Source organism: Monodon monoceros, unplaced genomic scaffold (assembly GCF_005190385.1).
Source record: "Monodon monoceros isolate NGI ecotype Baffin Bay Population unplaced genomic scaffold, NGI_Narwhal_1 Super_Scaffold_14, whole genome shotgun sequence".
NCBI classification, from domain to species: domain Eukaryota; kingdom Metazoa; phylum Chordata; class Mammalia; order Artiodactyla; family Monodontidae; genus Monodon; species Monodon monoceros.
This window is the reverse complement of record NW_021703770.1, coordinates 47433733-47500765: the sequence shown is the minus strand read 5'-3', so window position 1 is coordinate 47500765 and position 67033 is coordinate 47433733. Positions and strand designations below refer to the sequence as shown.

At 40.1% G+C, this 67033-nt stretch overlaps 1 protein-coding gene and 1 pseudogene across 1 annotated transcript; one reads left to right on the top strand and one right to left on the bottom strand.

Annotated features, from left to right (window-relative positions):
* Window positions 1-6682: 6682 nt before the first annotated feature.
* On the bottom strand, window positions 6683-14797 carry LOC114895340 (annotated as a pseudogene).
* A 1978-nt stretch (window positions 14798-16775) lies between these two features.
* ATP6V0D2 (ATPase H+ transporting V0 subunit d2) lies at window positions 16776-64890 on the top strand. Its single transcript, XM_029222859.1, has 8 exons — window positions 16776-16972; window positions 29168-29339; window positions 51878-52056; window positions 53260-53339; window positions 54786-54863; window positions 60870-61043; window positions 62253-62330; window positions 63956-64890. The coding sequence occupies exons 1-8, from the start codon at window positions 16843-16845 to the stop codon at window positions 64115-64117; spliced, it is 1053 nt and encodes a 350-aa protein (XP_029078692.1). The 5' UTR covers window positions 16776-16842; the 3' UTR covers window positions 64118-64890.
* The last annotated feature ends 2143 nt before the right edge of the window (window positions 64891-67033 follow it).

The following is a 67033-nucleotide window of genomic DNA, read 5'->3' as shown; positions in this document are numbered from 1 at the left end:
TATCATTTAGGGAAAACTCATTTCTCTCTTACATGAATAATATTGGTGGAAAACAGAAAAATATTATGGATTTTTGTATTCTATTCTATTGTAAGTATTTAGTACATTTCAGTGAAAGAAAGAGAGCAACGCAAGAAATTAGGGAGGTCTCAAGGAGTGATACACTGGGAAGCCCTACAATTCTATACTCTCTTCTTTAGATTAAGAAGAAAAAAATATAACCAAAAGGCATATTTAACAGATAAAAATGAAGAATTTGCTTCATTTGGAATGAGTTTTTCTTGGAATAGCTGCAATTTTGTTGTTGTTTTTCAAGTTTTCCTTTTCTTTAGATCCCACCTACTGGGATTAATTTTCTCTAGAGTGATCTCATGCCCGAAACATCAGTTTGAAGGTGTAGGTGTTCATCTTATTGACTTCCTTTTCCCCAAGGTGCAGGGTTTGTGTTTGTAAAGACAATTAGCATGGGGCTCTTTTAAGCCAATTTCACATACAAAGTGAAGTGTGGAACCAACAGGGCAAAGCTCCTCTCTGAGCTTTCTTCTCATAAACCAATAATAAAGAACCCTAAGTAGGATGCCTTCGTGTGAAATTCCGAGATGAGAGAAATGTTCCTGCTACCCTTGGCAGACTATTTTTCATTATCATAACACCAAAAAAAAACATAATAATTCAGACAAGTCAGTAAGAAATTTTCAATTACTGAAAATACTTTGTCTCCACTATAGTAGTGAATCATTCCTGTTAATTTGCATAGCTCTACATTTAGCACTGAAAAATAGAATATTTAGCTCTTGTAGAATTTCAAATTTTATAAGTTATCTTATAATTGCAAAAAAGAAGATAAATGTTAGTATATAATAATAAATTGCAGGTAAGATCTCTGCTGTCACGTAAAAACACAAATTTTGCTTTTTTTAATAGTAATGACTTAAAGAAGTTGACAGCCAACTGATGAGTGAAGTTTCCCTGATATTGTGCATAAATCAAAGAAGATAAAGTGAGAGTATTTCCATGATATTTTAGCTGATTTGCCTAAAAGCGTCTGTCTTTTCAAGTTGACAATTTGCATCCAAACCTTAAAAAAAAAATGATGATTAGAAATAGATTTAGTTACATGGAAAAATATTTACAATATATTTCAGGGTGGGGTAAAAAAACAAAACTCTCTATAGTATGATCTCATTTGTAATCTCACTAATGAGATAAGTTCCCATGGTGTGGAAGGAAGTCTCCTGCCAAAAATCAAACAGCAAGGAACAGAGACTTGCTGACAACTATGTGACTGAACTTGGGAACAGATTCTCCACCACTAGCTGAGCCTCGAGATGACTACAGCCCCAGTTGACAGCTTGACTGCCACCTCAGGAGAGCTTGGCTCTGAAAGTAGACTTCCAAGTTCAAGTCCTGTTAACACCACTTACCAGTGCGGTGACCTTAGGAAAGTTACCTAGCCTCTCCATCACTCCAGCTTTCTTATCTATGAATTTGAAGTAATAATAACACAAATGTCATAGGGTTGCTGTGAATAACTCCATTCATGTAAAGCAGTTAGAACAGTACTTGGAACATTATAAATGCCCAATAAATATCATTATTGTAATATATTATATATAATAACTACATAGTACGCTAAAAACTAACATAAGTAAATGGTTTTAAGGGGTTGTATTAGTTATCTCTTGTTTTATAACAAATCTCCCCTGAATTTAGTAGCTTTCAAACTTTAACAAAGTGAGCTGAGAAGCATCCCCTGTCTCTCAATAATAGGTCTGAGTATGCCCACCACACTTGGGCATCAGAGAGGTTACCTCTGCGAAAATGCACAGTTGGCTGGGCCCTCAGTCAGTCAGCTTCCTCTAGTAGGAGGTTCTCAAGGTGCAATTCTCATGACTGCCACAGATAATCAAGTATCAAGACAATTGCTATGAAAAGAAAACCATATTTGAATACTTAGATGAACTATTTTTAAATCAAGTATCAAGACAATTGTTATGAAAAAAACCATATTTGAATACTTAGATGAACTATTTTTAAAAATCAAAACTTTTATTCCAAAAATATTTGCACAGTTTTCATAAACATTTCAAAAACCAGTTGCTTAGAGACTGATTTCTAACCTAAATAAATCAACATTTTTTACAATTTACTGAAACATGTCCTGGATTTCCGTGCTGCCATGTTTAATTCAAGCAAGACTCTAAAAAAAGTTAACAGAGAAAAGAACCTTGGTTTTTGATTGACTTGTGGTTTCGGGGCATTTCCACAACCTGATACTTCTACCTGTTGTTCCCATACAAGCCTTTCTCTCCAGGGAAATAGCTTTCTCTTCCTAGGACACCATCAACTGCATCCTTGGCAATGCTTTTCTCTCTGACTGTTAGTCTGTGACCAATTTTCTCTCTCCAACATTTTGGAGAAACCTGCTATGGATTGAAATTGGAGGTCACAGTTTCCTTCCATATGTTAGTCTCAGAATGTGGGACACAGCCCTGTGCCCAAGAGGAGCCCATGGTCAAGCTGAAAAGCCAGCTGTGAAAGCTTTCAAGACTTAATCTCTTCACCAGGTCATCAACTCCTCTGGTGTCCAAATTTGTCAGGTGCCATTTGGCATCAGGAATAGCAGAGAATGTTTAAATCCAGATTTATTCTTCCATTATGTGAAGCTTTATTTCTGAAATGCTGTTTTGTTTCATTTTATTTTTTAAGACATTTCTTCTTGGTTTATTCACTTCAATTGCCACATACATACTGGGTGCTTTCATGAAGTAGTAAATTTTTGGTGGGTGGTGGGGGAGTGCTTAGATTATTAAAATTATTATTATTAGTTTGTCCCTATATGTTTTGCCTTTAAAAATATTGAATATATAAGCATCTGCTGGAAAAATAGCTCAGATGAGGAGTTTGATAAATATTCAGACTTTATTTTTTTTTTATATTCAGACTTTAAGTGTGTTCACTAGTTTGATATTTTTATCTCATTTTTCTCATGCTTGATCTCAGCCATTACCAGAGGTTCTCAAACTATAATGTGCATAAAAATAACTCCCGGGACTTCCCTGGTGGTGCAGTGGTTAAGAACCCGCCTGCCAATGCAGGGGACATGGGTTCGAGCCCTCGTCCGGGAAGATCCCACATGCCGCAGAGCAACTGGGCCCGCGTGCCATAACTACTGAGCCTGAGCTCTATAACCCGTGAGCCACAACTACTGAAGCCCGTGCGCCTAGAGCCCATGCTCCGCAGTTAGAGAAGCCACCGCAATGAGAACCTCGCACACCGCAATGAGGGGTAGACCCTGCTCGCCGCAACTAGAGAAAGCCCGCGCGCAGCAACAAAGACCCAACTCAGCCAAAATTAAATAAATAAATAAACGTTAATTAAAAACACAAAAAGGCAAACTCAGGGAGCTAGTTAAAAATGTAAATTCCAGAACACTATTCCCAAAATTTTAGATTCATTGAGCCTGGGAAAAAGACCAAGAAGTTGCATTTTTAACAAACCAGTGTAAAGTGGTCTGTAAACTACAATTTGAAAATATTGTTTTAGACATTCAAATGTAAAAGTCATTAAAATTTAAATCAAAGAATCATAACCATATTCAGTGCTATTGCTCATAAATGGCAAAACTGGGCACCTAAACAGTAAATTCACAGACCCACCCAAATGCCATCATCTCCAGGGAAAACAGATATGAGGTAGCCAGCACCAGGAGAAGGGGAGAGAGAGAGAGAGAGCGAGAGCGCTGGGCAAGCTCTGAATGGCTTGGACAGTGGACAGCAGGGGAGCATCGGGTACTGATTATGGCAAAGGAGGTGCTTTACCAACCCTTCTGTTAATGTTTAGTTTTGTTGTTTTCCAATTTCAGAGGTAATACGTGATTAGCACAACCTTTTTGAAAACACAAAAAGAAAGCTGACTGTTAATAATAACTTTAATTTATGGACGTATATAAATACCTTTATTTTCATATTTGTATATTGTTATTTCCTAAAAATATCATGGTATATATAATTCAATGTAATTTTTTTCCACCGATCAGTATCCTTATTTCCCGTGTCAAAAAAAAATATCTAAAAGATGATTTTAAGTGGCTAACCAGCACTCCATCGTGTAGATATTCCACAATTTAATTAAATATTCTTTTGTTATTGAATATTCAGTCCCACTGTGTGGTGGACATGGGATGAGCCACCACCATCCCCTTCAACACAGATATTTTAAATATTTGAGAGAAGTCTTAATTTTTTCCTTTATTGTTTCTGCCTTTTGCATTGAACTCAGAAAGGACTCCTACTTTGGATACATTGTGATGTTGAGATGCACTGTGTAATCAGCCTCTGTATTTTTTTTTTTTTTTTTTTTTTTTTGCGGTGGGTGGCCCCCTCCTTTTTCCTCTCCCGTTGCGGAGCACAGGCTCCGGACGCGCAGGCTCAGCGGCCATGGCTCACGGGCCCAGCCGCTCCGCGGCATGTGGGATCTTCCCAGACCGGGGCACGAACCCGTGTTCGCTGCATCGGCAGGCAGACTCTCAACCACTGCACCACCAGGGAAGCCCAGCCTTTGTATTTTTGATTGAACAGTTTCCCATTTTCTACCCATTTGAGATCACCAAAGCAAATTATATCTCAGGGTTCAAGAGTCATTAGACCTGGCTCTCACTGCGTTAGAAGTAGGGGAAAGTTACGGCCTCATTCTCCTCAAGTAAATCCCAACTCATCCAAATCTTTATAACTTCCTGTCTTTTGTGACTTTGCAATTTGCCATTCTTCTCATTGACCCTATTTACCACTCTAGACCTCTGAAATCCCATATTGTGTTTTATTCAGTAGCCTGCTATCTAGTGGTTGAAATGGAGAAGTACAGGTATTTCCCCCCTAAAGAATAATCCCATTTCAGAATACAGCTCTAAGGTCACTCCAGTAATAACCTCATATTTGTATAAAACTATGAATAGCTTATAAATCACTTTTTAAATAGTAGAATTAATCATAAACCTAGAGTCAGAATATATTTGTTTTATCTCCAGATCTGCAATTACTGATTTGTAACTTCTGTTTTTTTAAAAAATTACTTAACTTTTTGAAGTTGGGTCTCCCTTTCTTTGAGGTAAGAAGGCTGTTTTTGATGTTCCTAAGCTCTTTATAATTTTCAATATGTTTTACAATTCTATTATATGTAGCATTTGGAGAACTCTTAAATCAAGAAATTTCTTTTTCAGATTCTTTAATGATTAGACACAAAAAGCCATGAATTCCTCCTTATTTCTTCAGTTGGTATGACAGTCTATCAAATTATCTCTGATAATATCCCTTCCTATTCTAAGACTATAAGGTTTGTTTGTATAAAACTCTCTCTGATTACAAATCTTTCTTCTGTGACATCTTTAATAATATAAATATAATGTATAATAATGACCTCTATAATAATGTAAAATCACCTTTCTACCTAACAATTCATTTTTCTTAGTTCATATTTTCTAATAGAAGCAGTGTTCTCAGCATAACAATGCCATTTATTATTCCCACGGGTGAATTTTCCATCATTAGTTCATGTAATTACCATACAAGCTTACTGCTGTAGCAAGACAGGTCCTGGGATCTCTGCCATCAAGATAGAAAAAAATAGGGCTTCCCTCGTGGTGCAGTGGTTAAGAATCCGCCTGCCAATGTAGGGGACACGGGTTCGAGCCCAGGTCGGGGAAGACCCCACATGCTGCCGAGGAACTAAGCCCGTGCACCACAACTACTGAGCCTGTTCTCTAGAGCCCATGAGCCACAACTACTGAGCCCGGGTGCCACAGCTACTGAAGCCTGCACGCCTAAAGCCCGTGCTCCAAGAGAAGCCACCGCAATGAGAAGCCCGCACACTGCAATGAAGAGTAGCCCCCACTTGCCACAACTAGAGAAAACCTGGTGAAGCAACGAAGACCCAATGCAGCCGAAAATGAATAAATAAATAGAAAAAAATAAAAATGAGAAACATTTGGAGGGCAGAAGAAAACATTGTAAGGTTATTACATTATAAAATACATGTGAATTCAAAAATATATAATTTCTTCAAGTGAGACATGAATATTTATACAATAGTATGATATACGAGTTTTATAGCTTTTTAAAATTAATGTTATAAATCAGAATTTCTCAAATACTATTCCAAAGAATACTACTTCTTCAGGTTGTTAAAGACATTAATTGCCCAAACGAAGGGAGTCTTTGTCCAATCAACTGTTTGGAAAATGCTGTTTTAAAGTTAAGTGGCTCTAATCACCAAAGGACTGCTCAGCGACTTCAGTATGTTAACATGCACTTTGTCCAGGGTGGGATGTACTATCTAACCTGTTTTTTCACAGAGCTTTTCTTTACCCCCACAGAACATCTCTTATGAAACTGTCGACTGAAAAGAAAACACACACACACACACACACACACACGCACACGCACACACACAGCTTAAGAGCACTGTTTCAGGTTTATTTTATTTTATTTTTTAGTTTTTTCATGTTTGAGAGACAAAGCTCTCTTCGTTTATTTGTCATGAGGATGGGGAATAGAACTGACAGGTCACAGGCATGTCTGCACATGGGGGTGCCAGAAGCTGGTATCCACCAGGCCCTCACTCTGCCAGGAGGCCTCTCTGGAAGGGGCTGCCAGCTCACAGGTGCCTTGGACACCCTCCATGCCAATCACAAAAAAGTCACGACTGTCCCATTCTTGCCAATCTGCCTGGGATCCAGGGGAAGAAAGCAGATAATCATCCTTCAGGGGACAGAGAAAAAGATGTCATCAGCTCCTGGGCTAATGCCTCACATTCCAAGACCCCGAGACAGGCACACCCACCATGGGCTCCCAGTCCAGCCTGCCTTAGCCCCCAGGCATTTTGCAAGCCTGCCTCACCGCATTAATGCTCTCCCCACAATCCCCAACAGGGCAGTGGGCATGGCAGGGATGGGATGGTGACTGCACATCAACATCGCCCTCCCAGGACAGACTCTCAGCATGGCAGCCTCCGTGGTCACTGTATGCTGTCTGTGGGCTCACAGGGGAGCCCTCTCTCCTCCGAACTGCAGGCCCCCTGGGGACATGTGCAGTGCTCCAGCCGCCTGTTTTCCCACAGCCGCCTGTTTTCCCAAAGCCTGGCTTAAGAAGGCCAAGCACAGGATGACCCCCACCCCCACCCCCACCCCCGTAATGTCTGTGGAGTGAGTGTGTCTCTCTCACAGAGATGCCAGTGAAGAAACAGGATACTTGGGATAACCTGGGGCCAAGGAGGTATATGTGACAACCTCAGTTTTCCCATCTGTAAATAGGCATAATGGAGGTATCTACCTCATGGGGATGGCATGTCCGCATAAGGGGTGTGGACACAGGGACAAAACTTCTAAGGATCAAATGGAATCATGCATGTGAGTTAACTATCGAGTATCTGGCACATGGTAAATTACGCATTACTTATCATTGTTAGAATTATTATCGCTCCCCAGCTTGAGAACCAGGTCTGAGCCCCGCCTGGAAGTGACCATTCTTCACCAGCCTTTCTGGGCCAATGAAGGCTCCATTCTGGAAGGTTCTTTCAAGCTTCTCATGCACTTAGTACTTCGTAGGCATGGACTTGGCTCAGGAATATTTTTCACCCGGGAAGAAATGTTAACCTTGCCACAGAATCCCAGGTTTGGGAGCCGTAGGGGCTTCTTGGGAATCATTTAATCCATGCCTCTCTATTCACAGAAGAGAAGGGTACAAACCAGAGATGGTTCATTTCCGGGTTTGTCTGGATCCCCCAGCTGCTCGGGACCCAGAACCCAGGTCTCCAGACATTCAGTCCAATGCTCTTTCCACTACTCCGTGGCCCTCCTGGGAAACTTACGTGGAACCCAAAAGTCCCAGCCTCAGAACATACCCAGAATTCCTCCTGACCTGCTTGGATAAGTTCTAGAAAATTACTCCTGTTTTCCTAGGATGTGGAGAAGTCTGAAGGCAGATGATAACTGGCTTTGGTTTTGTCAGGGTAACAACGTCCCACCCTGCCAGGTGCCAGGGCATGTACGGTATAGTGCCATCCCATGCAGTGCCCCCAGGGAGTGGTTAAAGACAGCCTTCCCACTTCACAGATGGAAACACTGAGGTCCAAGAGGCCACACCTTACCCAGGTGTCACAGGAACCACTGCAGAGCCAGGAATTCATTCAATTCCACCACCACTCTGAAAGTGGCTGCACCACGGAGGGGGGGGGGGCAAGGGGTCAATGGGCCCTGGGGCACCAGATCCTTCTTGCACAGGGTGAGAAATTTATTTTTTCCCCAAACTTAGGAGGGGCCTGAGGTGGGATCCCTGCTCCCGGCCGTGCAGCAGTCCCAAGAGGGTCCTCTCCCTGCCCCCGCAGTCCCAAGAGGGTCCTCTCCCTGCCCCTACGCACCAGTCCTGGGCTAGCTCCAGCTCCTTGGTAAGGAACTCGAAGAGGCGGTGTGCCCATCACACCGATGGAGGAGGCCAGCAGCTACGCGCCGGGATCCGCCAAGTCCTTCACCGCTGTGGCCAGGCCGGACCGCACCGTCACATTCACGCGCTCCGGGGACACGAAAGCTTAACCTGAAGCCGGTGTAGGCCGGGATCGTGCTGAGGACCGGGGCGCGCGGAGTGCGGGAGCGCGGGGTAGAGATGCGCTAGCCCCAGGGGATTAGAGCTGGGGGCACCGGCCGGGGTTACTGGAGGTCACGTCGGGGTCCTGACTGGGCAAGGCGACACGGAGTGGATGTGGGGGACGGGTCCGCGTGGTCACAGAGAACTGGAGGCCAGACTCGGCGTGCGGCGGGGCGGGCGGGTGCGGAAGGGTCGGGCTCACGGTTGGGAAGCCGGGGCGGGGACAGAGCCCGACCCAGGTCAGCCAACCTCCTCCCACCCGGTGCTCCCCGGCCCATGCTCACGTCCTCAGGCTTGCCCAGGGTGGCGGCAGTGGCCGCGCACAGCCGCTTCTCTGAGTCCGCGGGCACGCGGCCGGCAGGCAAGTTCAACGAACTGCCGAGTCCAGCGGGAAGCTGTGCGAAGGGCAGCAGCGGAGAAAGCTCAGTTTTATTTTATTTGGGAACCTTATTGAGGACTATAGCCTGGAGACATGAGGTACTGCTCTGAAGAGGTAGGGGAAGAGCCAGTATAAATATGAATTTGGGGCTGGGGAATACATGTAGTCATGCGAACATGTTGAGAATAAATTATTGCTAATCACAAAAGCAGATATCTCACGTCAATGAGTTTAGCGCCTTTCTATGTATGGGAAGGTGCAAGAATCTGGGGTCACTGAAATTCTTCCTTAGATATGCATCTTAACCATCTAGGGACCGTAATCCTAAACACAGAATGCTTCATCCTGTTTTTGCCATCCTGAATTCCCTGAATTCAGGGCGTAGAGTCGGTGGGTGACTGCAAATTCAGGGCGTAGAGTCGGTGGGTAACTGCAGTGGATTGCAACTTATCCCTTTGTGTAACTGGATGATAAACAACAGACACTCTGTTCTTTTTGTTTACAGACCCTTAAAACAAGAAAAGTTGCAGTGAACATGTAGGGTAAATGGGACCAGACTGTGAAATAACAGATGAAAACATTAAAAAAAAATTGCTATTTAGGAGGAAGAAAAGAAGGGCTTGCATTATGGTGAAGACCAGTGACGGTTTGGTGAGCCTTCAAGAGAGAGGATGTAGGAGAACACCTTGGCACTTAATGAGATGTCCAAAAACATCTAACATATACAACAGGAAGTCACTTGTGGAAGCTGCAGTGCGACTTTTTTTAATGAAAAATTTATAGGTAATGTATGTTAAAGAGAAAAACCACAGGCCCCCAATGGCACCACTTTTGCTAAAGCCCATGGTACCACCTAGATTTCATAGCTAACCTAGCAGCAGTTTCAACCTGCCTCAGAAATGTAATCTTAATCACGCAGTTGGAATTTTCTAGTCAGCATGTTGGCCTTCTCCCCACCCCACCCCCACCCCCCCATTCCAAAGGAAGAAGGCGCAGTCTGCATGATAAAACTCTCTGGGTCTCTTCCCTCCAAAAATAAGTTGTCCTGGCCCAAAATAATCCTTTCTTTTCTTTTACTAATGACTTCCTCTCCCCACCCTTCTTCTATAAAAGCCTTCTTCGTGTACCACTCCTGGGAGGGCTCTTGTAGTTACCAGATGGGATGCTTCCTGGTTCATGAATTGTTGAATAAAGCCTTCAGATTTACTCTGTTGAATTGTTCTTTGACGGGTAAATTAAGTGAAAAGGTGCTTGCTGTAATGTTATGATGACCCCTTGTGGTTCAAAACCAAAATGACCCTTTGAAAAATTAATCCTGGCACCATGAGCAGCAAATATCTTGGAGTTTAAATAACATTCTTTCAATGTTCCCCAAACTATTGTCAGTGGTTATCTCTTGAGTGGTTTTAGAGGGACTTTCATCTCATATATTCCTGTAATAGTTAAAATTTTTGCAAAAAGTATGCATTGCCCTGGTAAGCAGAGCAGAAAACGATAAAGACTAAACAAAATATAAGGGAAAATAATCATCTTTCTCAGGTAGATATTCGTTTCTCTGCAAGCCAGAATATAGAATTTGGATTAAAGTAAATTACTGCCCCTAATCTTTTTAAATAAACAGGATTTTGACCTTTTTTTAAATTTTTTTTGATGTTGTGGGTAGAAGGGGATTTTTGTTTTTTTTTAATTGCGACACGCGGGCCTCTCACTGTTGAGGCCTCTCCCGTTGCGGAGCACAGGCTCCGGACGCGCAGGCTCAGCGGCCATGGCTCACGGGCCCAGCCGCTCACGCGGCATGTGGGATCTTCCCGGACCGGGGCACGAACCCGTGTCCCCTGCATCGGCAGGCGGACTCTCAACCATTGAGCCACCAGGGAAGCCCCAGGAGTTTATTAATTAATTTATTTTTTTGCTGTGTTATGTCTTCGTTTCTGTGCGAGGACGTTCTCTAGTTGTGGCAAGCGGGGGCCACCCTTCATCGCGGTGCGCGGGCCTCTCACTATCGTGGCCTCTCTTGTTGCGGAGCACAGGCTCCAGATCCGTAGGCTCAGTAGTTGTGGTTCACGGGCCTAGTTGCTCGGCGGCATGTGGGATCCTCCCAGACCAGGGCTCGAACCCATGTCCCCTGCATTAGCAGGCAGATTCTCAACCACTGCAGCACCAGGGAAGCCCAGGGTTTTGAACTTTTTACCTTTGCTTTAGAGTTATACTTACATAAATATTTTATCTAAGTATTATGAGTGATGATTGTTTTTTGTACTTTTCTAATCAGATTAAAATTTTCGCCCTAGAACAGATTTTGTGGTAAGAAATTAAATAGGGTCACTGGAGAACAATAAGCTATTATGAAGGAAGACACATACTGTATCAGGTCCAGCCTTAATTAACATATAAAAGCAAAAATATAATTTTGATAAAGTATAAAAGCTGAATCATTAAGGCAAACAGCACATTACAAATCACTGACAAAACAGATTTCATCACCAGCCAACATGTGAAGTACTTTTAGTATCCTCTTTAGCAAGAAGAAAATATTAAAACACCCTTAAAACTTTAAATTATCCAAAACCAACAAAGCATAAATGGTCCCACTTTTAACCTCAGACGAGAGATCCTTCATGCTGAAGTGGCCCAGAAAGTCAGTGACGCTGATGACAGCTGGCGAACACTCTGGCTTATAAGAAAGGAGTTAACCAGGAGTACACACACTCTGGCTGCGCAATGTGATAGCTGTTTCGAATCAATGTCAAGGGAGCAGTCTTGCTTTGCCTGCTGTGTTCTTGTTCTGAATTCAGTCACATGCTTTCTGGGTTTTCTCACTGTAGCCCACTTTAATCAAGTTGGGATTCTTGAAGAACGTACACGGAATTTAAGTTCATGTGGCTTTAAAACTCAATTTTTCAGCATGATGTGTTTTTTTGGACTGATATGGGAGGTTTGTTCTGTTTTGATATGTTCTAATCAGAAAACTTAAGTACTGGAGAAAACAGTTAAGTAGAGGTAACCACAAACCCATCTCCAAAGGCACTGTCTCTACTGGGCACATGTGCTCTTAGAAATCAGCCACCTGCATGTACTGACCTTAGCTTCCAGTGAGCAGCGCGGGGCTATCACACCACTTATTGAACTGCCCACTCCACTGCGGAGACTTTGCCTTTCTGCGAAAACTCATTAAGAACTACAATGTTAAACCAGAGCTCCTTGGAGAAATAGCCGATTCCAGGTCAGGGTAAAAATTGAACAAAATGAGCATGGAACAACAGCCTGTCTACAGAAAGCAAGGAATTTGTCAAAGACTACTGGGGTTATATCAGAAAACAGGATGACTATGCTTAAATCCATATGTTAATAATAATATTTTTTTATTTTGAAAAATAAAACCCTTGTTGGTCACTTTTGGAGGATGCTAAGAGCCAACTTGTTATTTGGAAAACTGGTAGGTAAATGGAAGGAGATAAGCCTTTATCCTGCTTTCTTATATGAAATGTAAACTAGGGTAACCAACAGTTGTTGTTGAAAAGTCTCTTTTTATATAGTTCTCCAGCTAATAAATGAAGAAGGAATGATAAACTAAAATATAATCATTTTGTGACTGAATGAAACAGTGGACCTAAGTGGTAATCATAAATGACATCTGACATTAAAAAAAAAGAGAGAGATACGTTACATGCATCTTGATGGAAGCATCAATACTGCTGTGAAGTGTTCTTGCAAAAAATCTAACATGAAAGGGATCTAGTGGCCAGATTTAACTACCAACTTATAGGAATAACAGGAGATAGACCAACAAGTTCAGTGACACCTCAGGATGTAATCAGCAAATTCCAAACTGTGAAAAACTCTCCAGAACCTGAGACCAAGTGTCTTAAACAAAGAGCAGGGCTAGAGGGAGGGAAGGCGTACCTAAAAGAAAGTTAAGAGGCATGTAACCCAATTATAATGTCTCCTCATTCCAACAAGCCAAGTGTAAAAAAAATTATGCTGAGAAAATTTGAACATTAACTGGATATTTAATATTAAGGAATAGGGCTTCCCTGGTGGTGCATTGATTGAGAGTCAGCCTGCTGATGCAGGGGACATGGGTTCATGCCCCGGTCTGGGAAGATCTCACATGCCGCGGAGCGGCTGGGCCCGTGAGCCATGGCCGCTGAGCCTGCGCGTCTGGAGCCTGTGCTCTGCAACGGGAGAGGCCACAACAGTGAGAGGCCCACGTACCACAAAAAAATAATAATAATAAATAAAAATTAAAAAATAATATTAAGGAATAACTTCAAGTACAATGGAGTCATGATTATATTATAATATATAATACAGTATATATAACAATATTATATTATTGTTAAAGGATTTTTATCTTTTAGAGATAACTGAAATATTTATAGATAAAAAATGATATCTTGGATTTACTTGTAAATAATTAAGGATAGGGAGGAAGTAGGCAATGTTATAGAGCAGGGCCAAAAACGATGGCCCAGACCAAATCTGGCCCACCACCTGTTTTGTTTGTTTGTTTAAATATTTATTTATTTATTTGGCTGATCGGGTCTTAGTTGCGGCACGTGGGCTTCTCTCTAGTTGTGGCGGGAGGGCTCCAGAGTGCGTGGTCTTAGTTGCCCCACAGCATGTGGGACCTTAGTTTCCCAACCAGGGATCGAACCCATGTCCCCTGCATTGGAAGGCGGATTCTTAACCACTGGACTACCAGGGAAATCCAATGTTTTTGGTAAATAAAATTTTATTGGAATACAGTCAGGCTCATTTGTTTATGTGATCTATGACTGCTTTCTTGCTACAAAGGCAGAGTTGAGTATTCGCAACAGAGACTGTATGGCCCACAAAGGCTAAAATATTTACTATTTGGCCCTATGGGGAAAAACCTTCGTGATCCCTGGTAAAGCTGAACTAAGACTGGCCATGAGTGAATAATTATTGAAGCAGGGTGATGGATACATGGGGGTTAATTATAAAGTATTGTTTCCATTTATATATGTTTGAAATGTCCCATAATAAAAAGGTTTAAAGTTTGTTTATTTGTTTGAAGTGCTGATAGCTTTAGAAAAGGACTTTGACTTGGCCTTTGACTTTGTCACTGAGTATGGCATCCTGGGCCCACTCCAGGGTCCTACACAACACTGTGTAGAGGGCCTACACAACACTGTATCCTACACAAAACTGCCTCTAAAGACACTCCGAGGGACTGTTTGGCTGGGAATGGCTACGAAGCTAATGACTCTTGGGAACTCTTAAAATTGACAGAAATCTGTAATAAGTCCTATATATTCTATATAGATAAGCATACATACACATATACATATATTTGTATAGCATGCTACAAAACCGCAATACCTTCATTCTTTGGATACAATTACCAAACATGGTGTTTCCTAGAGAAACGTGGAACTGAAGACTCTGTAAGAGCAATTTTATCCAGCAAACAGCTATTTGAGTCTCTGCTCGCCCTCAAGGCATGCTACTAGGCACTTGAGAGACAGAAAGATGATAAGATACTCTTCCTGGCTTTCAGGAACTCAGTGTAGTTAAAGAATTAGGATTACAGCTTGTAGTAACAGGAGGAAGAAGGGAAGCCATTGCAGTAGCTTCTTAGCACACAAGCCCACACCTGCTAAGCATATTAAGGATTGTATCTCATTTAATATTTACAACAAACTGAGGTGAGCGTTATTACCTTCATTTTACGCATGAAAACACTGGCACTCAGAGAGAGGAAGTCATCTAAACTCATACTCTGTCGCACTCCAAAGCCCACTCTCCTAAACATCATTGGTAGTTTAAACACTGAAATGAACATTTTTATTACATTTTCACAAGAAGGACCCATTTACAAAGAAGCTCCAGATTAGTGTCACTGTGCTGCGTTTCCTCTCATATCCCATGAGTTTGATCTCATTTTTGATAGGTACCTGTAGCAGGAATGAGGCATTTTTGCTTTTGCTAGGTTAGAAGAGTAATGTGAAGAAAAGGGAATACTTTGCCTGCTTCATCCACTAATTTCATAATAGTGGAGAAAGTAGATGTCTATCATTTTAAAGAAACATTGGAACTTGTCTGCTTATAAATATAAAAAATGGCAAACTGAAGTTTTTCACACACACTCACACAAAATCCATTCTTTTTTGAGCATGTGGACATTCAGGGCTAGTTCTCAGCAAAACTATGAAGACTTTGTGTTGTGCTCTAAATATTTAACAACTGGCTCTCTCCTCAAAATATGTATATATGTTTATCATAAATTTTATGATATAAAAGATGCATATTACCCAATTTACAAATAACAATAAAATAATACTCTTTCTTACAAATCCCATATATTCCATTGATTTTCACAGTATGCTTTCATTTATCTTTGTTCAACTCTAGAATCTGTAGCCAACCTATGGTTGCAATTGACAAACAAGTGTAGTTCCAATGACTGTTGGTTGATCTTTTTATTTACATTAATGAGTAGGACAAAAATGAAACAATGAAGTCATATGTAATGTGCGTGGCTTCTTTGCTGAATAAACCAGTTTTTTGAATACTGAAAGACTATTTCTTCAAATTATTTGCAATTCACAATGTAACTGTAACAGGAAAGGGGACGGGCCCCTTCCAGGGCCAGAAAGTGAGCTCTTGTCTAATACTCGGAAATGGATTGTCTGAGGAGACACACGTACTGACAAAGCAAAAGATTTTATTGGGAAGGGGCACCTGGGCGGAGAGTAGCAGGGTAAGGGAACCCGGGAGAACTGCTCTGCCACATGGCTCACAGTCTTGGAAATACTGAGAAGAGACTGGAGAATTTCTGGCACCTTAACTTCAATTAAGAATTTGACACAATATATATGAAAGTGAAATACTACATATGTAAAATAGTGTTCAGGATATTTGATACAATTTTAGAGCTAAGTGTAAGGGAGAACAAGCATTCCTTTTGGGAGCATGAAACAACAATTACGTCCTGGCTTAATTAAGCTGTGCATTTTGAGCTGCCTCCCGACTTCTGAGAGCTGGTTCCTTATTTGTGATTTGAGTAATAATACTATCAGTTCAGATACTCGTCTGAGTATCCTGAGATCCAAATGGGAAAAAGAAAATGACGAGCGCCTTGTAAATGGTCAGATTTTGCAAAGGTAGTGGCTTATTATTAAGAATCACAACACTGTGTATCAGCTCCCAGGATTGTTTTCTGGTCTCTGCCTCTAACGACAGGGTGCGGGGAGGGAAGCAGCTATGAACCTTTGACCAGGTTAAGGCATTACTAGTCATTGGTTTTACAAACAAGGTGCTGCTGAATTAGCTTCTCAGGGTTCATCCAAACTGCCTGCTCACGTTTGCTCTGTTTACATATAAGTTAATTAAAAAAAAAAAAAGTCCTCTCTTCTTATTGATAGTCCTCAGGACACTTAGGACAAATGTAATTTACAATTGAAAGCTCAGAAGCTCAGATGGGGAAGGAATGTTTACACAACATTCTGCTGTAGCTAGGGTTCCAATAGCAAAGCGGGGAAGGGGCCATTTGCTCTCGCAGGGAAGGAGCCCTGACCCCCCCCTTCTCACGACCCTCCTCTCCCAGCAAGGGTTTGCTCCCGGGTGCACTCGGGTTATCTAGCTGACTCACTGTTGATGTAAAAACAGGGCTGGGCAGGCTATATTGAAAGCCACTGAAAGCGGAGGAAACTAGTCACGAAACCCCGACTATCAGCTGAGAGATCGCTTCCCGGTAACCCCGGAGTACTGCTAGCACTCTTTCCAGACTGGTGCACGTCCTCGGGGTCTGCCAGGGACGCAGAGCTGTTTCAGCCCCTCTCGGCCGCGACCGCTTCCCCCATGCTTGAGGGCGCCGAGCTGTACTTCAACGCGGACCATGGCTACCTGGAGGGCCTGGTGCGAGGATGCAAAGCCGGCCTCCTGACCCAGCGGGACTACATCAACCTGGTCCAATGTGAGACCCTGGAAGGTAAGCGCCGCTCTTCTCGCCGTTTAAAAAGGAAAAAAGGGATTGATGCTGCCCACTGGAAGCATGGACCAGGGGCCTGGGAATCCAGGGCGGGTTCTTAGGCCCAGGGTCCAGACTTCAGGGGTCATTGACTTCATTGAACTTGGACGAGGAAAAAATATTACACCTCTATTTTCAGTATTCTCTAAGTAAAATGTAGCATTTCCTTTCATTATGAATGTAGGCAACAAATCACGGCGGTTAGTACTTTGTCACCAACAGATATTCAGTGTTTTCATATCCTCATACAGTTCTTACAGATACATTGAGATATCATTTATGTTTTCACTATTTCAAAATTATACTAGATATTGCACTCATCCTTGATATTTAATGTCTTAATAAAGAATCATGTTATTACACATTTTAAAATATCTTAATAGCTATGTTTTAAAATATTTGGTTTCCTTTGTAATACTATGTATTTTCGTTCTACATATTTATTTATTTTTGGCTGCCTTGGGTCTTCGTTGCTGCGTGTAGGCTTTCTCTAGCTGCGGCGAGCGGGGGCTACTCTTCGTTGCTGTGAGTGGGCTTCTTATTGCGGTGGTTTCTCTTGTTGCGGAGCCCTGGCTCTAGGCACGTGGGCTTCAGTAGTTGTGGCATGTGGGCTCAGTAGTTGTGGCTCACGGGCTTAGTTGCTCCGCGGCATGTGGGATCTTCCCGGACCAGGGCTCAAACCCGTGTCACCTACATTGGCAGGTGGATTCCCAGCCACTGCGTCACCAGGTAAGTCCCTCGTTCTACATATTTATAAATATTATCTGGAGAAGGATATCACCAAACTGTTCAGGGATCCATGGCCAAAAAAAAATAATAATAATACCCTAAACCTTGGTCTAGAGAATTTTCTTCTATTTTACTTACCAGTATCTATTAACATGAGAGTATGCATATTTGAGGTTTGTCTTTAATGGAGCTTAAGAAAAAAATCAAGAGGCATGGTATGTGGTGAGGCCATCCTAGATTCAAAAGTCCTGACTTTGACCTCTGCCAAGAATAGGTAGGTGACTTGGGGCTGAAAGCCTCTGAGCCTGATTCCTTATTTGTAAAACTTGATGGTAACGCCTGCTTTGCTGAGTTGTTTGGAGAAATAAATAAGGCAGGACATGAGAGAATGTGTTAAGAACTGTGAAGCACTCTACAAATGGAAATTATCTCTTTTTTTTAACCACTTTATGAGGTATGATTGACATGCAAAAAGCTGTACATATTTAATGTATACAACTTGATGAGTTTAGAGATAGGTATACACCTGGGAAATCACCACAATCTATGCCACAAACCTATCCATCACCTCCAAAGGTTTCCTCCTGCCCTCTTTTATTACTCTGTGTGTGTGTGTGTGTGTGTGTGTGTGTGTGTGTGTGTAAACTATAGGCTTTATGCTCTACAGTAGATTTCTAGGACTTATTCATCTTGTATAATCAACACTTCGTATCCTTCTCCTCATTCCCCCCCCCATTCTGGAAATTATCTTTTTCTTAAAAAAGAAATTATTTATTTTAAATATTTATTTATTTATTATTTTTTTGGCTGCGTGGGGTCTTAGTTGTGGTACGTGTGCTTCTCTCTAGTTGTGGCACACGGACTCCAGAGCACATGGGCTCAGTAGTTGCGGCACAAAGGCTTAGTTGCCCCACTGCATGTGGGACCTTAGTTCCCCAACCAGGGATTGAACAAGCATCCCCTGCATTGCAAGATGGATTCTCAACCACTGGAATACCAGGGAAGTCCCTGGAAATTATCTTTAAGCTACAGTATTTTCAAAGGCTTACCAAAGATTTCACATTTAAATATATAGTATTTTTATTATTAAAAACACTACATTTGTTTACTTTGAAACATGCTTATAAAATTAATATAATAATGTCAATAATAGGGTGCTTTAAAACTTCTAGATTATTCTAGAAAAAAAAAGAAAGCACTAAGGATCAAGACTGCCGGGAAGAGTATTAGAAGGCAAAATAAAACAAAAACTCGGAGGTGACTTTGCAGGCTTCTCAAGTAGGGCTGATGTTCCTGAGGTCACTTTATGGTTCTGACCAGTTAGAGCCAGAGTTAAGGTAGAACTGCCCAAGTTGAGGGAGACCCTCTCCTTTCATAAGCAATGGAAACAGCTAGACAAATCTTGTAGATGATACCTAATTCTGTTGGCTACAAAAAATTACAATATAATCCCCAATCCTAAATCACTTCAGCATATTTAATTAGGAGTTTGGTGTCTGGAGAATGTTAATCATATATATAAAATCAGCATAAATTAAGGTATAAAAAATTAGTGAACACAGAGCATAATGAATGCTTCTGAGAGAAGCCATTTGAATGAATTCTCAATAGTTTTCAGTCAGGCTTTTAAATAGGCTGAGGAATACAAATTTAAACATAAACAATATGTGAAATGTCTTCATGATACAAAGCAAGGTTTAGCCAGCTCACTAAAGAATTCAGAGAAAAACCACCCTCAGCTTCAGTTTGGGGGAGAAGGAAAGGTTTCAGACCCTTTTGAAGACCCGAAGAATGGACTTCTTAGAAAAATACACACAGGTGCATACATATAGAATTTTCCATATAACATCAGGCGGTCATGGACCACCTGAAGTCATCCTGCACCCCGAGTAAGAAACCCTCTTATATACACCATTGCTTTATTGTCATTGTATCTCATGGTTTCTACCTTTCTTTCCTCCCATTAATATATATATTTTTTCAACCATTCGTTTTACAACTGTGTTTGAATCTGTTGCCAATCTGTTCGGAGACTCTTAGGAGTATCAAATATGAGCCATCAAACTATAGGTTATAATGATGCATGAGAAAATCAATCTAAATAAAGTAAGGGTTTCATCTCCTCAGTTAACTGTTGAGGACTCTGAGGCTTAGAGTGGCTGTGACTAATCTAACCACCCTGTCGGGGTGGGGTATGCAGACATCTGCATCTGCTTTTCCACTAAAATGTCTGCCTCCTGAGCATGAATGGAAGATACATGAATAGGTCCATGTTGCTCTCAGCTCCTTTTTTTTTTTTTTTTTCGGTACGCGGACCTCTCACTGTTGTGGCCTCTCCCATTGCAGACCACAGGCTCTGGACACACAGGCTCAGCAGCCATGACTCACGGGCCCAGCTGCTCCGCGGCATGTGAGATCTTCCCGGACCAGGGCACGAACCCGTGTCCCCTGCATTGGCAGGTGGACTCTCAACCACTGCGCCACCAGGGAAGCTCTCAGCTCCATTTTGATATAGAAAATAATGTCTGCCCTGCCTGTTTATTTTAGAAGATGTTGGGAAATAAATCACTTGTGAAAAGTAGTGCAACTGTTGCATCTGTGAATGTACGGAGAGAAACCCAGCCACCTTCCGAGCTGGCTTAAGACATGAAGAGAAGAACTCAAGGACACTCATTGAGACAGAAGTTAAGGATTTTAGGATTTGTTTACTTTCTCACATAATATGCACCATACAAATTATGGGTAAAGAAGAGTAGGTAAAACAGTGTCAGGATAGTATTATGTGTTGAAGCAGGCATTTTCTGTAAAGGAAAGCTAACTTGGCAAAGCTTATATTTGCCTTTAGTCTTTTGAAGTCCTCTAGTCTTTAAAAGAAAAGTGTCCTGATACCAACAAGTTGTTTTAGAACCACTTACCAGGAACATATAAGGTTTCAGGTAAATTTGGAAGAGAGAAACATGAAAATTGTCCAGAGAAGCTTTGAAAAGTCCTAGTATTTATGATTGTGTGAGTGTGGTCAGAAATACTCATCCACTCCAAGGCCTGACCCTGACTAACAGTGACCTGAACCAGTCACTAGGACCCTCTGTGACTCAGTCCTTCCAGGGGACAGGAGAGGAAGCCAGTTCACATGGCCTGTGTCGATGGTACTGCTTGGAGGCTATATTCACATAGAAAATTCTTAAAAAGTAACTTTTAAAACAAGTTCTTTAAAATTAACTTGAACCAAAATAATAATGTTAAAGGGACATGAAATAGTCTTTAGAAGAATTAACACTGCTAATTTTTTTAATTAAAACTTTTTTTAGAGCTGTTGTAGGTTCACAACAAAATTAAGGAGGAAAGACAGAGATTTCCTATATAACCCCTACTCCCACACGTGCATAGCCTCCCCCTTATCAACATCCCGTACCAGAGTGGTGCATTTGTTATAATCAGTGAACCTACACTGATACATGGTAATCACCCAGAGTCCAGAGTTGATAATTCAGTCACACTTGGTGTTGTACATTCTATGGGTTTGGACAAATGGATAACGTGTATCCACCACTATTGTATTATACATAGTATTTTCACTGCCCTAAAATTCCTCTATACTCTGACTATTCTCCCCCTCCCTGACCCCCAGCCCGGCAACCACTGATCACTTTACTGCTTCCTTAGTTTGGCCTTTTCCAGAATGTCACATAATTGGAATCATACAGTATGTATGTAGCCTTTCCAGACTGGCTTCTTTCACTTAGTGACATACCTTTGAAGACCCTCCATGTCTTTTCATGGCAACATTGCTATTTTCATCAGATTTTTTTGTTTAATTACAAACAAGACTTTGTAAGTATTCTTTCTTCTTCAGAAAAAGGACAAAGTGGTAAAATGAATACTTCAGAGCTTTAGAATTTAGTAAGAAATAGCCTTTTCTAAAATTTATGGTGAAAGTGATCTCTGGCTCTCAGGGTGTGGTAAGAGCGCTCTGGACCCAGCCTTTACCTCATCCTCTTTGCCATCATTTTTGGGAAGGGGATGAGAGGAGGTGATTATAGCTCACGAACAATTATTTCCTTTTCAAGGGACATGACCTTCATTACTTTCCAACTGTGTCTTCACATGGGAATTAATTCATATATTAAGCACTTTCCCTTTAGAGCCGAGGAAGTAAAGATGGAAAAGAAATAGTCCCTGCCCTAAAAGGGCTCCAACTCTAGAGAATAAAAATATTGAAAAAATAAGAATCCCTTAATGATAGCAGTTGGGCCTCAAAATTCCATATGCATGTACATTTGACCTGGTACTTCATGTAGCATTGTTGGGAATAGCAGAAAATGAAAAACAAATAAAATGTCCATTGGCAGGGAACTGGTTAGATAAATTATGGAACAGTCACGTAATGAGATATTCTGCAGCTACAAAAAGAAAGAAAGAAAAGAAAAAAAGAAATAAAAGAAAAGAGCATGAGGACACACTCTAAGAGGACTGATATGGAAAGATAGGTGAGATGTATTAAGTGAGGAAAGCAAGGGGAAGAACTGTGTAGCATACGGATACTCTTTACTGAAAAAGGCAGATACATTTAAAATATATTTTCTATATGATTGTCTCGATACAAAGAAACTGTGAAAGGATTCAAATGAAACTAAAACTAGTAATTTACTGGGGCTAGTAATGAGTGGTGGGGGTGGTGGATAGGTAGGTGACAAGTAGGAAACCTTTCATTGTTTACCTGTATTTATACCTGCTACCTATTTTTTTTAATTTTATTTATTTATTTATGGCTGCATTGGGTCTTCATTGCTGCGCGCAGTCTTTCTCTAGTTGTGGCGAGCAGGGGCTACTCTTCGTTGCGGTGCGTGGGCTTCTCATTGCGGTGGCTTCTGTTGTTGCGGAGCACAGGCTTTAGGCACACAGGCTTCAGTAGTTGTGGCATGCTGGCTCAGTAGTTGTGGCTTGCGGGCTCTAGAGCACAGGCTCAGTAGCTGTGGCGTACAGGCTTAGTTGCTCCGTGGCATGTGGGATGTTCCCAGACCAGGGCTCGAACCCGTGTCCCCTGCATTGGCAGGCGGATTCTTAACCACTGTGCCACCAGGGAAGTCCCCCTGCTACCTACTTTTAAATTTAAAAATTCATATAGAAGGAAGACTCTTATTTCAAAGGGCTTTCACCAAGCTCCTTTAGACATTATTTGTACCTCTAATTATAGTAATTATTTTCTCTGCCTTGTATTAAAAATGCATATACAATACCATCACTTTTCTGTTCAAAAATACTTTTGTCAGGCAGGATAAACTTCACTCAGTTTAAAAGCTGGAGCAGTCTGTCCTGTCTCTACCTGGTAAGCATTTCCTCAGAACCCTTCTTCCCTTCTACAGTTATTCCTTCAGCCGCAAATTCCATTCACCATCCTGCTTGCCTGGAGAACACCCATTCCTCTTTAAAGTCTCCACTTCCGAGTCAATTTCTCTATAAACCCTTTTCTACTGTATCCCTATTGGGACAGAATTGACTACTTTCAATTTTGTGCTCTATTGTGCCTTGTAATGGACCTAATTCTGTGTAACATCTGTGATATTTGCGTTAAGTATGTCACCCTGGGGCAGGACATTTGTCTCGTTTATCTATTTAGTCCCCTGAATTATCAGTTAAGGGCTTACCTCCTGAATGAATAAATGAATCTATCCCCTCCTAAATTTAAGCCTTAAGGGCAGAAACTATAAATATGTCTGGTGACAGAGGTGTTCATTAACTAGGTGGGAGAATCCTTTCACAATGTAAATGTATATCAGATCACCACAATGTACACTTTAAATGTCTTACCATTTTAGTTGTTGGTTATACTTCAATAAAACTGAATTTTTTTTAAAAAAAAGACTTTTTTTTAAGGGTAGAAACCACACCGTATACTTTTTTGTCTCCTAGCTTCTCTAGCCCAAGGCTATGTTTTGCACACAGTAAGAATCTGAAAATACACATTAGAAATGTCTGCATGTTTGAGTTTAAGTCCTGGCTCTTCTACTTTCTGGCTCTGGGGTGTTAAGCCAGCTGCTTAACTTTTAGTCATGGTACTTTCTTATCTGATGCTTAGATGGTATCTCCCTGGCCTAACTCCCAGTTACCAGGGGAGTTAGAAATTTCTGAAGATGTTTTGTAAACTGTAAACCATAAGAATTCCTGGGAAGTCATAAGAACACCCCCTGAACTGCAGTGTATATACAACAAGAATTAATTTACCCTCTTCTGCTGGACTTTTGAATCCCTAAAATAATCCTTCCATTTCTTAGTTATGGTTAATGGTGTTTGGTATATGATTCTAAGTAGCTGATTCTATTTGTCTTCAAAAGCACTGGTTTGTTTTGGAAATATTCATTCTATAAATAAAACAATTAAAAATATAAGAAGAGTTTAAACCTATAGATAGAAAATATATTTGAAAGTGAACCAAATCTTGAAAGACAGTAGGTTGGGAAAATGCCAGTGAGATAAGGCATAGGAGGTGGGTGGAGGGGAGTTGATATGGCAAGACATTCTAGGTTCTTGGGAAGAATTAATGAACTATAGATAGAAAACAATAAAAGCATATGGGTGAGGAGTGAAGCAGTTTGGCTGCAATACTAGCATACTTGGAGAATAAGGCAAGAATTTAGGTTGGGAAATTTTTTGAAGGCCCTTGAAAGTCTAATTATGGAGCTTCAAAATATCGGATGAGGAGGTACGTTTGAATCTTCAGTCAAATACTTGTAAGCATAGACAACATGAACAAGTTATTTCTCTGAGCATCGGTTTCTTCATCCATGTTTTTGTTTTGTTTTGTTTTGTTTTTTTCGCGGTACGCGGGCCTCTCACTGCTGTGGCCTCTCCCGTTGCGGAGCACAGGCTCCGGGCGCGCAGGCTCAGCGGCCATAGCTCACGAGCCCAGCCACTCCGCGGCATGTGGGATCCTCCCGGACCAGGGCATGAACCCGTGTCCCTTGTATCGGCAGGCAGACTCTCAACCACTGCGCCGTCAGGGAAGCCCGGTTTCTTCATCTATGAGATGGGGATTATTGTTAAGGTTGAGAGATAATGTATATTAAAATCACTGTCAGTGGTAAAATACTCTGCAAATATTATGCAAGTTGCTTTTAATCTGCCTAAAACTCAGTAGTTCCAAGCTACTTATAAGATCATTATAAGATCAAAATATTTCTTAGGAAATATTCTTTGAGGCATGGAATACATGGAGAGAAACAAGTCTGGAAGAATCTATTAAGAGATTGCCACGGTGAGCTAGGTTTATGATATGGTCATTCTAAATGGGGGATATAAGGAGAGGAAATCCAGGAAGATATTAAGGAACAATGCAGGGGATTTGGAGTTAATAAAGCATCAAAGAGGACTTGAAGTTTTATCACCATGAGAATGGAAGTACATTAGCAAAAATTGAGGAAGAAGCGTCTGGTTTTATAGATCCTGATATGTTTATTAAAATCTGAGTAATTATATGATGGTAGATTCCAATATATTATTTAAGAGAATTCTGGTTTAGAGAATAAAAATCAAAGTCTTAGCCAACTGAATCGAATTACTTTGGAAGTAGATGGGTACAAGTGAGGAAAAAAAAGGCTCTTCACCTACATCATCTTTTAAAATCCCCACAACAACCCAAAAGCATAGTTTCTATACCTATTTTGTAGATGAGGAAACTGAGTTCAGAAAGGTCAAATAACTTTCATAAGTTAAGTGCCAGCAGAGTGTGGTGAAGAGGCAGGGGGCTGCTCAAAGATAGCACCATTCACAGGTACCTCTGAAGGTGCTTCCTTGGCATAACCTACCTGGAGTGTGAAAGGTCTGGACATTCATTTTTATAGAGTATCGACAGGAAGCTGCACAGAAAAAAAAGACCTATCCAACAAATTAATAAAGAAGAGGTAACAACCAGATTGTTGTCCTGCCTCACTGGCCAAGAGATCTCAGATAATTCCCTGAACCCAGTGGACTGCAACCCACAGAAGATGCATTTTTACTTTATGACCCCATGTACACACATGCGGGCATATTTCATATACACTACTTTGGATGATATACTCAGATATTTGTTATAATAGCTCAATCTGTTCTCTTTATGTTATTACATCTGGGACCTATAAAATTGATTTAGTTGGTAGTGATCTCACAGTTCTTCATTTAAATAAAAAAAGCCACTTGACACACTACTCTGGATAAGAAAAGAGTGTAATTTTCCAAAGTGTGCTCTGTGGGTGTCTCCGTTGATTTCTGGTGTCTTGGGAGGTTCTGTACCATACTCTTTCCAAAGAAATCATTCAAATTAATGTATTAAAGGCTTTCAGTTCCTGCAGTTAAGAAGCTTTTTTATTCCAAATGTATTTGACCACAAAGCTCTATTCATCACATACCTATTTAGATAAGCATTTAGGGAAATGTGAGGAAAAATACGTGATCCTATTTTTAAAACTATAAAACTATAAGCATTATTGTCATTACTGACAGATAATGATATTGTCCGAGCAAATATTTCAGGTCGTAAGCTTTTCTTAGGATCTGATTGCAAGTGTCCCTTGGATCACCTTGGGGCTGGTGAGACAGGGCTCCTTCTATCTCAACTGTCTCTCCACCAAGCACAGTATTACAAGATTGCTTACAGGGTCTGAAACACTTGAGACTTTTTTTTTTATATAAATTTATTTATTTTACTTATTTATTTTTGGCTGCATTGGGTCTTCATTGCTGCACTCGGGCTTTCTCTAGTTGCTGGGAGTGGGGGCTACTCTGTTGTGGAACACGGGCTCTAGGCACGCAGGCTTCAGTAGTTGTGGCACACGGGCTTAGTAGTTGTGGCTCTCGGGCTCTAGAGCGCAGGCTCAGTAGTTGTGGCACACGGGCTTCGTTGCTCTGCCTCACGTGGGATCTTCCTGGACGAGGGATTGAACCTGTGTCCCCTGCATTGGCAGACGGATTCTTAACCACTGCACCACCAGAGAAGCCCTGAAACACTTGAGGCATTTAATTTCAGAATCTCACTGGCAGCTGAAAGGTTTGGAAGTTATTTTGCTTAAAAGAACCATATGTCACATGAGCAATATACCATGGTTTTGGAAGAAATACCATTTGTGTCACTTCTGTTGGCAAATATTCCTCAGTGCTGAGAAGGCAAACTGTCAAACTGTATAAAAGTCTGACTGTCAATGTAAAAGCCAAAGAAGACATAACAAAAGAGTATGATTTTTTTTAATTAACTTAATTAAATAGGTAATTGAGCAATTAAATTCTGCAGCCAATCAGATGAAGAGCATTTCTGTTGCATGACCTACTCCAGACACTGAGGAAGAATGCCTGTCTGCTGAATCTCAGAGACTCAAGAACCACTTGAGTGCCTAACTGCAAATCCACCCTCCCATCAGCTTACAGAGCAATTAGTTCATAGCCCACAGGGGCTCCCTGTTATCCTCAGGATCAAGGAAGTCACACCAAGCCTTCCTGGGGACAGCCCCTGCTTATTTCTCTGTCTTCACTTCTTACCCCTCCTTCTCTCCTACTAAGTGCTTCAAACCACCAAACTGAACTGTTTTGAGTTTCTTGCACCCACCATACCCATACTAATTCATGGAATGCCTTCCTTGCGCTCTTACATAGCACCTTAAGGCTCACCTCTGGCTTAACCTTCTTCTGGAAACTCTCCTAGGATTTTTTGCTCTCATCCCTATGCATCTTGCTCTTATTTTCTACGTTCCCATATATCAAGGTTCTTATCTTTATCACTGAATTTAGTTGTTTGCATCATCTGTTTATCATGCCTCTACCTCCACCAGATTGTGAGTTTCCTTGAAGATGAGGAATATGTCTTGTCCATTTTGGGCCTCCTGTGGTAACAGCACATAACAGATGCTTAATAAATGTTCGAATGAAAAATACAGTAAGATCCAGGATGCTATATTGTCTCCGGTTGTGTGCTAGATGGTGCCAAAGACATTTCTTTTTTTTTTTTTTTTGCGATACACAGGCCTCTCACTGTTGTGGCCTCTCCCGTTGCGGAGCACAGGCTCCGGACGCGCAGGCTCAGCGGCCATGGCTCACAGGCCCAGCCGCTCCGCGGCATGTGGGATCTTCCCAGACCGGGGCACGAACCCGTGTCCCCTGCATCGGCAGGCGGACTCTCAACCACTGCGCCAACAGGGAAGCCCCCAAAGACATTTTTGATATTCAGATATTTAAGAACACTTATACGTTGGGTACTGCACAAGGAACCAAAAGATAAAAGATATAACTAAAAGATATAATGAAGAAAGCAGAACTGCATTTTTGGAGTTAACATATTAAGACTTTATAATATTCTGGGACAGGAGCTGTGCTAGAAATATTATCCAAGTACTTTGAAATTCAGCGTGAGATTGAATAATTCTGCCAGACAGAATTAAGGCTTTACAGAACAACTGATAATCTGATTTAACTAATTGACAATAAATTACAGACTTTTAAGATATGAGGCTGGCTTTGAGGCCATTTATCAACGTGATTTTGAGCAAGCTATTAAGCTCTCTGAGCTTCAGGGTTCTTATCTGTAAAAGGGGCTAAAAATCATTCCTAACTCATAGGGTTGCCATGTATAGTAAATGAGATAATACACACTTGATACAATGCCTGATATGCAATAAGCGCTCAATCACTGGTAACTATTATTTTAATGCTGAAGGATACATTATAATGAGCAATCTGAAAAGGGCAGGGGGCCAACTCTATAGAGTTAGATGGGATCAGTATTAACAGAAGTGTAGGACTGGAAAACAAATGGTTTGTTCAGGATGAAGTGACAATAAATGAAATCAATTAAGTTATCTGGCAACCAAAAACATTGCCATTTAAAGGACATCTAACATGGTCCCATGGAAATGATGTTGGAATTCAAGAGTAAGGAGACCCATCTCCTAGTTTAAGCTCCACTACTATATAACTCCCATTTAGACCTGCTGAAACTCAACTTCTTCATCTGTAGTCAAAGGATATTGGTGGCTGCCCTCCCATACCCATGGTAAATATTAGTAATAAACTTTTCTTTTCCATCAAGCTGCGATGGAGGCTTAGTATCCTCAAACAGTTTTCCTAGCACTATTTTCAAATGACTAAGTTGGCTCAGGTAAAACCAATTTGCAATCTCTGGACTAGGTGGTTTTTTATGTTCTTTTGAGCTGTGCTAAATAATTCTAGAATTTTTCAGGTAATTAAAAATTGTTATATCGTACTAGACTGTGTTAACATGAATTTTTTATTGCTTTAGAGATTGATGCTCAAATCTAAATCATATGTAGATCTTATGTTAAGGTCTAATAAGATAATAATTAAATATGCATTTGTCATAAAGTTACCGTACTTTCAATTAATGTTGTAAAGGTTATTCATGCATGTTCAAAATTTAACCTGATTTGGGGTTTCATTTAATTTCAGATCTGAAAATTCATCTCCAGACCACTGATTATGGCAACTTCTTGGCTAACCAAACAAATCCTCTTACTGTTTCCATTATTGACACAGAGATGAGAAAAAAGCTATGCAGAGAATTTGAGTATTTCCGGAATCATTCCCTGGAGCCCCTGAGCACCTTTTTCACATACATGACGTAAGTGATAGCAGGAGGCCCTACTCCTCCCCAGTGTGATTGTGCAAACAACCCCGAACAGTTAACAGGTGGGGTGTTAGGCTGACATGAGGCTTAAGACCTCTTCTACTGTTTGAAAGTTTGAATACATTTAAATTTGAGCAACTGATAAGCTCACAGAGCTGCATTTTCACTGTTAGAATATAGATTTCATTTATTTATAAACATGATTAGATAGGTGGCGATGGCCTCCGTGTAAAGCAGTGTTTTCAGTTTTCATTCTAAAAAATAAGTACTGCTGATGCGTGAAGGTAGATATGCGACATTTTCAGATCACTTGTCAGGGTGGGGTTGAAATATCACAGCTACCCTTTCCTGATTCCTCTTCAACAGCATAAGGAGTTCCCATCACAGTTATATGTGTTTTATTTTTAATCCCTCTCCATCACCAGTGGTTCCAATCTTTCAGTGTGAAGGCCCTTCTTTTTAAAAAATGTTTGAACTTCTACACAATAGCAAATTGTATTTCTTAATCCAGTTAATAGATTATATCCAGCGCTCAAAACTTTGGGCCTCTCTAGTTGTCTTAGCTGACAAACTGGGAACAAACGCCCGCAATGGATGAGCTGTTTATCATGTATATACAATTTAGATGTAATATACAAAGTTATGATTACTAGATCCAGGGCCTCGACTGGTTGAGAAAGGCATAAAATAAAAATATCCCTTTATTCCACATGTCCCCTCCTTCCCCACTCAGTTCCATTCCCTAAAAGTAGGTACTTCTCAGTTTCTTATTATTTTTTTTTAAAAAAATGTACATTGTGTATGTATATTGATGCACATTCAACCCACCCTACCCTCACATTTTCAATTTATACAAACGGAATCAGTTTTTTCCCACTTAATATTTGTTAGAAATATCCTCATCAATGTCATACTTTTTTAAATAACTGCGTAGAAGTCCGTGTTTTGTACATATCATGACTCCATTTATCAGGCATTTATTAACAACTAACTAACTTTTTTTAATTACAAAATGTTTTGCAGCTAGCTTATTACTGTGTAGGTCTTGAATTTGTTTCTAAGCTAAATTTCTAGCAGTGTGAGTAGTGAATCAAAGGAATGCCCCGTTCTTTTTTGTTTTTTTTTGTTTTTTTGTTTTTTTAACAGGAATGCCCCGTTTTTATCTTAACAAAATTTGCTAAGTTGAACCATCCCAACAGCGCATGAGAAGACCTGCAGCCCTAACCATTACCAACATCACATACTACCTTCTTAAGTTTTGCCCTTCCAATAGGTTAAAAACTGTATCTCTGCTTTAATTTATATATTTTTATTAGCAAAAGGGAACATCTTTTCATACTTAACTAGTCATGTGTATTTGCTACCCAATCAAATACTTTTATTTGCTACGTGACCAAATACTTTGTCTATTTTTTTTTATTGAGGTATTCAGCATTTTTTGTTTATATATAAAAGCTCTTTTTAAATTAAGAAAGTTAACCTTTCATCATATGGGTTGAAAATTTATTTTCTCAGTTTGATATAATTTATTTTTATATTGTTTGCTGTAGGAACATTGAAAAATTTTAATTAGCTATTCGGCAGTCTTTTCATTGTACAATCTTTTGATTATTGTGTCCTGCTTAGAAAGGCCTTCTCCACTCCAACTCATCAATAAACTCACCTGTCTTTTCTTCCATTTTTTTGCTGTTGTTGTTGATGTTTCATTTTTTACATTTAAAACTTTGATTCATCTAAAATTTATTTTGCTGTAAGGAATGAGACTAGAGATCCAGCTTAAACTGTTCTTCACACATAGTGATCCAGTTGTTCTGTACCATTTCCGTAAATAAGCAAGTAGAAGAAATGATCATAATTCCAGGCAGGAAGTAACCACTGATGTCCCTGAGACATGTTGTTAGTGCCTGTGTTCCTTGTTTGTGCAGTCAATCCTCCTATCAGCACTATAGTATAGAATTTTATTTATAGGCAAGATACAGATGCTGACATTTTTAAAGACTCCACCAGTATACAACTAGTCAGGGATGAAGATTAGATATGAACTTGGGTCTGACTCAGTCTAAAGCCCAAGCACTTTTTTTGAGAATTCTGGAAGGGCCGACATTGTTGCCAAGCCTGGAAATGGAGTAGAATTTGGAGATTCGGGAGAAGGCTGAACATCTGGGGTTGACGCATGAAGAGGGAAGGATTCTGCCTGCATGAGGAATAACTGGTCAGTTTGGGCTGGAGTAGGCTGTGCAAAAAAGGAAGGAGAGAAATGGGGAAGAGAGACTAGAGAAGTAAATTCCAACCAGATAATGGAGTCTTCAGTGGCCAGGCTAATGAAGCTGGCCTTTATCACATCAGAGTATTTTTCGTGTGTGTGTGTTTTGTTGGTATCTGCAAGACCTTTCCTTAAAAATAAAATCTTTAGCAGAAACCCCAAATGTAGGAGAGATAAAAGAAAAGGCCAGGTTTGTTCCCAAGATTTATTCCTCTCCATAACAGTTGGGGTGAAATAGAATGCACTTGAGCTTTGGACTGAGTCAGGTCCGAGTTTATATCTAATCTTGAATGGCTGCCTGTGAGAGAGGATTTGCAAGCAGGGAAGCCTCCTGCAAAAATGTCTGGCATGGGTAATTATGAAGACATTAAAGATTCCTGAGCTTTAAGACAACATGGCCATAGTTATGTAACAGTAAAAATGATAATCCAAATGCTAGACACCATTTATGAACTATTTCTATATGCCAAGGCTCTGCTAAGTGCTTTACAAATATTGTCTCATTTAACCCTCATGACAAGTCTTATTCAGTTCTGATCATCACCATTTTAAGGATGAGGAAACGAAAACTTAAGTGCAATAACTTGCCTAAGTCACAGATCTAAAAAGTGGAGGAGTCATGATTTGAAATAAATGTTAGCAGTAGGCTTTGTAAAATTATTTTGCTCAGATTTTAGATGAGTTCGGAAAATCTGACCTGTGATGACAGGGGACAGTCCAATTTTAACTGAATGAGAAAGCTGCCAGGCTTTGTACTTTTTAGGTTGCAAGACGATCTCACATGATGAAAATTTTCCCCAAATCTGTGAAGAGATGCTCCAGCTCTAAGAATAACTCTGAGTCATTTGGTCAGTGGTTCCTCTTACGTGATGATTCCATGATTTATTGCTTCCTAATTATAGAATCTTAAACCTGGAAGGAGCCTTAGCATTAATTAGCCTTCTTATTTCACAACAAACTACCATGTCAATCTAGTTAAAATATACTCTGTTTCTAAAAACAATTACTTAAAATTCCAAATATTTCTAGTCATTAGCGATGTTTAAAAACTGTATATAAGAATTCAGACAGTCACAAATACCTGGGTAGAATGTTAATAAAAACTAAGATGTGGAAATGTAGTTTTGGTAGAATCAGTATTGTTAGTAATGGACATGTTTTAATTTATCTTCTGCCTCTCTCTGTCTCTCTGTCTCTCTCTCTCTCAGCTGTAAACTCTTTGAATTAGTTCTTTTAGTATCTCTATCTGGACTTACAAGTATATAATGGGCACTGAATATTTGCTGAATCAATATATAATCCTGTATTTAGCAGTATCTTACACATACATATAGAAACATACTTTCAGACAGTTCAGGATTTTATATTTTATATAGTACTTGAGAATTGGTTATTTACCGGCCAATATGTTAGGGGTAAAAACCAAATGTCATGCCTGCAGGTACATTTTGTGTGACCAGGTCAGTCTTTACAGTAATTTTTAAAAATATATTTAATTAAGGCTTTATCCAATTAGCCACAGTTGCCAGCACTCCCTTTTGTCTTATGATCTTCAGGTATTTAGGTTACTTATCAGACATCTGACCTAGATGTTTTACCTACATCTCTACACAAAGAAGTGTTTATATCTCCAGTTTTCAAACTAGAGAAACTGAGGCTCAACATATTAATGTATATTTCAAGATCACAACATTATTAAGAGATTTGATTTCAGGTCCATCATTCTAGAAAACTAATGATCTTGTACTGGCCCAATAGTTTATAAAAAGGCAAGTAAATCAGAAATATCTGTGGGCCTTTAAACAATAAGTATATTTCTGATCCCTATCCCAGGAGATTCTGATCCAGTTGGCCTTGGAGTGGGGCCCACCTGTATTTTGGAAGGCATGCAGGTTATTCTGATGTGCACCCCTAATTAAAAATGTCCCATTATGGTGCCTCAACTTTATGACTTGGAAGTCACTTTCACAATTATTCTTATGAGTTTTTCACCACAGTTAATTACATGGATAGGATTATCTCCTTGTCAGAGACCAGAGAGCTCAACTGCACTGAAACCTAGGTCTTCTGGATCTCAATCCGTGGTTTGTTCCACCATGTCGTGTGACTTGCCAACACTGGCAGCATCCAGCTGTGCTCTGTAGAACCTAAAGATGTGTCACCATAACAAAAGGTAACAAAGGTATGTGTGCAGGACAGTTGTCCAACAGTTCTGAAACTATTTTTCTTTTAGAACATGTTGCAAAGTCAAGTGTCTGTCTAGTGCCTGTGAACTCCCATCAGATAGGATTACTTCCTGCCCTATTAGGAAATGCCCAGGGCATCATTATGAAAATGATTAAGTCAACCCTAATAGAGATGGTCTAAATTTAAGGTGGTATGATAAATATAATCTAAGCATTGCACATGCGTGTGATATAATTACTGTATATGTAAAACTTGTTTTGAAAATCTGGAATGGATATTTTTAAATGCCTAATAGCAGGAAGATCTGGAGGTTTTATGTACTATAATTATACACAGTGGTATGAAACAAAAGAATGAATCCAATAGCATTTTAATGAAGAGACTATGTAATGTAGGCTTGGATTGTTTTATTTTTCTTCCCTCCTACTCAACACTTTCCAGCAGCATTTCAATTTCTCCTATCTTTTGAGATTAGCCATCTGACTAGAATAACATTTTAATATTCAAAATACTAATTTTATTTTAAGATTGTTTTAATCTCTTGAAATAATCAAATTTTCTCAATATAGGATGACCAAGGAAATATAATATTCAATACTTCACAGTAACATCGACCAAGAATCGTAGGTTAAGGACCATACAGTGAAGAAATCTTTAGAGATTCATTTATGAAAGCTAACCAAAGTTCTTGACTATTCCAGTGACACTTTATAACCCTGCTGTAGGCTTTGAACTGTGCTGTACATTAGGAGGCTGTATACCTTGGTTTGCCCTAAAGGGTTTCTCAGGATGAGGTCTTTTGATGCTCAAACCAGGAAAAACCTCAGCAAACTGGATGAGTTGGTTACCCCATCACTTGTTAGTCAAAACATAAATAACCTAATTCTGAGTCACTAAGAACTTCCATTCTAATGGAGCAAGCATATGTGTCCACAAAGGGTGAAAAGATGACAGAATTAAGCAACAGCTATAATAGAGACTTGAACATTCAATTAGAGGAGTCTGGAGGATGAAATAACTAAATCTGATTTTAAAAGATTTTGCAGAGAAAGTAGAATTTGAACCAGTATTTCAGTGGGCATCTGATTAAAGGAATACGTGTACATCAGTGAGGCATGATAAGATTGTGTATCTTGAGATAAGTCATCTCAGGTGTGGCTGGAGCCCACACAAGAGCAGGAGCATGGACTGGGGAATGAGAGTCAAGAGCCTGACCTGATTTAGGGCTCTGGCCTAAGTCTCTATAAGTAACAATCAAGGAAGGCTTTTCAGAAAGGGTGCTACCATTTCATGCTTCAAGTGCCCAAGTCCTTGTAGCCAGTAAGTAGTAGAAATGCTAAGATGCGACATCAGGGCTCTCCAAATAGCATTTCAAAGCTGCTACTTTTACTTTTTTGTTTGTTTTTACTTTTCAACTCTTATTGCCTTGAAAAGTGAGGGTTAATGATCTGATACATATTTTAGGAAAATGATTCTGTTGGTATTGTGAAAGATGTGTTGAAGAAATGAGGCTTGAAGCAGAGAAACCATAGAGGAAGCTATTTTTAAAGTTTAGAGTGGAAATATTGATAGTAGAGTTAAGAAGGAGGGGACAGTGGTTAGATGCATCTGAGAGGAAGGCAACAGAATTTAGTGTCTTTATTTATGACGAATGAGAGAAAACAGTCAATGATTCCTGGGAATTCTAAGCTAAAGGAAGAAAGAATTTGCAAGTCGGAAGAAGGATTTTGTTATTTCTACTCAAAAAGAATAAGCCCATTTAAGTTAGATAAAATTATATGAATAAATTAATCATTCTTAATCTCACCATGATTTGACATATTTTTATACTCTTTCTATACATTTTAAAAGAAAATCATGTAAAAATAATTTAATTAATTTAAAATATCTATTATCAGCATTTTTTTCAAGTAAGTTTTTCTAATTTTTTTTTACAGTATGGTACCATTTATATGTTTAAGTGGGGGGTTTTGCATATATTTGCTTGTTTGTGTGTGTGTGTATATATATATATATATATATATATATATATTTGTGGGAGATATCAAAGGCACTGATGGAGTTACGCTCCTGGAAGTTTCTTTGCACAATTTTGGTTCCAAACAATTTGTTTCGATTTATTTTCCAAGTAAGACAATTTCAATATACAGAACACTTTTCTTCATTTGGGTTGAGAAATTGTTGTTGTTGTTCTGCTTAACTAGCTATCATAGTTAGTAGGGGGTTATCACATGATTGCCTAAAAGGAGATTCCGAAATGGATTTGAGTACTCAGGGGAGAGAAGGGTAATGATGGTAACAATGTTTTATTGTTTCCTTTTTTATCTTTTAAATTCTGAATCATAGGAGTGTATTACCTAATCAAACTAATAGTTGCTAGTCCAATATCCATAGCTTATACATTACATTTTTTTTTTTTTTTTTTTTTTTGCGGTATGCGGGCCCCTCACTGTGTGGCCTCTCCCGTTGCGGAGCACAGGCTCCGGACGCGCAGGCTCAGCGGCCATGGCTCAGGGGCCCAGCCGCTCCGCGGCATGTGGGATCTTCCCGGACCGGGAACCCGTGTCCCCTGCATCGGCAGGCGGACTCTCAACCACTGCGCCACCAGGGAAGCCCATACATTACATTTTTTATAACAATTTCCCATGTCCAAAGTATGCCATGCTATCTTAATCAGTTTCTGAACTCAGGGAGCAAGTTCAGAGTGAGATGGATACCTGAAAATCTCTCAAAGACCTAAACTTAAGAGCCAGAACTATAAACCCTTAGAAGAAAACATAGGGGAAAACCTTCATGATGTTAGATTTCCCAGTGATATCTTGGCTATGACACCAAAGCACAGGCAATAGAAGAAAAAACAGACAAATTGGAGTTCATCAAAATTGAAAACGTTTGTGCATCAGAGGACACCACTGAAATGACAGTGTTCATTCTTTTCATCTGTCATCTTCCCATTTTTAAGCGCTTTTCTTGGGTGCTTGATAGTTGTTTTTATGGCAGGTCGACATACATAGTTCTCTAAGTTCCTTGGAGGTTTTTTAGTTCTCTTAGCCTGAAGGCCAATTTTCAATTTTCAGTTTCCCTCTGTAAAGTTTGTTTCTTTCACTGAAAACTGTTGCTGTACATCAGTCAAAGCATCATCTTTCCCTGCTTCGATGTTTCTTTCCCGATTCCACTTGCGAAGGTCCTCTTCTTCCTTTGTGCTGTTCTCTAGCTCTACTTCTCTCTTGCTGACCAGTGTGCCAGTACTGGTGGCAGAGGGACTCTTTCTTGAAAATCCTTCGGAATCAGAACCCAATCCTAACATAGCAGTATTTCTAGGGTCCATCACAAGTGTATGTTATTGCCAAGGAATCTTATGAAAATTTTACAGAACTGTGTTCCATAAAAAACAGGGATCTCCAAAACTTTCAACCAGCATCTCTTTCTCGTGTCAGAGGCCAAGGCCGAGAGAGATGAGAGTGCAGGGAAGTGCAGAAGAGGGGGTGGCTGCCACCAGGCTCCTCCGCTTTCCTTGGTCCGCAGCGGATCCCCTCCACTTGTCAGGAGGTGACCAGCGAGTGAGTGGACTTCAGCGGCGTGAGCCCATGCCCCCTCCTTCACCTCCTCTCCTCCCCTCACCCCCTTCCCCCTCTAATATTTTTAAATGTTTATATAGCCTTCCATCTGGTCATGAACATTCTAGATGTTTTGTGACTTCCTTACCTCCAAGTCTGTATAGTATTTAATTTGTTAAATTCTGATTTCAAGAATCAAATTCCCAATAATATTATGAGACTGACTATTTGACAGCACTATGCACTTGTGATTCTGACTCTTTGGCCAGAAAAGTTCTGAAATATAAAGATTGCACCAACTTAAAGGCTTTCTATCCATGTGAATGTTCAATGGGGAACAAGTGCAGGACAAAAATGTCTCAACTCTAGCTGCTGATAAAGCCTTCCTCGTATAAAACTCTCAAGCACTTGAATGGTAAAACACTGGTGCTCTTCTGCAAAAGTGATGCTTGGTCGATCTATAACTGAATGATACTTAATCAGCATAATGTTTATTAAGTTACTGCTATGAGTGAAGGCCTATGCTAGGTTCTAAGATTAGAGATGAATTGAATATAGACTTTGTTCTCTAAGCCAGTAGAAGAGTTACTTAAGGTACAGATTCTAAGACCATTCCTCTAAAAGGTATGTTTTAGTAGGTTCTGGACTGTGATCTAGGAATCTGCACTTTCAATAAGCCTTTCAATCAGGTGACCCTGATGCACGTGAGAAATTCTTACAGCCAGTAGGTAGGTTCTCTGTCTACAATACACCAGTTGTGAGACCCTGAAAAGAGTTCCTGAATCACTCAAAACCTTGGTTTCCTCATCTAAAATAATAATTATTATATTAAATTTAGAGTTGTGAGTTTAATTGAAAGTAGAACATTATTTTGTGAGGCCAGTGAAATGAAATACAGGGTCCTTGTTAAAAAATGTTTAGTAGGGCTTCCCTGGTGGCGCAGTGGTTGAGAGTCCGCCTGCCGACGCAGGGGACACGGGTTCGTGCCCCTGTCCGGGAGGATCCCACATTCCGCGGAGCGGCTGGGCCCGTGAGCCGTGGCCGCTGAACCTGCGCGTCCGGAGCCTGTACTCTGCAACGGGAGAGGTCACAGCAGTGAGAGGCCCGCGTAACACACACACACAAAAAAAATTTTTTAGTAATTTCAGGAGAACAACAGCAGAGAATTAAACCAAGCACAGGGCCCTTCTAAGTGTGGAATCCTGTGTGACTATACAAATCGTACATCCATGAAACTGGCTGATTGAAAAATATGCACATATATAATACATAAATAAATCTACACATACAACATATCCACATATACACAAAAAATGTAGCTAACTTTATGCATTGGGGTCTAGTCACCTGTGAAAGTGAGAAAAGTTTGCATAAAGGAGGCCTGAAGAATGACCCTGTTTGTACGTGAACAGGAGGCACATCCAGCAGAGAGAGCAGAAACACAGGCTTAACCAGTATGGCTGTTGGGTTGCCGATGCCGCCTGACATCGGCAAAAGTGGTGTCTGAGGGTTAACGATGTTAAGGTAATGGATGCCACAGAACGTATAATATTGATACATCAGGGCCAAGGTGGACAGGTTCTATCCTTTGCTTTGCCAACTTTCTGGCTAGGCAGCAATCAACCACCAGGGGGCATGATTGATCCCAGCAACCTGTTTTCCAAAGTATTGCTCCTTCCCCAGCAATTGTTTAGTAAAAGACTTAAGGCTGTCCCATAATCTGGAGAGATTGAAATCCATTGTGGTACTTATCCAGATAACCACTGCCTTAGTTGTATTTTATTTTGTCTCATTTATTTTGCTTTTTTTAATTGAAAATGAGGCACGTGTGTATATTTTTTAAGAGTTTTTATTTAAAAATTTATTTAGTGCTTACTACAAGCCAGCAATTTTATAATCACTTTACATGTATTAAATTTATTTAATTCTCACAACAATCCTATGAGATGGCTTTTTAGAAATACAGAACAGAGGTTTTCTAAGTAAAGAGTATATTCCAGTACCCATTTCCCAAAGCCCAGAGGCAAACACTTATGTTTTATGCATGCCTTTCCAAATTTCTTTCTATTTGAAAAAAATTTTATGTGTATGCATACGTTTATATCTAAACCAATAAATATAAATACACATAGTTGGTTTTTTATTTTAGAACAGTGAGATTATACTATGTATTGCCTACAATTTGTCTTTTTTATGTAATCTATTAAGATTTTTCTACATAAGTGTATATAGATCTAACTTATTTTAAAGCATATATTGTATCGCATTGTGTTGGATGTACCAAGATTTATTTAATCATCCCCCCTTTTGTCCATATAGTTTATTTCTTTGCTATTTCAAGTAATGCTACAACAGACATCATTGTACGTATATATTTGCTTCCTCATGCCAGAATTTCCTTACGTTGGATTCCCAGAAGTGAAACTGCTTTGTCAACAGCTGCGCAAGTTCTAGATTTTGATAGATATTAGCAGATTGCTCTCTCATGATCCAACAATGTATGAAAATTTTGCTCCTCTACCCTGTCCTCTCAGCTGTTTCTTTTCTTTCCTCATTGGAAGAAATAAGATTCTCCAAAATTTTTTGTGACTGGTATTTTGAATATAATAAAGATGAGATTTACCAGTCACTGTTCTTGACTAGGTGGAGAACAAGCTATTATAGACACAGCATGTTTAACTGCCTAATGAGCAAGAAGTATCACTCCATTGGTGTTTTCCTATGAATTTCTGTAATATTTACATACAGTGCTAGAGAAGGGGCGACACTGGAGCAATCTCACTAATGTTATTCTCCTCAGTAGAAAAGTATAGAAAAAGCAAGGAATAAGCAGCTATGACCTCTAGAAAAAAATGCCAGTTATCTTCTTGATTCTGTTTACTCAGGGAATATCAGAATTAACATATTTGTCTAAACATAGAGAAAAATGTATTCATCAATTGAAAAAAATCATCAGTGTGTGTCCCTGTTCTCTGCAAGTATGGTTCAGGCCTCAGTACAAAAATTGTACTGAACAAAGTCCTTATCTTTAAGGATACTATAAGTAATAAAGATAGGTAGGAATTATCTGTAAATAATTACACTTGAACATGTAAAATCACTTACCCAAGAACAATTGATTAGTGGCAAAATTAGTGCAGGAATCCAGGTCTTAGATCTTTAGATATATAATAACTATTTGTGAATGGATGAGCTAACTGTTGCTCATGTTCACCATTGCTACTGCCAATGTATATTAAAAATTAATTTCACACCAAGATAAATATAAATACAGAAATTTAGAGAGAAAAAGAAAGATATCACTTCTAGCTAGAGACAGTTTAAAAGCTTAAAATGAATATTTGAATATTGGCCTTAAAGGATGGGAAAGATCTCAGCTTTTAGCAATTGGTGGGGAAGGGATGCTTTATCCATATAGAGAAGAGTAGGAACAAAGACACTGATAGAGAAAAGGACAAATAAGCTTGAAGGATTTTTAATCCAAACAAATGCGTTAGACCAAGAGTGTAGAGAATCTTAAGTACTGGAGAAAAGAGTTTTCTAAAGATTCCAGAGCTACCAAGGGTTTGGGAAATGCATAGTGATAAACATTTTTGTTCTAAATGTGCTGTTACAGCAATGCTGACTTCTTAGTAGTTTCTCAGTATTTTATTTTCCTGGAAGGAAAAAAAAATGAGTGTGACTGCAAAATTAATTGCTTTTAAAAATGGTTTTAATTTTCACTTCCTCTATTTAAAAAATGGGAAATTTCAGGGAAGTAAGAAATGTTAACCAAAATGTCAGATTTCAAGAGGGAGCAGTGTGTTTATGGGGATATTCTAAATCTCAACAGTCTATTAGCAAATCAGACTAAATGTCAGGGCTGCCCCATCTGAGTATATGGGATTAGCATTGGATTGAATAAATCTGGGGTATATCAGAAATGTTTATCAATACAATCAAGGAAAACTTTCATTTGAAAATTAACACATGGGAAAATACTTTCCACATGGCCCTGTTGTCCATGTGACAGTAAATAACTAGTGGGCTTGTTAAGGGTGGATCAGTACCTTTCACTGAGGAGTTTCACTCAGAATGAAATAACTTAAGTACACCTAATGTATTTCACACACACCCCTATACTTTCCATGAACAATTACTCTTGATCGTGCATTTTTAAAAATTTTATTTATTTATTTTTTTGCGGTACGCGGGCCTCTCACTGCTGTGGCCTCTCCCGCTGCGGAGCACAGGCTCTGGACGCGCAGGCTCAGCGGCCATGGCTCACGGGCCCAGCCGCTCCGCGGCATGCGGGATCTTCCCGGACCGGGGCACGAACGCATGTCCCCTACATCGGCAGGCAGACTCTCAACCACTGCGCCACCAGGGAAGGCCTTGATCGTGCATTTTATGTCCCTGACCTTGTATTTTCCATATGTACAAGTGTGACCTAGAATCGTATCACAGTCCTGCTTGCCTAAAACAGCATCATTATCACTGAGAACACTATATTATATGTTGCATAGGAAAGGATGCTGATCCAGCCACTTAGGTAGAAGGAACCAGTCTAGACATCAGGGTGTGGCTTACATGATGAAGCCAAACCTTAGTCACAATGCTTTGAGATGATGAATCTCTTGTCATCTCCAAATTCGCCAAGTTGTTTCCTATCCAGTCGTGCCCGAAAGGAGAATTCAGACTGAGTCATGAAGAGCTTCCATCTTAACAAAGGGGTTCAGGCCTTTTTATACATAAAAGCAGCTATCATTTATGATGAGTTAACCAGCATTGTTTTGAGATTAATGATTACATTTCCAAAGAGAAAACATTAAATTTTTTTTAAATTTATTTACTTTATTTATTTTTTTGCTGCATTAGGTCTTTGTTGCTGCACGCAGGCTTTCTCTAGTTGCAGTGAGCAGGGGATCCTCTTCATTGCAGTGCATGGGCTTCTCATTGCGGTGGCTTCTCTTGTTGCAGAGCACAGGCCCTAGGTGCACAGGCTTCAGTAGTTGTGGCACGTGGGCTCAGTAGTTGTGGCTCATGGGCTCTAGAGCGCAGGCTCAGTAGTTGTGGCTCACGGGCTTAGTTGCTCCGTGGCATTTGTGATCTTTCAGGACCAGGGCTTGAACCCATGTTCCCTGCATTGGCAGGCGGATTCCCAACCACTGCGCCACCAGGGAAGCCAACATTAAATATTTTGAAGCTCAGATATCTTAAAGGGAACATCATATAAAATAATGGCCACACAAGGATAATTCTAGGGTTATAAGATGTAGAACAGGATGGTAACAGATTTTATGAAAGGTATAAATCTAGACCTGAGGGTGAGTATCCCAACAGGTATTATGATTTATGGTCTTGTGGATGTTCTGTCTTCCAAATGACTACCACTCAGCTTCTTGTCTCCACGCCATACCAGGAGTTAAACCCTTCTTTTTTTTTTTTTTTTTTTTTTTTTGTGGTACGCGGGCCTCTCACTGTTGTGGCCTCTCCCGTTGCGGAGCCCAGGCTCCGGATGCGCAAGCTCAGCGGCCATGGCTCACGGGCGCAGCTGCTCCGCGGCATGTGGGATCTTCCAGGACTGGGGCACGAACCCGTGTCCCCTGCATCGGCAGGCAGACTCTCAACCACTGCGCGACCAGGGAAGCCCTTTTTTTTTTTTTAATTAGTTTATTTTATTTATCTTTGGCTGCATTGGGTCTTCATTGCCGCACGCAGGCTTTCTCTAGTTGCGGCGAGCGGGGGCTCCTCTTCGTTGCGGTGCGCGGGCTTCTCATTGCAGTGGCTTCTCTCGTTGGGGAGCATGGGTTCTAGGTGCACGGGCTTCAGTAGTTGTTGCACACGGGCTCAGTAATTGTGGCTCGCGGGCTCTAGAGCGCAGGCTCAGTAGTTGTGGCACACGGGCTTAGTTGCTCCGTGGCATGTGGGCTCTTCCCAGACTAGGGATCGAACCCGTGTCCACTGCATTGGCAGGAGGACTCTTAACCACTGCGCCACCAGGGAAGTCCCTAAACCCTTATCTTCTAAGAGCAATAGGTAAATTTAGAAAGGATTCTGTTAACTAGAACTAAGTGTAAAAGTGCAGAGATGTAGAAATCTCAGACTTGATGAAAGAGTATGAACATTGCAATTTTTTTACTCTAAAGACTATGTATGTGGCTTATAATTTTCCCCTCCTCTTCCTCCAAGGTCTGGTTTACAGAGAATTAACTTCCTCTAAGGATGTATGACCCTTCTTCTTTGCAGGAGGCACTGCAGTAATGCTTTCATATGTATGACTAATCCTGGTGCCAACCATTCAAGCTGAATAAATATTTCCATTTAAGATGAGGAAATGAAGCTCTTGTTAAACTGGTTTTTAAGTAACAGAGCTGGGCTTAGAATTAGGCTTATCTGTTTCAAAGCTTGGGCTCCTTTTACTGTGACAATTTATGATTCCAAACTGTTTTCATATGTGTGATTTGATTTAATTTACACAGCAACCACGTGAAGATAATGGTATTCTACCCTTTCCCACCCCCTTGATGCCAAGCTTCTTAAAAAGGATAGTCTCTACTGCTATATTCTCACTTATTTACTCAACCCACTCCAGTCTTATTTTCTACCCCACCAGGCCCTCGAAACCACTCTAGTTGCTAAGTCTAATGGATATATTTTCAGCTTTTTCATAACTCACCACAGTAGATGTCCTCATCCTGTGCATTCTGTGATGACACTTTCTCTTTGGGCTCCTTTAACCATCCTGGCCTTTCCTGATTCTTACAAAGTCTTCTTCTCGCCCTTTAAAAGTTTTTGGGGTCTGTTCTATTCTCTCTTCTAAAATATATACTTTCTTTTTAACGCTATCATTCACATCAATAGCCAGAGAAGTAATCAGAAACCAACGAATGAAGGGCCTTGAATACAATTATGAGAAACTTGTGTTTCATTCTAAAGGCAGAAGGAAGCCATTGAGAGATTTTTAGGAATAAGAGTAGTGAGGCTGCTGATAAAGATAGAGATTCCAGAAGAAGGAGGAAGATTAGGGGCAATAAGATTTTTGAGATAGTGTGACTGAGGTGCCTATGAGAAAATCAGTAGTCATATTCACAGAAAGGAAGTGAAAGGATATGGATCTGAGGCTGGAGAAAGAGGTTTTGCCTGGAGCTGAAGATTTGCAAATAGTATACTTCTATGTGGTAGAAGGAAGTGTGGCCATGGATAAGGTTTTTGAAGTGGGACCTACTGAGTGAGAATAATACTCTGATGGAATCCTTGCTTAGTAGGTATGTGTATATTTCTTTGTTCTTAGCTGAGAATGCCTACAATAAAAACCACACTGGTAAATACCCCACCTAATGCCCAGATCTTGGTTTCTAATACCATTCTCCCATAAAGGGAATCAGTGTTCCTTGGAGAAAAAGCTAATTTTAGGACGGGGGCAAGAAATATATAAGATGAACTTAAACTGTCTTGGAATGCCGGAATATGAGGACATGAAAAATGAAACAAACAAAACAAAAAACCTGCAATGGTTGGGTATGTTAAAGGAGCACACAGGAGCCAACTGCAAGAGCTCTTAGTGGCTAAAGCTGGAACAATTTGAGCAACAAAATAAAGGAAGTTGTACTGAATTATCACCCCAAATAAAAATAAATGTAAAATAAATATTTATGAGACCATCCTGGTCTAAATAAATGATTGGATAACTTAATAAATGAGGGAGAAGAGACAAATCTCCCTTGTAGAATAATTTGTGTAGATGCTCCATCCTCAAGGAGGGGAACCATATTCCCTACTTCTTAAGGGTAGGCTGTACACAGTGACTTCTTCCAAAGAGTACAATGTGGAAAGAGGGGGCAGTACCTTCGCAGTGTGGAGACATCTGGCAAACACTGCCTCAGCCAGGTGATCAAGATCAGCACAAACAGTCATAAACTATGCTAATAGTATGTACCTTTGATATGATGGGATGCAAATGGCTCCTTCTGCTTAGCTTGTGGAAGTGCAGCAGTAGTCTGCAGGGGTGACTGGGGGGTTGGGGGGTGAGGTGGGCACAGAGCCCTTCTCCAAGCTTCTGGATTTCAAGCTTCCAGTTCTTCCCACTACATCCTTTAAGATTAAGACTCCTCCAACTCCATTCTCTCCCTCACTCCTGGGACTCAAAATACACAGCAGCAATGAGTCCCAGGAGGAGAGGAGAAAAGGGGAAAAGCTGAAAATGTATTCAAAGAAACAGTAATTAAAAATTTTCCAAATATGGCAAAACACAAACCTACTGATTCAAGAAGCTGAGTGAACCCCAAACAAGAACAACCCAATGAAATCCAAGCCACGACACATCATAGTCAAACTTCTGAAAGATAAAGACAAAAATGCCTGAAAGCTGTGACACTTGTGGGGGAAAAGCAACGTGAACAATTGTGGATTTCTCATTAGAAACTATGACGTTCAGAAGGAAGGGGTGTAACTTTTTTTTTTTTTTTTTTTTTGCGGTACGCGGGCCTCTCACTGTTGCGGCGTCTCCTGTTGTGGAGCACAGGCTCCGGACGTTCAGGCTCAGCGGCCATGGCTCACAGGCCCAGCCGCTCTGCGGTATGTGGGATCTTCCCAGACCGGGGCACGAACCCGCATCCCCTGCATCGGCAGGCGGACTCTCAACCACTGTGCCACCAGGGAAGCCCGGTGTAACATTTTTTTAATGCCAAAAGGGAAGAGATGTCCACTCCAAATTCTATATACAATGAAGATATCTTTCAATAATGAAGGACAACTCAAAACAGTCTCAGATGAATGAAAACTAAGAATTTGTGGCCCATAGACCTACCCTAAAATAATGGCTGAACAAAGTTCTTGAAACAGAAAAGAAATGATAAAAGAAGGAGTCTGAAACAACAGGAAAAGAACAATAAAAAAGGAGGAAAATATGGGTAAATACGATAGACTTTCTCCTCTTGATTTTGTAAATTATATTTGACAGTTGAAGCAAAAATTAATACTTGTCTGATGTGGTCCTTTCTGTATGCAGAGGAAATATTTAAGATAATTCTATTATAAATAGAGAAGGTAAGGAGATTTTAAAAGAGGTTTATACACTTCACTAAAAGTTGTACAGCCACTCTGGAAAACAGTTTGTCAGTTTCTTAAAAAACTAAACATGCCCTTACCACGCAACTCAAATTGCACTTCTAGGCATTTATCTGAGATAAATTAAAATTTATTTCCATGTAAAAACTGACACGTTTCCATAACAGTTTTTATTTATAATAGCCAAAAAATGGGGGAAAAACCCCCAAAACCAAATGCCTTAAATAGGTGAGTGGTTAAACAAACAAGTATACACATACTGTGGAATACTACTCACCAATAAAGGGACAAATTATTTACATACAACAACTTGTATGTATTATATGTGTCTCAAGGGAATTAAGCTGAATTAAAACAGCCAGTCTCAAAATGTCACATAATATACAATTCCTGTTAAATATTATTCACAAAATGGCAAAGTAACAGAAAGAACAGATTAGTATTTGCCAGAGGTTAGGAGATAGTGGGTGGGAAGAGAAGGATGTGACTGTGAAGGGGGTAGCACATTGGAGATCTTTGGATGATACAATAGTTCCTTACCTTGACTGTGGTGGTGGTTACACAAATAGGCACATGGGATAAACTAACACAGAACTACACACACACAGAGTACCAGTGTCACTTGTCTAATTCTAATGTTTCACTACAGCTATATAGATGTAACCCCTGGTGGAAACTGGGTGAAGAGTACATAGGACCTCTCTGTATTATTTTTGCAACTTCCTGTCAACCTAATTATTTCAAGATAAAAAGCTTTAAAAATTTATGCCATGCTGGTGTGCCCACATAGTAGTAATCATAATAATAACTCATAAAATTTCTTCTAACATTTGAAGCCTGCGATCACAGGAAATGAAAAATTAATATTCAGTTATATGTACATAGAGTTATAAAGAGCCATAAAAGACTTTCAATATAAAGACATAAATGCCATATTAGGGTAAAATTTCATCAGAGAATTGGAATAGAAATAACATTTCCAGAAAAAAAAAAATAAGGAACAACATAATTTCCTTCTGTTTATGTATTTGTAATTGAATAGTGGTAGTGTCTTAGTGAGCTTGGGTTTCTGTAACAAAATGGTATAGACTGGGTGACTTGAACAACAGGAATTGATTTCTTACAGTTTTGGAGGCATGGAAGTCCAAAATCAGGGTGCCATCCAATTTGGTTCCCCAGGGAAGGCTCTCTTCCTCACGTGTAGACAACTGCCTTCTCATTATGTCCTCACGTAGCAGAGGGAGAGAGAACAAGCTCTCTGGTGTCTATTCCTATAAGGACACTAATCCCATCATGTAGGTCCCACGCTCATGGCCTCACTTAAACCTAATTAATAGCCCCAAAGGCCCCATCTCCATATACCATCACATTGGGGGTTAGGGCTTCACCATGAATTTTAGGGGGATGAAAATCTGTCTTTAGCAAGTGGGTATTCAGATACTTCATTGGATAATTTAATTTGACTGATTTAACAGGTTCATTTTAAATACTGATATTCACAATATACCAGAAATATTTTTGCAGTATTTAAACTTATAATAAAAGGGTTTTTTTTGTTTGTTTTTGTTTTTGGGGTATGCGGGCCTCTCACTGTTGTGGCCTCTCCCGTTGCGGAGCACAGGCTCCAGACGCGCAGGCTCAGCGGCCATGGCTCACGGACCCAGCTGCTCCGCGGCATGTGGGATCTTCCCAGACCAGGGCACGAACCCGCGTCCCCTGCATTGGCAGGCGGACTCTCAACCACTGCGCCACCAGGGAAGCCCGCCTCAGTTTCTTATGTGTAAAGTGGTGGTAATAATGGTCCTTAGAGCACTGACTTGTGGGGAGGCTTGAATGGGAACATGCATGTAATGCATATAAGGTACTGCATGTATGTAATGTAATGTAGTGTAATGCATGTAATGCCTGGCACATAGCAACAACCTCAAGAAGCATTGGCATTTTTAAAAATTATTATTTTTACAACCTAAAATTTTTGAAATAGAGTCATTTACTCTTACAATTTAAGGTGACTTCATGATTTTCACAGGTGCCAATATCAAAGTTACAGAAGAAAATATTTAGAAGGGGCTAGAAGTGAAGATGTTTGTCTAGACCATGAGTGGGAGAAAAATTAACCCAATAGAGTGGGCACTAGTTTTGGCTCTGTTGCTACTAATAAGCACAGTTATTTAAAACATGAGGAGTTTGAGCTAGGTGAGCACCCAGATGTCTTTAAACTCAAACATTACTCAAGCAACGCCAGTAGAGATTTCTTTCCTAACCACTGGAGGCAGGGCCCTAGAGTTCTATCAAGATTATACTCTGGAAAGAGCAAGCTGTCTTCTGGGCACATTATTCCCCCGCCATCCCAAACAGCCAATAATAATTATATACCTGGTGCCTATGTGACAGAGATGAGGGAGGGACAGGAAAGATACCCCTCTCCCCTGACATGGGCCAAATCCTGAGTCTCATTTCATTTTCTGAACAAAACTATGAGAACTGCTACTGTTGTCCCATCTTAGAAACAAGGCCACTTAAATGAGTTGAAATAAAACAATTCAATCTCCATAGCCCTTTCTCTTTGCAATAGAGGGCCTAGCCTCTCTATTAACTTTAAAAAAAATAAAGCACTCCAGACACACATGTGCACACATACACATGTGCACATCCCCACACACACTGTACAGGCATAGGCTTGAGTGTTACGTGTGGGCTAAATTCTCACAGCATTGACTTTGGTTGCCCCTGTCAGCGTTGGTCTCATAGTCCTCTGCACATTGGGAATGTTGGCGGCTCATATGCTGTTACATTACAGGGGTGCTGTGGGGGAACAATTAAACATCTGGAGTCTGCTAAGGATTATTAAGTGCTGGCAATTCCCCTCTCAGGTAATAGCTTTTGAGCCATAAGGGGACAGTTAAATAAGCACTTCCATTTTAATATCATTTTCAAGAGATAAAAAAGGTTCTAAAATTCCATAATGTCCAAATTTGGTACTGCTGTTTGGGGGAGTGAAGAAACTTTATAGTCATGTGCTTTTTATAAAGGGATAATTGCCTTCTTCTAAACTTCTTTAGGTAAAAATTTTATTGGGGTACATTGCAGAAGCTCAATTGCAACGCAGAAGATTCTTATCCTGCTGGAAATGCATTCTTGCACAGGAAGTCAGTAACCCTTGCCGCCAGACTCCAGTGACAGGGCTTCTAAGTGGCCAGGTTCATTTTCATCCAGTGAAAGGTGTTCTTTTCAAGCCTAAATTGTGCAGTGGTTGAGTCCCATCACCGCCAAACGTGGAGGACCTTGTCTCATCGCTTCGCTGTCCCTTCCGTCTTCTGAGCCGCCACCTCAGCCTCTTGGCCGCCTCTTTCCCCTCAGCTCTTAAATGTGTTCTCTTCTCTCCCACCTTAAAAAACACAAAAGAAACCCCAAAAAACACCCAAACTGAAAGTCCAAATCTCCTCTGGCCCCCGGGTCTCCATACAGTTGCCTTCCCCTGCTTTATAGTTTAAACTCTTTTAAAAAACAAAACAATTAAACAAACCAAAACCCTCTGTACTTCCCACTCCTTTTAAACACACAGTGGTCAGGTTTCTGGCTTCTCCCCTTTCCCTTCCACAAGCAAACTCCACTGAACATGTTTTGTGGTGCCAGATGACCTCTTAGTGGCTGCCTCCTGAGAACACCTTGCTTCAATGTTTACCCTGACTTTCCTGTGGCCTTTAACCTCTTCCTAGAATTCTCTTCCCACCATCTGGTCATTCCTTCTCAGGTTCTATCAAGGTCCTTAAATGTTGGGGTTCCCCAGAGTTCTCAGGACAGAACTCTTGACATACACTCTAGAATGTGGTCTCAAGCATTCCCAAGACATCTGCTTCCGCCTTTAAACTAGCACCCCCTGCCCATGCTCCCTAAATGTCTCTGGTCCACAGCTGTCTCTTCAGGACTTAGACGTCCGAGGCCTATTGGGCATCTCCTCCTGGGCATCTAAACTCATTCGGTCCAAAACATCAGCTCCCACTACAAGCCGTTCTTCCTCCAGTGCTCTCATCTCAATAAATGGCTCCAGCTTCTAACTGTTAAACCTAGAAACCTATGTGTCATCCTTGACAACTAAACAGCATAATCTGAGCATTAAGAGAAAAGTTTCAGAAGCAGGCTGTCTGAGTTTGATTCTCAGCCCTCTTCATTTGTTAGCTGTGTCGTTATGGGTGAGATTTTTACCTGTCTGGGCTGCCAGTTCCTCATCTATAAAACGGAGGTAATAATAGTACCTATCATCATCACGGTGTAATTATCATGATTAAATAAAATAACTTTTGTAAAGCACTTTACTATATAAGTGTTGGCTTACTTCTTATCCTGTCTTAATGCATATTCTATCTACATAGATCATAATTCCCCCTGTCCTTGATGTGTTCAGCATCTCCCATTGCCCTCAATCCAAATTCCTCATCTTGTCTTTCAGGACCCTGCATGTTCAGACTGGGCCCCACCTCCAGTGCTCAGCAGGCAAAAGAACGTCCTTGTTCCTGGCCCTCTTGTCTCTGGGGCTTTTCACATGCTCTCCCTTCTGCCTGGAAGCACTCTTTCCCAGCCACCACTTTTGCCTGGACAGCTCCTACTCATTCTGCAAGTTGCAGCCTGAATGTCACTCCCTAGGAATTCTGATCCCAGACTGGTTTAGTGCCCAGCTCTGAATCCCCACACCACCCTGTCATCTCCTTTATGCAGACTGTATGCTGCACTGCGTACCAGTGCCTCCCTTAAGCTGTATTTTCTGTGAAGGAAGCGACTATGTCTCTCTTACTTCTTGACCTCATTGCTTGGAATATCCTGGGTAGAGCTTATATTGAATAGAGAAATCACGTAAAGTGTGAACCTATGGGCTCTTGGGGTTCTGGGAGGGGAAAAGGCTAGAAAGTTGACCATCTGCTCTCATAGGAGGAAAAAAAACCAGAATACTTTAATTTTTAATATATAAAACATTTTAATATTAAAATTACTAAATATTTTTATTTATTTTTAAATGTTTAAAACTTTGAATACTCAACCATGGGCTTCATCAAAGATTTAAATAGTCAGTTTTTGAAGTATAATGAAACCCTTTAGGTCTGTGCTTCTCAACTTTTTAAGCCCATAGTCCATTATGAGAAACCAAACAATTTAACACCCTCACTACTGTCTGCCCCACCCACCACATTTGGCATTTACTGTGTAAGGGTCATCTTCTGTGTGGTCCCACCAGTCAGGTGTTATAACTGTGAACATGGTTTTTCAAACTATGGTACCCTCTGAGAGTCAGATATTTTACCTCACCTACATCTCTCAAAACCCAGAGTTTAAAATAAAAGGAGATATATATTTCCTTAACGAAAGCGTGTGTGCCTGAAATGTGTGGGGGGGCTTTGTTTTGTTTTTTGTTTTTTACCTGAGGGATGCTTCTTATTCTCATGCAACTGTTTTCCTAACGATTGAGCCCTCTTCTACACCAGGTGCAGTTACATGATAGATAATGTGATTCTACTGATGAACGGTGCATTGCAAAAAAAATCTGTGAAAGAAATTCTGGTGAAGTGCCACCCGTTGGGCCGTTTCACAGAAATGGAAGCAGTCAACATTGCAGAGACACCTTCTGATCTCTTTAATGCCATTCTGGTTGAAACACCATTAGGTATGAATGCATAAATAATTGCACAGCTGCTTGTGTATGTTATCACAGTATTAGAAAATGCACTTTCAATTCACAGTTTTCTCCATGAATATAGTGTCATACTATACAGATTCCTAGAAGTGAAATGGACATTAAAGAATCATCTGGTCCAGCTCCCTCATTTTTCAGATCAAGACAATGAAGTATACCAGATCACATGCAAACCATTTGTAGCTGAGAAGGAGCTAGGGCTCATCTCCCAACCTCCAAACCCCTGTACTTTGTTCCTGACCATAGCAAATAAATAATAGAACTTATAATTTTTCAAAAAATTAATTTTCTAGCTGGGTTTTGTATGTTTAGTTCCTTATCTTTTCATTTTAAATTTCTGTCTTAATAAGGCTGCATATAGGAAACATTTTGTTTTAGGAAATTTAAGAATGCCATTTTTCTGAGATGCTCAGGAGTGTCTGTCTAATGACCTGAAGCAATGATGAAATAAGTAATAATTTCATTATAATTTGGCACTGACAACAGTTGTAGCATTTACAATACTAATTGGATAATTTTATACAGTTATTGTCAGGAAACCTGGATTATAGTTATTCACTGTTGATCATTCATCAAAATAGTTGCTGTTTAAAACAAATTTTAAAAAGAAAAAAATTACATCTTTATTAAGTGTCCAGTGCTAATGGAGCATAGCATGGCAGAAAAAGGGTGAGTCTGAAAGCAGATATCCCTAAGCATTACAGGCTCTGCCCACCACCAACCAGGTGACTTGGAACAATTCATTTCACTCCAGTTTCCTCATTTTAAAAACAATAATATCTTACTATAACAGAGTTTTGAAAACTAAGACGGTTTTAATACAACTCAATGATTGGCACATAGTAAGGTTGCAAATGGTAAATATTACTGTTATCTAAAGGCGGGTGTCAGGGGGGCTTCAAAAAGTAAACCATAAAGTGAGTAGTTCCAGGTTGTGAGGATTAAATAAGTTCAAGTATATCCAGTGTTTAGTGACAGCTTGCACAGAGCAAATGCTTCCTAAGTAATCACCCTTCTTGTCACCATCACAGTTAGCCTCACAGAGTCTGTGGATTGCCACTCTACAGTGTCCTAGTTAGGGGTGGGCAGAGGGTGGTGCGTTCAGGAGACATTTTCTGCAGTTTATAATCATGTTTTGATTAATTTATTTTGTACAATAATTTCTGCTTTCAGCTCCATTCTTTCAAGACTGTATGTCTGAAAATACTCTAGACGAACTGAATATTGAAATACTGCGCAATAAACTGTACAAGGTAACTGTTTTCCCAAATATTGTGTTCTTCTTTATTACATAATGCATCATAACCAGAGTTCTTTATTAAATGTTACTTGCCTGTTAGCCAGCTGCTGAATTATGAAGCTAGGCATACTGGGGACAAAGCTCTTTTAGTCCTGGCCTGTCTTCTAGCTTAAATACATGTATGTCAACTTCTCCCAGCCAGCAATATCCTTGAGAGGATCCCATGCTTCTCTGTATCCTTAACTCTTTACATGGTGCCTGGAACATAAAAGGTGTCAATTGGATGGATGGATGGATGGATGGATGGATGGATGGATGATGGGTAGGTGGATAGATGAGTGTGGTGAACCATATGAATCCATTTCAAAAGAACCAGCATACATAGTGAACCTTGTATTATGTATGTCCAGCTCTGTCCTCAATCCTGTTACCAGAGTCCCTGAATTTCACAGTTAATCTGTCCACACAATTTTAATCTACTGACAGTGTGCAGTGTACCAAGATGACCATCTGTGGACACAACATCATAGGCACCACTTCGTATAATCTGACCAGCTGTCTGTCTGGACTATTCTGCCACTATTTGAGTCACTCTGTGTAATAAGGGCTGAGCAAAATATATCCATTTTCACTCACACCACTACAGCATCTTTGGACACTCTCATAGAGTACCTGAATGAATATATATATATATATTCATATATGTATACATTGCCATGCTGTATATCTAGCTTCTTATGCTGAAACATGTGGGCCTCTCAAAAGCATTGCATTGCAGCAGTTTTCCTTTTTATATAAATACTTATGGGCTTAGAGGAAGCATCCCTGAGATATAGTTAACGGAAGGCGCTGTTTTGAGCATTTATAGGCATTAGATCACTTAATCCACCCAGCAAAACTATGTGCCATCCCCACTCCTCAGATGAGAAAACTGAAGCACGGAGAGGTAAATTTACTTGGCAGAAGTCAGTTAGTTAGTAAGTAACAGATTTGGGATTCAAACACAGGCTGCCTCTACAGCCTAGACTCTGCCTTTCCAGTGTATCTTCCATGCTCAATGCCATCCCAAATGTGTCTCCTGAGCACAAGGAGACATTACATATCAGCATAGGACCAAATCTAGACTTATTTGCAGAGCTCATAAGAGAGTTTGGCACTCTTGTTAGAATAGCAAGAATTAACAGTGAGAAATAATCCAAGAGGCATGCAAAAAAGTGCTTGTTGAGTAATTATAAGCTATGATAAGTACAATTTTGTTCTTTTATGGAGTTCCTTTTTTAGGCTGTGCAATGTGCTTCAAGGTGAAAGTTCACACCAAATTTATTATAAAATATCTCCCTAGGGGAGAAGTAATTCAATTTCCATTAAAGAGTTTAATAACCCATGGAAAGCTGATCTAGAAATTTCCAAAAGGAAAATATATTCATTTTCTTGCCTTATGATCTTTCTTCTTTTTAAGTCTTACATCGAGGCATTCTATAAATTCTGTAAGAATCATGGTGATGTCACAGCAGAAATTATGTGCCCCATTCTTGAGGTAAGAAAGAGTCCTTGAATTTTTTTATGTCAAATAATGTGCTTATACACTTTTTATTTATATAATCCTACCAATTTTTAAAATCTTAGAAGTTCTTTTATTTAGAAATAAAATAGCAGTATATTTTATTGTACATATATCATTTGATGTCTTCAGTTGAAAGAGGTATTTTCTTAGTTTTCTACATAGAAGAGTTACTTCGGAATTAGAAAAGAATGTTTTTGATAGAAGTTTGATCATGATTCACTTTGATGTAGTATGAAGAAAGCAGATTATAATTAGTTAAAAATTTAGTATGCTTTGTACAATCGGTGCACTATAGGTACTCATAATAATCACCAACTTCCCTCCCAAAATTGGGCAGCTGGGGACCCCCACAACTTGGCAACAAAGTCTACTGTGGGCATGGTTCCTTATAGAAATCCTAAAATAAAGGTTGCCCCAAACAACCATTGAGCATCCCCGCTCTTGGCAAGAAGATTCTATGGGTAGTGATTCACAGTTGGCATGCCCACTTAAACTTCACGATGTGTCAGATGCCACCATTGGTTCCAACCTCTCTAAAAGAGAATAATTATATTCTCTTTAATTCATCTTTATCATCACAGAATTCATCTGTGCCCACAGGACCTCTTGCTTGCAATGTCAATCTGCACATGCATGAGGGACTCAGGCCAGAGATCAGAATGGTCTGAGGGAAATTCTGGGCGTAGTTTGCTGAGCATTTGACATAGATCACTCTTGCTGGCTTCCTATTTCACTTGGATCTTTAAAAAAAAAAACAACAAACATTCTGGGCTTAAAAAGCTCTTGCTTTGCCCTGTGAAACAAAGTTTTATCTAAAGAATATCTTTAACCATTAGATTATCTGTTACAGTGGCTTCTACACTGGTGGGTAGATATTTAAGCTGTTCAGTGACTTCTGATTTCAAGAAAAGCCTGATAAGAACTACCCTTTGGGTATGAAGAGAAAAAAACCTGAAATAACCTCATCTGCATATATTTCAACCAAATGTTCTGAAACTGCATTTGATAAAATTAGCTCCCCTCAAATATCTAATTATTAACATCTTACAGTTAAAGATACTGTTAGAACTTTAAGGTCAAAGCAGTCCTTGAAGTCAGAACTCCTTGGAGAACTCCAAAAAATACTTTTTGTCTTTATCTATATTATACAGACAGTGCACATCGATAAATAACATTTTTTTCATGGCATGCTAATTGTCAGAAAGTGAGTTAGTCTCTTCCAGACATGCTGATAACATAACACAAGCAGCCTAGTGACTCTATGAAGCTCCTCCATTTCTTTTCATACATTTAACTACTAGCCACACTATAAAAAGCCACATTATCTCTGGCTCAAAAATGTAGTTTGGGGCTTCCCTGGTGGCTCAGTGGTTGAGAGCCCGCCTGCCGATGCAGGGGACACGGGTTCGTGCCCCTGTCCAGGATGATCCCACATGCCACGGAGCGGCTAGGCCCGTGAGCCATGGCCATTGAGCCTGCGCGTCTGGAGCCTGTGCTCCGCAACGGGAGAGGCCACAACAGTGAGAGGCCCGTGTACCGCAAAAAAAAAAAAAAAAAAAAAAAAATGTAGTTTGTACATGGCATAATTCCTGTGGTTTAGAAATGGTTCATGTACTTTATACCTACAAAATATGTAGGAAAAGATTAATGTTAAAATTAATAACCATCACACCTGTCAGAATGGCTATCACCAAAAGGAATACAAATAACAATTGTTGGCAAGGATGTGGAGAAAAGGGAACCCTGATACACTGTTGTTGGGAATGCAAACTTGTGCAGCCACTGTGGAAAATAGTATGGAGGTTTCTCAAAAAACGGAAAATAGAACTACCATATAAGCCAGCAATTCCACTACTGGGTATATAGCCAAAAGAAACAAAAATACTAATTTGAAAAGATACATGCACCCTAATGTGCATAGCAGTATTACTTACAATTGCCAAGGTATGGAAGCAACCTAAGTGTTCATCAACAGATGAATGGGTAAAGAAGATGTGTTACACATATACAATGGAATACTACTTGGCCATAAAAAAGGATGAAATTTTGCCATTTGCAGCAAGATGGATGGAATTGGAGGGCATTATGCTAAGTGAAATAAGACAGAGAAAGACAAATATTGTATGATATCACTTACATGTGGAATCTAAAAAATAGAACAAACCAGTGAATAAAACAAACGAACAAACAAAAAGCAGACTCACAGATATAGAGAACAAACTAGTGGTTACCAGTGGGGAGAGGGAGGGGGGCAGGGGTAATATAGGGGTAAGGGGGAAAAAAGGGTTATTCTGGGATTATATGAAATGTGAAACTTCAAAATTGTAAAGCACTTAGTATTTAAAGAATCTTTCATTCAATAAAAAAAGAAAAAATAATAATAACCTTACAGAGGTATACAATGGCACTATTAATAGCTAACACTTATTATATACCAGATACTATCCTAAGTGCTTTATATACACAAATTCACTTGGACTTCAAAATAGCACAATGAGATGGGTAGTTTAGTACCTCATTTTCAGAAGGGACAACTGAGGTGCAGAGAAGGCTAGTAAGTTGGCTGATGTCAAACGGCTAGTAAGTGTTAGTGTCAGGATTTGAATACAGGTAGTCTGGCTCCAGTTCTTATATGTTTATCTATGTTAAATTATGTCTACATCAAATTCACCTGCACAGTTCTTTTGTATAAAAACTGCTCTTCTGTGCTAATTCTTAAGCAAGATCATACTGCACGTGCTACAAAAATCAGAAGTAAATGAGAATTATGTCTTTGTAAATGTAAAAAGGATAGCACAGTATTAGCAGAATGCTTATCACCAGGAGGATTTGGTCAAAATACTATATACCCTGTGTTCTCTTTGTCCCTTTCCTATACCCATGATACTACCTTATTAGATTAGATTTTTTTCAAGCTGTGTTAAAAATAAAAATCCATTTAACTATCTTTGTACATTTATATAAAAATATCAGTTATGTATGTTATGCAGTTATAACATTTTTAATGATATGATTGGAAGAGGCTTGTCAGTTTTATATAAATATACTAGATGATGTAATTACTTCCCCTTTTAATTGTGCAGCTATAGAGCACTTAGAGTTTCTGAAGTTCTTCCATATTCTCATTTGATCTCATTTGATAGGAGACTTTAAAAGACTGAATACAGTGGAAGAGGGCATTAACCTAGGCTTGCAGGTTAAAGTGTGACCTAATCACAAGACTGTAGCTTCATATTTTAAAAAAGAAATTTTCTATGGTCCAGACAAATGTGCTGCAGTATACTGTTTGCCTCTTATTCCTGCTCTTCTGACAGTCTGTAAGGTTAACGAAGCAGTGAAAAATAAGCACAGAATATGCTTGTTTCATCTCCCTCAGTCAGTACACATGCTAATAAGGCTCCCACCAGGGAGACCCTTCCTCCTGTAAGGAACTGGCCAGAATTTTTGACTCGATGAGCCCAACTCCATCATGAGCAACGGATAATGGTTTTGAATACATCAACACTGCATGGTTATCTTTTGCAGCAACAACAAAAAATAAGTTATGGTTTTAAAATGCGTGAGTGTTTGAAGGGTAGAGTGAAAGGAAAGACATCCGACGTACACTGTACTACACAGGCTGGCTGCCCTCTGAAAATGATACAGGGCTTACAGGAAACTAGTACCACCCCATCTACTGTCCTCCATAATCAGATGTCATAGCAAACTGTCTGCTTAGGGATGGTCAAAGACAGAATAGCTCCTTTACAATTCAAAAATTATAGTTCTTTTCACTAAGAGAATACACATACACACACACACACACACACAGCCTCTAGGCTAGAAGTAGTAGATAGACAGTTATAATAAAAGGGAAATTAAACTATAATAAGGAGTCAAAGGAAATCATATTTAATTAGAGAGGAAAGAGAAGGGCTTCTTATGAAAAAGATTGCATTTGATGGAGCACTCAGATGCAGGTAGGATTTCAACCTGGAGAGTCATGGGATGGAGTATGTGCTCTGTAGGCAAAGGGAACAAGTATTAACCAGGACAAGAAGTTGGAAAGTGTGTGGCATGTTCAGTTAACCAGCTGCGTCAGTCAAAGTCCTCTCTTCTTGGCATGGCTTGTGAAGCCTCTCCTAGTCTCTTCCCAGCTACCTGTCCATCCTGCCTCTCCAGCTGCTTCCCCAGGGTTTGAGCTATGGCCATTCCTCCAATATGTCATGCTCTACTCCATGCAGCTGCCTCCTCTGCCTTGCATACCTGCAGTGCTGCCTACCTGGCCCTATTTCTCTCCTTATTATTCTAACATTCTAGAACTAGAAAGGACGTTGAAGGTCATCTGGGACAATTAACTCCATTGTTGCTCCCCCTGCCCTATTATTTCAAGGTTTTTTTAATTGCCATGAAATCTCCCTCTTGCATTTCTTCTTTTATCCCTGGAAAGTCTGAAATTACTGACAGGACTGGATATATTCAGTAGCCAGAGGCAGCTGCCTTTGCTTCCGAAATAAGCCCACCCCTCGCTTCTGGCGCACCCATAATTTCCATGAGAGCAATCAAAAGGATCAGAAGGAACCAACTCTCACTGTACTGATAGGAAACGCCTGTTCTAACAAAAGAGTTCCAGTAAAATCTGGTGCAAGTCTGGATTTGTTATTAATTAGTTAAAAAATAGTATTGTAGAGCAATTCATTTCAACTTTCGTGTGCATGTGAATAAGCTCGGAATCTTGTTAAAATGCAGATTCTGGTTTACTAGGTCTGGACTACGGTCTAAGATTCTGAACTTCTAACGAGCTTCCAGGTGATGTCAAAGCTACTAATCCTTGAAACACACCTTGGATAGCAACATTGTAGAGAATATTAGAGAATTCTTAAAATAGTAGAACCATAGTAGAACCGTGGACCATTCCATTGGATTTAGTAAACAGTTAAGATCTTCCTGTGTCAGGCACTGGATATTCAAAAATGAACAATCAACAAGAGAGACATGATCTCTCAAAGATTTTAGAGTGTGGTGGGGTGAAAGACACATGCACAGATTTCAAAATAATGTGGTAAGTGCAGGTTGCTTTGGGTGGATGGAGAAGGCTTTCTTAGCCCAAGGCCATCATGGCAAACTCCCATGGTGGGCAGAGGAGGTGCCCGTGGAGGATAGACTGAGATGAAATGGTCAGAGTAGGTAGAAGGAAAACTAAGAGGAGTCCAAAGGAAGAGAAGGCAATTTCAAGAAGGACTCAGTGGTTAGATAAGACAGAGAGGCCTGACGGGCTGGGAACTTGGGTGCCTAGTGGTGCTCAACACAGAGAAGACAGGCCGGGAGTACATGTGACCCACTTGAGAGATCGTGTAGCCAAACCCCACCATTTACAAATAAGGAAACTGAGGCCCTGAGAGGAAGATCACTTGTCCCGAGCCCTGTAATCCTTAGCTACAGACTTAAATTTATTGATATCTAACCTAGAACTTTAAAGAAGAAAAACAAAACCAGGAAAGTACAAACGAATTGTAAGTAGCACAGTTTCATTATGTAAAAATTCCTACTGACATCAACAATCAGAAAGGGATGTTTAACATGCATGACATGCACATTTTGTGCTAAACACTCTGCTAGGCCCTTCTATTTACATTACCTTGTTCTATCTCTGAATCGACCCCAGCAAGTAGGTTTTATTCCAATTATTATGGAAGACACATTTGACACTCTAGTGGCCTATGTGAGAGAGACACATGAGTAACTAATAACAGAGATCCTGGGAACTGAAGTTTAGTGGGAGGTCCTGGGCTCCTGGGCTGTTGTCACTGCTGTGTGATCCTTCTCTGGCAAGCAGAGTTACTCCGTTACAGGAAGAGACTACGGGAACATTAATAACACATGTCTGTATTATAATTAGACATAGATCAGGAAAGGAAAGCAAATCATTTTGGAAATGAATTTGTCTAGAGCGTTTAGTAGATGGCTCAATTTCACTGATTTTATGTCTTGCAAATTCAGTTTGAGGCAGACAGACGTGCTTTTATCATCACTCTTAACTCCTTTGGCACCGAGTTGAGCAAAGAGGACCGCGAGACCCTCTACCCGACCTGTGGCAAGCTCTATCCCGAGGGACTGCACCTGCTGGCCCAAGCAGAGGACTTCGAGCAAATGAAGAGAGTAGCGGACCATGGAGTATGTGTTTATCCCGGGTTCCCAAAATGTCTTGTGTGATTTCATCACCTGTACTTTAGAAGCCCACATATCACATTTACGCTTCCTATCTATCTAAAACATTTATAATGTTTGTGCAATAGAAAGCAGTATCTCTTGCTGTAATGTCTCCCCAAAGAAATACGCTGAGTTTCTAACCCAAGCTATTGGTGTTTTTTAAGGTCCCTGCCAAGCAAGTACTTGTTTAAATCTCCAAGGAACGGTCATTTGAGTCCTTTTTTTTTTTGAAGTGCTTGATAAAGCAAGTTCCCCAAGGGACTGGTGCAGTGTTCTGGAAATGTGAGCTCATGCCAGAGTTATGTAAAAGAGCCTGACCTAGCCATTCTTTCAAGTGCCCATTGGGCAAACAGTGTTAGGTACAGACTGTCTACTTGAAGGACAGCAGAAAATATGGACATACTGTTTATACCACTCCCTTTGCTCAGTGTCCAGGATTCGGGAAAGAAAGGAGGGCTGCTATGTCCTCTCCCACTCCAGCACCCAATTGCTCTTAGAGAGCCTGAAGCTTCTCAGCTCAAGGTTATAACCTCATCCCCTGGTACCGTTCCTTCTGACCTGCAGACAGTAACATACAGACCCTCCAGGTAGCTTTTCTAGAACTGGAATGACACCCCTCTTATCTTTGCCTATGGATTTCCGAAACCCTCCAGGAAAGATAAGCCAGCAGACAATGCGCGAACCTTTGTGACATCTCTTGTGTCACTGCAAGAGGTTCTTTAGCATAATATTAAAGTTTGAGTTTCTCCCCAGTTTCCACCCGTTCCTCACTTGAAATTCCATAATGAATTTTAATCAGCTTTCATCTCAAAGAACCCATGAAGCCGTACCGATTAAACCACAAGCGCTCCTTTAGCCTCTATAATGTGTCTAACTAGCCCTAAGAATCAAATGTGGAAATCAGCTCAGTGTACACTGAAAGCAGAACTGCTTTTGCCTCTTGCCTTGTAGGCCTGAACAAGCCAATAGGATGGAATGCCATCTGTACTCTCGTTGTTTGGATTTTTTCGTATTTCCTCAAGAAGCCAAAGATCCTACAAGAAAAGTTGAGGCCTTCTGAATAGATTTTCTAAGATGGGTGCACAGTTTCTATATTGCTGGAAAAATATTGTTTTTATATTTATAAAAAATGAAAATTTGTTAAAAAAACAATTTCTTGTCTTTGTTTTTCAGGTATACAAGCCTTTGTTTGAGGCTGTAGGTGATGGCAGTGGGGGAAAGACATTGGAGGATGTGTTTTATGAGCGTGAGGTATGATGTAAATGGAAATGCTGCTAGCTTATGCACTCTTTTTCTCATACTCTGGGTCTTAGTATTTCTTTTTTTTTTTTTTAGTTGGGTTTTCTTTTTACAGTTTTCTTTTTACAGTTGATCAGGCCAATTGATTATATACATTCATAGTTTGAATGGGTATTAGTTAGTATCTCTGCCTTGGAGAGTCAAGGCACTGTGGTTCACATATGATGGCTTCTTGTGGGATTGTCATATCCAGACAGATGTGCACATAGCAAAGCTCTGGAAGTAAGGCAGCCATTCTGTAATTATCTAGAGAAACAAAGCTAGGATGTTCTCATGATCACATATTGACTGTCCCCAGGGGGCACACCCTGTTAAGGGCATCCCACTCGAATCCATCCCTTTTTCAAGAAGGATTTATCACTCCTGCGCACAATTAGAACACTTAGGAATTATTTGCATGGAAATCCATCCCGTCTAGATTATTCTCTTTCCCTGAAAAGGCAAAAGAATACTTGATCCATTTATAGCCAATTCCTGAGCTACTGAAGTGTGCAACAAGAGGACTTTGGGGAAGTGTAGCCAGGTAAAGTCCCCCAAATCTGGAGACTTTTTTCTAGTGTACTTTATTCATTTCCCTAAAACCACTGGTCCTTCCATCTCAGTCTGATTGGAACTAACAGAGAACCCTGAAATTCACCCACACTTTAGGGTTAAACTGGCTTGAGAAAGCAGTATGGGGGTCTTCCTGTAAGTCCTACTCTAGACATTTTCCAATGATTCTCTAGAAAGAAGTAAAAACAATGCAAGTATTCCCATATGTTAGGGATGTTTTAAAATTCCACACTATTGCCCTTCTGCTGCAAAGACAGCTGTTAAAGGAGCTGCCCTTGCCAGGAAAAATGTGTGACGGTTTCTAAGAGCAGGGGCCCTCCCCTTCCTGACTGCTTTGCTTGAGGTTTTCAGAATTACATGTGGGACTCAGTACCTCTTCTCCTTTTTTCTAAATGGAAAAGTATAAAGGAATTGTTCCATTTCAGACTGTACCCCAGTTAAAAAAATGTTTTTTGAAAATTTTCTTTTACTGATCTGCCTTCTGCAGAAAAACACTATTCAACTGTATGTTAAGTTGCTGCAGAGCATCCTAAGGAAACTCATAATATCACCTGGTCCAAATTCCAGAGGCCTGTGACATTACCCTGAAAGGGAGTTCAATAGCCTAAAAACCACCTTAAAATTTAAAAAATTGTGGCCAAGGAAAAATACTTTATCTAAATGAGACCAGCCTACTAGCTAGAAGCCAAATAAATATCACTACAAAGTCACACACACACACACTCCAAAGTCCTCCTAGGAATCTTGGTGCTAGCAGTGCTGCTGAGATTTGGAGCTTGTCTTATGATTTTACAAACTTACTTTTTACACTACTGTTGTCTGCCTTTCTCTGCAGAGTGACGCTCTCCCTTTAGACTTGCTGAATTTCCTACTGCTTTTCTTTCTTTGACACAATTTAGAAATTGTCTATTTAAATACAGATAAGCACTGCACAAATACAAACCAGTCTGTAGCTTAATATTATTTCATTAAAGTAGTATGTTCCAGAAGAGTTGATGGTCCATGTTTTTTTTTTCCTTCCCCAGGTACAGATGAATGTGCTGGCATTCAACAGGCAATTCCACTATGGTGTGTTTTATGCGTATACCAAGCTGAAGGAACAAGAAATAAGAAATGTCGTGTGGATAGCCGAATGCATTTCACAAAGACATCGAACTAAAATTAACAGTTACATTCCAATCTTATAACCCAGTGAGGGGCCTGAAATGCATAAAATCATAAATGTTAAGAGGAAGTTACTGAGGGAAATAGGAGTCGTGTTATATTATCTAGATCACACTAAGCCACACTTCACTTCATGAATTGCAGACCGACTGGAAACGCAGCAAGCCAACCCTGAAACAAAGCATTTCTTTTTCTTCCAGAAGCCTTAAATCTTGCTTCCACATTTATGTCTCATTCTTCACCTTGCCTTAGACATTAATTTTAATTAACCCTATGGTACTTTTCCTATTCTTATTTTTGTTCTTTTAAAAATCAAATCTATTAAAAGTATTTTGCTTTCCCATGATTCTCCACAGGCCCAAATACTGAGTGTCTGCTTTATTTTTTAACTGTCCATCCCTTCCCTAGGTCCACAAAAATCCAGAGCTGTACATAGCCAACATGGACCACATATGGTAGAAAATACCATATTTTTTTCTAATACACTTCGATCTGGTAGGCTTGGGAAAGCTACATAATTCCAAATCATATTCCATAGATGCAGGTAGTGTTAAATTTGTTATTAAGGCTACCACTTATAACTAATTTTCTCACAACTTTCTTTAAATAAAAGGTATACCTCTCTTTCTTGCAGTTTCTTCATACTTTGCCTGAGAAGAAAGTAACTCCATTAGTTGTATTTTATTCATTCAGAAGCATAAATCACAGGTTCAGTTTACAAGATATGGATTCTCTATAAAACTTCAGTAGAACTGGGTAGCAGAGAGCTACCCAGAAAAAGAAAAAGTGACAAACACTGCTCTAGTGCTTTCTTCAAAAATAAAAAATTCCTAAATAGAAAAATCTGTATTTGCTATAGTTTAAAAATTAAACATATATACATATTTGAAAGTTCTTCAAGTGAGAATATTTACAGAGAATATACATATACTGGTAACTAGAATTAGGCACAAAGACCAAGAAGTAAATCAATTTTTCTGCAAAATTTCAGAATTTTTTTTGTAGAACATTTTCATAATTTTAGTGATAGGAATGTTTAAGCATAAGGAAAAACAGCGGCTCATACCGCCAGAAAGAAAGCCAAGTGCCTAGCCTCTCAGCTGTGCGAGAAGCCTAGGCCACACCCCAGTTCTGTTGGCAGGGGGGCCACAGCTGGTGCAGGGCTCCGGTGCAGATCCATCAGCTGGACCCAGGGAGCCTGCTTCCCATGTATGGCCTCTGGTCTGGAAAGCATCCTCCCTGACTTGTTCCTGCCCCTGCATGCAGCTGCTGTCTTCTACTCTGAGGCCTGGATGTCAGGAGACATCTACATTTTACATTTTCACCCATGGTGTCTACAGTGGGGGTGGGTAAGGATGGGGGTAAAATTCTGGGCTTCTTTAAGGGTTGAGAGCAAAGACGCTGATAGGAAAGAGGCAGCTTAGAGAAAGTTGATTCTCAGACTAAGCCCTTCCCACCCACCTCTTCATGACATGCGTGGGGGCCCTACATGTGCTACAAGGCCACAGGCTGATGATACTTCTCTTGTTCCCTCCATATAAGCAATGAAGCCGCCAATCCCCCAAACCCGTTCCCTAGCCACCAAGTGTAACCATTGTGTGAATAGAGACAAATTTCCTATAGCCTCATGAGGCAAGTACTGTAGAATGTGCCCCTATTAGAGAAGGGGATACACTCTGCAATTTGAAGAACTTGCCTTGAACTTACAACTTTTAAGTGTTGCTGGGATCTGACTTCTCTGTCTTACCTCAGGCAACTGGTCCACACTGGAGAATATGGACATTTGAAAAACATTACGTATGCTAGAAAACGAGGCCAACAAATCAGGTACATAAAGCAATGTAGAAAACAATGAGACAAAAATGTATTTCTTTTTCTAAGTGATCGAAGCTGAGGCTCCTTACCATCCCTTTCCCACCCTCCTCCCAGCAGTATTTCATCAGTCATATTTCCACCTGTATAATTTGCTGCAGTTGGTCTTGGAACACTGTATTCCAGTGAATTCTATACCCAAAATTGCTCTCAGTCTGCAGCCAATCCTGCCTGTGCGCTGGTGCCGACTTCCAGCCATGCGCCCCCCCCCTTCATCCAGCTCCCTTTCGTGTCATTCTCAAAGGTTCGAAAGTACTTTATCAGTCTCTCCGTGGGCAGGAACCCGTTAAATCTCTAAGAAAGTTTTGCAGTCAGGAGAATTTGTGGTGCTAGGGGATTCAGAATTAGCAATTTCAGTTCTCAGGATATTTGGCGAATATCTGAGGGAAAAAAATGCCGTCCTTTTATTTGTTGCAATGTTTTAGGAATGCTGAGAGTAAATGGAAATGACCATTTTGAATCTGGGTGAGTTTGGACTAAGGCTAACTTGCTGGATAGTGGAGGAGTTGAGTTAACCACTGGCATGGCAGCAATGTAATAAGACATTGAGAAAGGGAAATAAATCTTTGCAGAGTGAAGAAAGACTTGGTGATGATCAGATCTGAGGGGTTTCATTAGTAGTAACTTTTAGCCTACCACTTGAAAAATGCTGTCAATGTCAGATCTCACAGGTAAGACGTAGCTATATGAGAAGGATACGATTGCAGTTCCACCCTGTTTTGCCTTAGTTTCAGCAGCAGACAAAATTCTCCTTATTGTTTGATGCATTTCAGTCATTGTGAGTCATTTTCTCTTCCGTTTCACAAATGGAGGCATTAATACTAATATGTGGGGAATAGAATTGCTGAGGAATAGATGTGACTTTATCAGACCATATCATTCTTAGTTATTTCATCCCGTATGTCTCACAAGAGCAGATGTTAGGAGTTTTGATGACATTTTAGATTGCTGCATAGTCACAAAATCTATAAGCTTTATAAATATGAAAATAGGACGCAGAAGCTATCATAAAGGCCAAACCACCTGCCCTGAGCAATTTCCCATCCTGATTTTCCTCTTTTACATCT

What these genes read in the sequence shown, in the direction of transcription:
- ATP6V0D2 (XM_029222859.1), top strand. Translation starts at nt 16,843, where the DNA reads ATGCTTGAGGGCGCCGAGCTGTACTTCAACGCGGACCATGGCTACCTG. An exon ending in TTATGTGCCCCATTCTTGAG is followed by an intron (nt 54,864 to 60,869) that starts GTAAGAAAGAGT and finishes TTGCAAATTCAG; the next exon opens with TTTGAGGCAGACAGACGTGC. An exon ending in ATGTGTTTTATGAGCGTGAG is followed by an intron (nt 62,331 to 63,955) that starts GTATGATGTAAA and finishes TTCCTTCCCCAG; the next exon opens with GTACAGATGAATGTGCTGGC.